The following is a 72,089-nucleotide window of genomic DNA, read 5'->3' on the forward strand; positions in this document are numbered from 1 at the left end:
TATGGTATATAATATCTTAGGTCAGCTTTATTCATATGGTATATAATATCTTAGGTCAGCTTTATTCATATGGTATATAATATCTTAGGTCAGCTTTATTCATATGGTATATAATATCTTAGGTCAGCTTTATTCATATGGTATATCATATCTTAGGTCAGCTTTATTCATATGGTATATCATATCTTAGGTCAGCTTTATTCATATGGTATATCATATCTTAGGTCAGCTTTATTCATATGGTATATCATATCTTCAGGTCAGCTTTATTCATATGGTATATAATATCTTAGGTCAGCTTTATTCATATGGTATATAATATCTTAGGTCAGCTTTATTCATATGGTATATAATATCTTAGGTCAGCTTTATTCATATGGTATATAATATCTTAGGTCAGCTTTATTCATATGGTATATAATATCTTAGGTCAGCTTTATTCATATGGTATATAATATCTTAGGTCAGCTTTATTCATATGGTATATAATATCTTAGGTCAGCTTTATTCATATGGTATATAATATCTTAGGTCAGCTTTATTCATATGGTATATAATATCTTAGGTCAGCTTTATTCATATGGTATATAATATCTTAGGTCAGCTTTATTCATATGGTATATAATATCTTAGGTCAGCTTTATTCATATGGTATATCATATCTTAGGTCAGCTTTATTCATATGGTATATAATATCTTAGGTCAGCTTTATTCATATGGTATATAATATCTTAGGTCAGCTTTATTCATATGGTATATAATATCTTAGGTCAGCTTTATTCATATGGTATATAATATCTTAGGTCAGCTTTATTCATATGGTATATAATATCTTAGGTCAGCTTTATTCATATGGTATATAATATCTTCAGGTCAGCTTTATTCATATGGTATATAATATCTCAGGTCAGCTTTATTCATATGGTATATAATATCTTAGGTCAGCTTTATTCATATGGTATATAATATCTTAGGTCAGCTTTATTCATATGGTATATAATATCTTAGGTCAGCTTTATTCATATGGTATATAATATCTTAGGTCAGCTTTATTCATATGGTATATAATATCTTAGGTCAGCTTTATTCATATGGTATATAATATCTTAGGTCAGCTTTATTCATATGGTATATAATATCTTAGGTCAGCTGTATTCATATGGTATATAATATCTTCAGGTCAGCTTTATTCATATGGTATATAATATCTCAGGTCAGCTTTATTCATATGGTATATAATATCTTCAGGTCAGCTTTATTCATATGGTATATAATATCTCAGGTCAGCTTTATTCATATGGTATATAATATCTTAGGTCAGCTTTATTCATATGGTATATAATATCTTAGGTCAGCTTTATTCATATGGTATATAATATCTTAGGTCAGCTTTATTCATATGGTATATAATATCTTAGGTCAGCTTTATTCATATGGTATATAATATCTTAGGTCAGCTTTATTCATATGGTATATAATATCTTAGGTCAGCTTTATTCATATGGTATATAATATCTTAGGTCAGCTTTATTCATATGGTATATAATATCTTAGGTCAGCTTTATTCATATGGTATATAATATCTTAGGTCAGCTTTATTCATATGGTATATAATATCTTCAGGTCAGCTTTATTCATATGGTATATAATATCTCAGGTCAGCTTTATTCATATGGTATATAATATCTCAGGTCAGCTTTATTCATATGGTATATAATATCTTAGGTCAGCTTTATTCATATGGTATATAATATCTTAGGTCAGCTTTATTCATATGGTATATAATATCTTAGGTCAGCTTTATTCATATGGTATATAATATCTTAGGTCAGCTTTATTCATATGGTATATAATATCTTAGGTCAGCTTTATTCATATGGTATATAATATCTTAGGTCAGCTTTATTCATATGGTATATAATATCTTAGGTCAGCTTTATTCATATGGTATATAATATCTTAGGTCAGCTTTATTCATATGGTATATAATATCTTCAGGTCAGCTTTATTCATATGGTATATAATATCTTCAGGTCAGCTTTATTCATATGGTATATAATATCTTCAGGTCAGCTTTATTCATATGGTATATAATATCTCAGGTCAGCTTTATTCATATGGTATATAATATCTTAGGTCAGCTTTATTCATATGGTATATAATATCTTAGGTCAGCTTTATTCATATGGTATATAATATCTTAGGTCAGCTTTATTCATATGGTATATAATATCTTAGGTCAGCTTTATTCATATGGTATATAATATCTTAGGTCAGCTTTATTCATATGGTATATAATATCTTAGGTCAGCTTTATTCATATGGTATATAATATCTTAGGTCAGCTTTATTCATATGGTATATAATATCTTAGGTCAGCTTTATTCATATGGTATATAATATCTTCAGGTCAGCTTTATTCATATGGTATATAATATCTCAGGTCAGCTTTATTCATATGGTATATAATATCTCAGGTCAGCTTTATTCATATGGTATATAATATCTTAGGTCAGCTTTATTCATATGGTATATAATATCTTAGGTCAGCTTTATTCATATCGTATATAATATCTTAGGTCAGCTTTATTCATATCGTATATAATATCTTAGGTCAGCTTTATTCATATGGTATATAATATCTTAGGTCAGCTTTATTCATATGGTATATAATATCTTAGGTCAGCTTTATTCATATGGTATATAATATCTTAGGTCAGCTTTATTCATATGGTATATAATATCTTAGGTCAGCTTTATTCATATGGTATATAATATCTTAGGTCAGCTTTATTCATATGGTATATAATATCTTAGGTCAGCTTTATTCATATGGTATATAATATCTTAGGTCAGCTTTATTCATATGGTATATAATATCTTAGGTCAGCTTTATTCATATGGTATATAATATCTTAGGTCAGCTTTATTCATATGGTATATAATATCTTAGGTCAGCTTTATTCATATGGTATATAATATCTTAGGTCAGCTTTATTCATATGGTATATAATATCTTAGGTCAGCTTTATTCATATGGTATATAATATCTTAGGTCAGCTTTATTCATATGGTATATAATATCTTAGGTCAGCTTTATTCATATGGTATATAATATCTCAGGTCAGCTTTATTCATATGGTATATAATATCTCAGGTCAGCTTTATTCATATGGTATATAATATCTTAGGTCAGCTTTATTCATATGGTATATAATATCTTAGGTCAGCTTTATTCATATGGTATATAATATCTTAGGTCAGCTTTATTCATATGGTATATAATATCTTCAGGTCAGCTTTATTCATATGGTATATAATATCTCAGGTCAGCTTTATTCATATGGTATATAATATCTCAGGTCAGCTTTATTCATATGGTATATAATATCTTAGGTCAGCTTTATTCATATGGTATATAATATCTTAGGTCAGCTTTATTCATATGGTATATAATATCTTAGGTCAGCTTTATTCATATGGTATATAATATCTTAGGTCAGCTTTATTCATATGGTATATAATATCTTAGGTCAGCTTTATTCATATGGTATATAATATCTTAGGTCAGCTTTATTCATATGGTATATAATATCTTAGGTCAGCTTTATTCATATGGTATATAATATCTTAGGTCAGCTTTATTCATATGGTATATAATATCTTCAGGTCAGCTTTATTCATATGGTATATAATATCTCAGGTCAGCTTTATTCATATGGTATATAATATCTCAGGTCAGCTTTATTCATATGGTATATAATATCTTAGGTCAGCTTTATTCATATGGTATATAATATCTTAGGTCAGCTTTATTCATATGGTATATAATATCTTAGGTCAGCTTTATTCATATGGTATATAATATCTTAGGTCAGCTTTATTCATATGGTATATAATATCTTAGGTCAGCTTTATTCATATGGTATATAATATCTTAGGTCAGCTTTATTCATATGGTATATAATATCTTAGGTCAGCTTTATTCATATGGTATATAATATCTTCAGGTCAGCTTTATTCATATGGTATATAATATCTCAGGTCAGCTTTATTCATATGGTATATAATATCTCAGGTCAGCTTTATTCATATGGTATATAATATCTCAGGTCAGCTTTATTCATATGGTATATAATATCTTAGGTCAGCTTTATTCATATGGTATATAATATCTTAGGTCAGCTTTATTCATATGGTATATAATATCTTAGGTCAGCTTTATTCATATGGTATATAATATCTTAGGTCAGCTTTATTCATATGGTATATAATATCTTAGGTCAGCTTTATTCATATGGTATATAATATCTTAGGTCAGCTTTATTCATATGGTATATAATATCTTAGGTCAGCTTTATTCATATGGTATATAATATCTTAGGTCAGCTTTATTCATATGGTATATAATATCTTAGGTCAGCTTTATTCATATGGTATATAATATCTTAGGTCAGCTTTATTCATATGGTATATAATATCTTAGGTCAGCTTTATTCATATGGTATATAATATCTCAGGTCAGCTTTATTCATATGGTATATAATATCTCAGGTCAGCTTTATTCATATGGTATATAATATCTTAGGTCAGCTTTATTCATATGGTATATAATATCTTAGGTCAGCTTTATTCATATGGTATATAATATCTTAGGTCAGCTTTATTCATATCGTATATAATATCTTAGGTCAGCTTTATTCATATCGTATATAATATCTTAGGTCAGCTTTATTCATATGGTATATAATATCTTAGGTCAGCTTTATTCATATCGTATATAATATCTTAGGTCAGCTTTATTCATATGGTATATAATATCTTAGGTCAGCTTTATTCATATGGTATATAATATCTTAGGTCAGCTTTATTCATATGGTATATAATATCTTAGGTCAGCTTTATTCATATGGTATATAATATCTTAGGTCAGCTTTATTCATATGGTATATAATATCTTAGGTCAGCTTTATTCATATGGTATATAATATCTTAGGTCAGCTTTATTCATATGGTATATAATATCTTAGGTCAGCTTTATTCATATGGTATATAATATCTTAGGTCAGCTTTATTCATATGGTATATAATATCTTAGGTCAGCTTTATTCATATGGTATATAATATCTTAGGTCAGCTTTATTCATATGGTATATAATATCTTAGGTCAGCTTTATTCATATGGTATATAATATCTTAGGTCAGCTTTATTCATATGGTATATAATATCTTAGGTCAGCTTTATTCATATGGTATATAATATCTTAGGTCAGCTTTATTCATATGGTATATAATATCTTAGGTCAGCTTTATTCATATGGTATATAATATCTTAGGTCAGCTTTATTCATATGGTATATAATATCTTAGGTCAGCTTTATTCATATGGTATATAATATCTTAGGTCAGCTTTATTCATATGGTATATAATATCTTCAGGTCAGCTTTATTCATATGGTATATAATATCTCAGGTCAGCTTTATTCATATGGTATATAATATCTTCAGGTCAGCTTTATTCATATGGTATATAATATCTTAGGTCAGCTTTATTCATATGGTATATAATATCTTAGGTGTCATCCTCTGGGTTTCTAGCAGTTTAAAAACTGTTTTAAACTGCATATTGTTTTACCAAAAATAAAATGAATCAATTCATAAAGTGTTTAAATGATCTCTTTGAGTTGTGCTGGAGGAGTCATGCCCTCTCTAGAATGTTATCTTTACGGCGTGTGTTAGCTGAGTCTCTGCCCCCAGCTAAATACATGTTTCAACATGTTCACCCTCCCTTATGTTTCTGACCTGTCTCTGCGCTCTACTGCACTGACCTGCTGTGTGTGTCCGTCCGTACGTGTTCTCTCTCTCCAGTGCTGACCTGTCTTTCGACCTCCAAGGCTATGTGTTTATTCTGCTAAATGATGTTCTGACTGCAGCTAACGGAGCCTACGTCAAGCAGAAGCTAGACTCGAAGGTATGTAGCAGCTAGCTGGACTCGAAGGTATGTAGCAGCTAGCTGGACTAATGTGTGTGTGTGTGTGTGTGTGTATATAATATATTTGTGTGTGTATGTATATACAGTTGAAGTTGGAAGTTTACATACACTTAGGTTGGAGTCATTAAAAATCGTTTTTCAACCACTCCACAAATTTCTTGTTAACAAACTATAGTTTTGGCAAGTCGGTTAGGACATCTACTTTGTGCATGACACAAGTAATTTTTCCAACAATTGTTTACTTCACTGTATCACAATTCCAGTGGGTCAGAAGTTTACATACACTAAGTTGACAGTGCCTTTAAACAGCTTGGAAAATTCCAGAAAATTATGTCATGGTTTTAGAAGCTTCTGATAGGCTAATTGACATCATTTGAGTCAATTGGAGGTGTACCTGTGGATGTATTTCAAGGCCTACCTTCAAACTCAGTGCCTCTTTGCTTGGCATCATGGGAAAATCAAAAGAAATCAGCCAAGACCTTAGAAATTCATCCTTGGGAGCACTTTCCAAACGTCTGAAGGTACCACGTTCATCTGTACAAACAATAGTACGCAAGTATAAACACCATGGGACCACGCAGCCATCATACCGCTCAGGAAGGAGACACGTTCTGTCTCCTAGAGAGTAACGTACTTTGGTGCGAAAAGTGCAAATCAATCCCAGAACAACAGCAAAGGACCTTGTGAAAGATGCTTGAGGAAACGGGTACAAATGTATCTATATCCACAGTAAAACGAGTCCTATATCGACATATCCTGAAAGGCCGCATAGCAAGGAAGCTCCAAAACCGCCTTAAAAAAGCCAGACTACGGTTTGCAACTGCACATGGGGACAAATATCGTACTTTTTGGAGAAATGTCCTCTGGTCTGATGAAACAAATATAACTGTTTGGCCATAATGACCATCGTTATGTTTGGAGGAAAAAGGGGGACGCTTGCAAGCCGAAGAACACCTTCCCAACCGTGAAGCACGGGGGTGGCAGCATCATGTTGTGGGGGTGCTTTGCTGCAGGAGGTACTGGTGCACTTCACAAAATAGATGGCATCATGAGGTAGGAACATTATGTCGTTATATTGAAGCAACATCTCAAGACATCAGTCAGGAAGTTAAAGCTTGGTCGCAAATGGGTCTTCCAAATGGACAATGACCCCAAGCATACTTCCAAAGTTGTGGCAAAATGGTTTAAGGACAACAAAGTCAAGGTATTGGAGTGGCCATCACAAGGCCCTGACCTCAATCCTATAGAAAATTTGTGGGCAGAACTGAAAAAGCATGTGCGAGCAAGGAGGCCTAAAAACCTGACTCAGTTACTCCAGCTCTGTCAGGAGGAATGGGCCAAAATTCACCCAACTTATTATTGAAAGCTTGTGGAAGGCAACCCGGAACGTTTGACCCAAGTTAAACAGTTTAAAGGCAATGCTACCGAATACTAATTGAATGTATGTAAACTTCTGACCCACTGGGAATGTGATGAAAGAAATAAAACCTGAAATAAATCATTCTCTCTTATTATTCTGACATTTCACATTCTTAAAATAAAGTGGTGATCCTAACTGACCTAAGACAGAGAAATGTTACTACGATTAAATGTCAGGAATTGTGAAAAACTGAGTTAAAATGTATTTGGCTAAGGTGTATGTAAACTTCCGACTCCAACTGTATATATACATTCATATAGTACAAGTCAAAAGTGTGGACACAACTACAGATTCAAGGGTTTTGCTTTTTTTAAACTATTTTCTTCATTGTAGAATAATAGTGAAGACATCAAAACTATGAAATAACACATGAAATCATGTAGTAACCAAAAAAGCAGCCACCCTTTGCCTTGATGACAGCTTTGTCCTTCTGTCAACCTGCTTTTCCAACAGTCTTGAAGGGAGTTCCCACATATGCTGAGCACTTGTTGGCTGCTTTTCCTTAACTCTGTGGTCCAACTCATCCCAAACCATATCAATTGGGTTAAGGTAGGGTGATTGTGGAGGCCAGGTCATCTGATGCAGCACTCCATCCCTCTCCTTCTTGGTCAAATAGCCCTTGCACAGCCTGGAGGTGTGTTGGATCATTGTCCTGTTGTAAAACAAATGATAGTCCCACTAAGCGCAAACCAGATGGGATGGCGTATCGCTACAGAATGCTGTGGTTGCCATGCAGGTTAAGTGTGCCTTGAATTCTAAATAAATCAGACAGTGTCACCAGCAAAGCACCATCACCTCCATGCTTCACAGTGGGAACCACACATGCAGAGATCATCCGTTCACCTACTCTGCATCTCAAAGACACACTGGTTGGAACCAAAAATCTCAAATTTGGACTGATCAGACCAAATGACAGATTTCCACTGGTCTAATGTCCTTTGCTCGTGTTTCTTGGCACAAGCAAGTCTTTTTTGTTGGTGACCTTAAGTAGAGGTTTCTTTTCAGCAATTTGAGCATGAAGACCTGATTCATGCAGTCTCCTCTGAAGAGTTGATGTTGAGTTGTCTGTTATTTGGGCTGCAATTTCTGAGGCTGGTAACTAATGAACCTCTGCAGCAGAGGTAACTCTGGGTCTTCTGATTGGCTCAAACGCATTAAGAAGGGAAGAAATTCCACATATTGAATGAGTAAGTGTGTCAACTTTTGACTAGTACTGTATGTAGCACCCAGCTGGACTAATATACAGTACCAGTCAAAAGTTTGGAAACACCTACACATTCCAGGTTTTTTCTTTCTACTATTTTTTACATTGTAGAATAATAGTGACGACATCAAAACTATGAAATAACACATGTAGTAACCAAAAACGTGTAAACCAATCAAAATATATTTTATATTTGAGATTGTTCAAAGTAGTCACTCTTGGCATTCTGTCAACCAGCTTCATGAGGTAGTCACCTGGAATGCATTTCAATTAACAGGTGTACCTTGTTCAAAGTACATTTGTGGCATTTATTTCCTCAATGTGTTTGAGCCAATCAGTTGTGTTGTGACACAGTAGGTGGTATACAGAAGATAGCCCTATTTGGTGAAAGACCAGTCCATATTATGGCAAGAACAGCTCAAATAAGCAAAGAGAAAGGACAGTCCATCCCTACTTCGGAACATTAAGTTTCTTCAAGTGCTATGATGAAACTGGCTCTCATGAGGACCGCCACAGGAAAGGAAGACCCAGAGTTACCTCTGCTGCAGAGGATACATTCATTAGAGTTAACTGCACCTCAGATTGCAGCCCAAATAAATGCTTCACAGAGTTCAAGTAACAAACACATCTCAACATCAACTGTTCAGAGGAGACTGCGTGAATCAGGCCTTCATGGTCGAATTGCTGCAAAGAAACCACTACTAAAGGACACCGATAAGAAGAATTGACTTGCTTGGGCCAAGAAAGAAGAGTAAGGGACATTAGACCGGTGGAAATCTGTCCTTTGGTCTGAGTTCTAATTTGAGATTTTTGGTTCCAACCGCCGTGTCTTTGTGAGATGCAGAGTAGGTGAACGGATGATCTCCGCATGTGTGGTTCCCACCATGAAGCATGGAGGAGGAGGTGTGATGGTGCTTTGCTGGTGACACTGTATGTGATTTATTTAGAATTCAAGGCACACTTAACCAGCATGGATACCACAGCATTCTGTCGCGATACGCCATCCTATCTGGTTTGGTCTTAGTGGGACTATCATTTGTTTTTCAACAGGACAATGGCCCAACTCACCTCCAGGCTGTGTAAGGGCTATTTGACCAAGAAGGAGAGGGATGGAGTGCTGCATCAGATGACCTAGCCTTCACAATCACCCGATCTCAACCCAATTGAGATGGTTTGGGATGAGTTGGACCGCAGTGTGAAGGAAAAGCAGCCAACAAGTGCTCAGCATATGTAGGAACTCCTTCAAGATTGTTGGAAAAGCATTCCAGATGAAGCAGGTTGAGAGAATGCCAAGTATGTGCAAAGCTGTCATCAAGGCTACTTTGAAGAATCTAAAATATATTTTGAATGCTTTTTTTGTTTACTATCAATCAATCAATCAATTTTATTTTATATAGCCCTTCGTACATCAGCTAATATCTCGAAGTGCTGTACAGACACCCAGCCTAAAACCCCAAACAGCTAGTAATGCAGGTGTAGAAGCACACATACTACTACACATACTACATATGTGTTATTTCATAGTTTTGATGTCTTCAATATTCTACAATGTAGAAAATAGAAAAAATAAAGAAAAACCCTTGAAAGAGGTGTGTCCAAACTTTTGACTGATACCGTATGTTGTACCTAGCTGTACTAATATATTTAGCACCGAGCATTCGGAAAGTATTCAGACCCTTTCACTTTCCCCACATTTTGTTACGTTACAGCCTTATTCAAAAATTTATTACATTAATTTGAGCAATCGGGGGAGAAGGGCCTTGGTCAGGGAGGTGGAGGAATAATGGTCTGGAGCTGTTTTTCATGGTTCCGGCCCCTTAGTTCCAGTGAAGGGAAATCTTAACTCGACAGCATACAATGACATTCTAGACTATTCTGTGCTTCCAACTTTTTGGAAACAGTTTGGGGAAGGCCGTTTCCTGTTTCAGCATGACAATGACCCCGTGCACAAAGCGAGGTCCATACAGAAATGGTTTGTCGAGATCGGTGTGGAAGAACTTGACTGGCCTGCACAGATTCCTGACCTCAACCCCATCGAACACCTTTGGGATGAATTGGAACATCGACTGCGAGCCAGGCCCAATCGGCCGACATCAGTACCTAACCTCACTAATGCTCTTGTGGCTGAATGGAAGCAAGTCCCCGCAGCAATGTTCCAACGTCCAGTGGAAAGCCTTCCCAGCAAAGGGGGGACGAAATCCATATTTTAATGCCCGTGATTTTGGAATGCGATGTTTGTAGAGCAGGTGTCCACATACTTTGGTCATGTAGTATATGTGGAGATAATGGAAGGCAAGCTATCCTTCACATGTTATTGTTGGATACCAGTTAGTTTAGTTCATCAGTTAATCAGACAAAACTTGTGACTGAAGTTTTAACTCAATAAATGATCAAGGCTTGTACTCCAGTAGAGCACAGGCAGGCTGAGATATGTTTAGAAAGTGACTTCTGAATGAGAGTTAATTTTGGGAGTTGACATGAGGTTGGCTGTTGCACTCATATTACACTGTCTGCTAGCTTTCTAATTCACTTTATGCTACTGCTTTGACTACTAATGTATACTTGTTTTATGATCTCTCATCACCACTAGTTATACCACTAGTTATACTATTGTACCATCAGTTATACTATCATACTATTATACCACTAGTTATACTATTCTACTACTAGTTATACTGTTCTACCACTAGCTATACTACTAGTTATACTATTATACTACTAGTTATACTGTTCTACCACTAGCTGTACTATTCTACTACTAGTTATACTATTCTACTACTAGTTATACCACTAGCTATACTACTAATTATACTATTCTACTACTAGTTATACCACTAGTTATACTGTTCTACCACTAGCTATACTACTAGTTATACTATTCTACCGCTAGTTATACTATTCTACTACTAGCTATACTGCTAGTTATACTATTCTACCGCTAGTTATACTATTCTACTACTAGCTATACTGCTAGTTATACTATACTACCGCTAGTTATACTATTCTACTACTAGTTATACTATTCTACCACTAGCTATACTGCTAGTTATACTATACTACCGCTAGTTATACTATTCTACCACTAGTTATACTATTCTACTACTAGTTATACTATTCTACTACTAGTTATATTCTACCTCTAGTTATACTATTCTACTACTGCCAAAGTAATTTTTATGTACTGTTCTTTAGACTAATGATAAAGCTACCAGCATAGACACTGAGGTACTATTCTACCACCATATATGGAGTTAGCATGCCGTCCCAACAACCAGAGCAGTGAGCTGGTGACAGCTGTATGCTGGCTAGAGAGGAATGTACCATCATGAATAACCCTCTCTGTTCTCTTCTCTCCCTCTTTTTCCTGCCTCTTCTGCCCCTCCCCTCTCTCCCTCCCCCTCAGGAGCTGGGGAAGTATGGCTTGCTGTATTATAATGCGTTGTTTATGATCTTTCCAACAATGCTGCTAGCTCAACTCACTGGAGACGTTCAGAGGGTAAGATATGTCTGTCTACCGGTCTGTGTGGCAGCAGTCTCTCAATGTGCTGATGTCATGGAGAGACTGAGAGGGAGGGCGCGAGACAATTGACAAAGTGGGCAAACTTAGGCAGGAAACGTCAACAACGAACAGTTAGCCGTCGTACTCATGCATGAAAAAACTAATAATTAAAGAAAAGCATCTGTCTGTCATGTCTTTAATCTGAGCCTAGAGGAAAGTCTTTGTCCTCAGGCCTGGAGGGAAGTCAAAGTCATTCGGCTACCCAAGAGTGGTAAAGCGGCCTTTACTGGTTCTAACACCAGACCTATCAGCTTGCTGCCAACTCTTAGCAAACTGTTGGAAATACAGTACAACCAAATACAATGCTATTTCTCTGTAAACAAATTAACAACAGACTTTCAGCATGCTTATAGAGAAGGGCACTCAACATGTACTTCACTGACTTAAATGTAAAAGAAGACGATTGTGGGTGCTGTTCTGTTAGATTTCAGTGCAGCCTTTGACCATAACCTGTTGTTGAGAGAATTTATGGATTTTCAACCTCAGATTGCAATATCGTGGATTCAGAGCTATCTAATAGAACTCAGAGGGGCTTCTGTAATGGAAGCTTCCTTAATGTCAAACATTTAAGGTGTAGTGTACCACAGGGCAGCTCTTTAGCTCCGCCACTTGTTTCTATTTTGACCAATGACCTGTCACTGGCATTACAGAAAGCCTGTATGTCCATGTATGCTGATGATTCAACCAGATACTCATCAACCACAGCTAATGAAGTCATCAAAACCCTTAACAATTGCAGTCTGTTTTGGAATGGGTGCCAGTAATAAACTGGCCCTGAACATCTCTAAAACGAATAGCATTTTATTTGGTGCAAATCATTTCCGAAGTTCTAGACCTCAGTGGCGGTTGTACAAGTTGAGGGGATTAAATTACTTGTTGTTCCTTAGATTGTAAACTGTCATGGTCAAAACATATTCAATGGTTGTGAAGATGGAGAGCAGTCTGTCTGTAATAAAGAGATGCTGTGCTTTTGACACAAGTCCTGCAGGCTCTAGTTTTCTTGTCTTGATTATTGTCCGGTCGAGTGCTGCAATAAAAGATCTTGAACTCCCAGAACAGAGCGGCACGTCTTGCTCTTCATTGTAATCAGAGGGCTGATATAAATACTACAGTGCCTTGCAAAAGTATTCATCTCCCTTGGTGCTTTTCCTATTTAGTTGCATTACAACTTTTATTTGGATTTCCGGTAATAGGCAAACAAAAATAGTCCAAATTGGTGGGAAAAAAACAACTTGTTTCAATAAAAAAATAAAAAAAGGAAAAGTGGTGCGTGCATATGTATTCACCCCCTTTGCTATGCAGCCACTAAATAAGATCTGGTGCAACCAATTACCTTCAGAAGTAACATAATTAGTTAGATTGCACACAGGTGGACTTTATTTAAGTGTCACATGATCTCAGTATATATACACCTGTTCTGAAAGGCCCCAGATTCTGCAACACCACTAAGCAAGGGGCACCACCAAGCAAGCGGCACCATGAAGACCAAGGAGCTCTCCAAACAGGTCAGGGACAAGGTTGTGGAGAAGTACAGATCAGGGTTGGGTTATTAAAACATATCCGGAACTTTGAACATCCCACGGAGCACCATTAAATCCATTATTAAAAAATGGAAAGAATATGGCACCACATGAGGGCTGCCCACCAAAACTCACGAACCAGGCAAGGAGGGCATTAATCAGAGAGGCAAAAAAAAAAAATAGGATAACCCTGAAAAAGCTGCAAAGCTCCACACCGGAGATTGGAGTATCTGTCCATAGGACCACTTTAAGCCGTACACTTCACAGAGCTGGGCTTTACGGAAGAGTGGCCATTAAATGGCATTGCTTAAGAAAAAAATAAGCAAACGCGTTTGGTGTTTGCCAAAGGCATGTGGGAGACTCCCCAAACATATGGAAGAAGGTACTCTGGTCAGATGAAACTAAAATTGAGCTTTTTGGCCATCAAGGAAAACGCTATGTCTGGTACAAACCCAACACCTCTCATCACCCCGAGAACACCATCCCCACAGTGAAGCATGGTGGTGGCAGCATCATGCTGTGGGGATGTTTTTCATCAGCATGGACTGGGAAACTGGTCAGAATTGAAGGATGGCTCTAAATACAGGGAAATTCTTGAGGGAAACCTGTTTCAGTCTTCCAGAGATTTGAGACTGGGACGGAGGTTCACCTTCCAGCAGGACAATGGCCCTAAGCATACTGCTAAAGCAACACTCAAGTGGTTTAAGGGGAAACATTTAAATGTATTGGAATGGCCTTGTCAAAGCCCAGACCTCAATCCAATTGAGAATCTGTGGTATGACTAAAAGATTGTTGTACACCAGCGGAACCCATCCAACTTGAAGGAGCTGGAGCAGTTTTGCCTTGAAGAAATCCCAGTGGCTAGATGTGCCAAGCTTATAGAGACATACCCCAAGAGACTTGCAGCTGTAATTGCTGCACAAGGTGGCTCTACAAAGTATTGACTTTGGGGGGGTGAATAGTTATGCATGCTCAAGTTCTGTTTTTTTTCTTCTTATTTCTTGCTTGTTTCACAATAAAAAATATTTAGCATCTTCAAAGTGGTAGGCATGTTGTATAAATCAAATGATACAAACCCCCCCAAAAACTATTTTAATTCCAGGTTGTAAGGCAACAAAATGGGAAAAATGTCAAGGGGGGTTAATACTTTCGCAAGCAACTGGAAAAATGCCAGTCTCTCTTGGCTAAGCGTTGAGGAGAGACTGACTGCATCAGTTCTTCTTTTTATAAGAAACATTAATATTAAATTCCAGATTGTTAGCATAGTCAACTTACACACAGCTCTGACACACACACGTACCCCAACAGACATGCCACCAGGGGTCTTATCATAGTCCTTAAATCCAGAACAAACAAGAAAACATGCAATAATGGCTCTATATAATACTGTATCTCATATTGGTCAAATGAACAGCAAACCTGGTTTAAAAAAACAGATAAAGCAACACCTCTCCCGTTTGACCTAAATAGTTTGTGTGTGTATTGAGATGTAGGCTACGTGTGCCGTTTTTGTAGTTCTGTACTTGTCTATTAATGTTCTGTATTATGTCATGTTTTGTGTGGACCCCAGGAAGAGTAGTTGCTGCTTTTGCAACAGCTACTGGGGATCCTAATAAGATACCAAAAGAGTGCGAGACAGAGAGACAGTGTCTGAGAGAGTGGTAGAGAGAGTGGTACAGAGAGACCTGGTTTTCCAAACTCAGGAAGTGAAGAGGCCAGCAGCCAGAAACACATAAAGCTGCCATTATGTTGTTAGCTACTACTAAATACACTTTCTCTGCTGTCTTAATGATGGTGTATGTCTACAGGCGGTGGAGTATGATGGCTGGTCAGACATCCTGTTTCTCAGCCAGTTCATCCTATCCTGTATAATGGGGTGAGATCCTGACTCTTATCCTCTGTCTGTTCTCTACCCCTCTTCCCTACTCCTCTTCCGTCTGTTTTCTACCCTTCTGTGCTGTGTGTGTGATGACTTGTGGTGTATTGCAGGTTTGTGCTGATGTATTCTACAGTGCTCTGTACACAATACAACTCAGCTCTAACCACCACCATCGTGGGCTGTATCAAGGTAAGCTCCCAGAACAGAACCCCATTAATAATGACAAGATAAAATGTCTTACCCTAACCCATCATTAATGAGGTGATCGAATGCTCTTACCCTAACCCATTAATGACATAAAACACTAACCCACCCATCAATAATGGCATGAGAGAACGCTTACTAACCCATCAATAACCATGTGATAAAACACTCTAACCCTAATCCATTAATAATGACCTGATAAAATGCTCTCTAACCCATTAATAATGACATAAAACGCTCTCTAACCCTACCCTATCAATAATGAAATGATAAAACGTTAACTAACCCATTATTAATGACATGATAAAACGCTCTCTAACCCATCAATAATGACATAAAATGCTCTAACCCATCAATAATGACTAGTGATTGGCTGATATTTTCAGATAACTTTTATTTGCGGCGTTTTAAGCATTCTAGTACAGTTAAATAGTTAACACACACATGGACGCAGCGGTCTAAGGCACTGCATCTCAGTGCAAGAGGGGTGACTACAGTCCCTGGTTCGAATCCAGGCTGGATAACATCCGGCCGTGATTGGGAGTCTCATAGGGTGGCGCACAATTGGCCCAGCATCGTCCGGGCCGTCGTTGTAAATAAGAATTTGTTCTTAACTGACTTGCCTAGTTTTATTTTGAAGGCAAATCGCAAATTCCACCATTGTGCCTAATCCTTATTGTGACTAGCTTCACAACACATAACCCGGTCAGGTCGAGCCTCACTAGCCAGATGAAGCTAGCTGGCTGCTTAACCCTGTTGCCCAAAGCTAATTTATTATCATGAACAACAAGTGGCAACCTAGCTAATACTCACAAGGATTCCTAAATCATTGCTAAGAATAATGAAAATGACTGCAGTTTCTACTGATCATTGTTTTCAGGCTGTTTGTATTGGTGCTGGCTAGGTACCAAGCTAAAGCTAGCTACCCCAGAAGTTGCGATCAAACAAATTATTATGCTTTATTACCAACGCAATATTGTAAACACATCGTTCGTGGCCGGTGTTTACTTTTCTGTACAGCTTTGACAGTACTACTGTTTCTTTTTGACACACAAAGACCCAAACGGTGTGAAGCTAATAGCAGTGTAACTCCGGTAGGGTAACATCTGAAAAATAGCACGCTTGGTAGTGTCGGCGAAAGCCAACATCACCCACGACAGAGAACGGTTGATTGTCAAGGGCAATGAATTCCATTACTTTGGCGTTAATAGATTTCACCTTTTGAGTTGTCTAGCTGAAATGTTCTTACTCTTTCAAATGACTGCTCGATCCACACAGCAGACATTGTGTGGGCTAGGTTAGGAGTGCTGTGTTGCACGTGTAACGCCATTACGTCATGTACCTACGTTATATAGGTATGCACGGTAGCTTTGACATTGGGCCGATACCGATGTCGGCAAGTTCACCGATTTTATATTGTGCATCCCTAATAATGACATGATAAAACGCTCTCTAACCCGAACCTGTTGACAAAACTTTTCTAACCCATTAATAATGACAAACGCTCTCTACCCAACAATAATGACACGATAAAATGTTTTTTAATCCTTCTACTACGCTCTTTCTTACAGAATATTCTAGTGACATACATCGGGATGGTGTTTGGTGGGGACTACATTTTCTCTTGGACAAATTTCATTGGGTTAAATATCAGGTATGTACCAGATATATATTTGGACTTAAGTCACTATTGCACACTGAACCAGTCACACAACAGCAGAAATAGTAATTCATTTCAGACAGTTAATGGTGTGTGTGTGTGTGTGTGTGTGTCAGTATTGCAGGTAGCCTGGTGTACTCCTACATTACTCTGACAGAGGAACAGTCCAGTAAACCCTCTGAGAACGCCATGGAGATCAAGGGGAAAGTGGTGGTATGACATCATGGTGACATCAATGGTATGCCAGAGGAAAAGTCACTGGAGATCCTTTTTCAAATGTTAATGGTACAAGATAACATTCTATTTTTGGTACATGTTGTATTTATGGACTTAACAGCTGTGGTTACCATAGCAACCAACTGGACACCCCACCATGGCAACAGGCTCCTCCCACTGGACACATGGATTAGGAGGGCGGTGCTGGGGCAAGATGATTACGATATTTATAACGGATCGATTTTAAAGGGTGCTTTTACTTCCTCATGTTTAGTCATTAGACGATTACATCATGGAGAGCACGGTGTTCCCGTTTTTGGTGAAATGTGTTCATGGAGATTGAATTCTCTCCTGATGTCAGAACCAACCTGGAATGTTCCCCCAAACAGGAATGGTCCAATGGAATCTGAGGCAGTATTATGTGGGTGATGTTGACCATCATACAGTTGGAGTCGGAAGTTTACATACACCTTAGCCAAATACAATACTCAGTTTCACAATTCCTGACATTAAATCCTCGTAAAATTTCCCTGTCTTAGGTCAATTAGGATCACCACTTTATTTTCAGAATGTGAAATGTCAGAATAATAGAGAGAATCACATTCCCAGTGGGTCAGAAGTTTACATACACTCAATTAGTATTTGGTTGCAATGTCTTCAAAATTGTTTAACATTGGTCAAATGTTTCCTTCCACAAGCTTCCCACAATAATTTGGGTGAATTTTGGCCCATTCCTCCTGACAGAGCTGGTGTAACTGAGTCAGGTTTGTAGGCCTCCTTGCTCGCACACGCTTTTTCAGTTCTGCCCACACATTTTCTATGGGATTGAGGTCAGGGCTTTGTGATGGCCACTCCAATACCTTGACTTTGTTGTCCTTAAGCCATTTTGCCACAACTTTGGAAGTATGCTTGGGGTCATTCAACCCATTTGCGACCAAGCTTTAACTTCCTGACTGATGTCTTGAGATGTTGCTTCAATATATCCCCATAATATTCCTTCTTCATGCCATCCATTTTGTAAAGTGCACCAGACCCTCCTGCAGCAAAGCACCCCCACAACATGATGCTGCCACCCCCGTGCTTCACGGTTGGGATGGTGTTCTTCGGCTTGCAAGCGTCCCCCTTTTTCCTCCAAACATAACGATGGTCATTATGGCCAAACAGTTATATTTTTGTTTCAAACCGTAGTGTGGCTTTTTTATGGCGGGTTTGGAGCAGTGGCTGCTTCCTTGTTGAGCGGCCTTTCAGGTTACGTCAATATAGGACTCGTTTTACTGTGGATATATACTTTTGTACCTCTTTCCTCCAGCATCTTCACAAGGTCCTTTGCTGTTGTTCTGGGATTGATTTGCACTTTTCGCACCAAAGTACGTTAATCTCTAGGAGACAGAACGTGTCTCCTTCCTGAGCGGTATGATGGCTGCGTGGTCCCATGGTGTTTATACTTGCGTACTATTGTTTGTACAGATGAACGTGGTACCTTCAGGCGTTTGGAAATTGCTCCCAAGGATGAACCAGACTTGTGGAGGTCTACAATTTATTTTCTGAGGTCTTGGCTGATTTCTTTTGATTTTCCCATGATGTCAAGCAAAGAGGCACTGAGTTTGAAGGTAGGCCTTGAAATACATCCACACCTCCAATTGACATCATTTCCCAAGCTGTTTAAAGGCACAGTCAACTTAGTGTATGGAAACTTCTGACACAGTGAATTATAAGTGAAATAATCTGTCTGTAATAATTGTTGGAAAAATTACTTGTGTCATACACAAAGTAGATGTTCTAACCGACTTGCCAAAACTAGTGGAGTGGTTGAAAAACAAGTTTTAATGACTCCAACCTAAGTGTATGTAAACTTCTGATTTCAACTGTATCTGAAAGGAAACTGTTAATATTGTCATTCTCCAGTATTTCTGAATGTCTGCTCTGGGTTTTATAAAGGGTTTGTATGTGTGACTGGGTCTCTGTAGAGGCAATTATGTTAAGTTTATGATTGTCAAATCTTTTCATTTGCTTTTAAAAACAATATTATTGCACTTTTACCAGCTGTCGGTCTAGCTAGCCATTGTTAGAAGGTCTGTCTGTATTTAGCCAGTGTTGGGAGAAGGTGAACTATAGATGCCTTACTGTGACACGCCATGTCCAGGGTTAACTTACCCTAAAAGCTTTCACACATCGCACCGAATGTGGATCTAGCGTTCGTGTGCCGATCGTTTGTGACCACCCTCTGTAGACGTCTGACTCGTGCTTCTACATGGAAAATCGGTGCACACACTGTTCACAAATTACGTTCAGAGGTGCTAAGTACTCTCTGCCACCAAACTATAGGTGTCTTGGCCCTAAAGACCAGAGGTTAACTCCACCCTAACAATAAAAGCTCCATGTTTTCCTTAGACTTGAAGCATACAAAGACATTTAAAGGTAGACTCAACAAAATGTTGCCACGAGCAGCACCGCAGATATTGAGATGAGCGAGATGCAAGACTTTGCTGTCACAGACAGTATGTGCACGGGTTTGTTTCATAACAACTCAAATTGAATTCTTCCGCTGCTCTATGTTCGCTACATACTTCAGTCTGAGACTGCCCTCATAATGAAGGGTGTTGTACAAAACAAAGTCATCAGATCGTCTTTAACCAGGGTATCGAAGCCAATGACACATTTTCTAAACGCTGCTTTATCCAAGTGTGTTCTGGCACAGCACATCTGTCTCTGGGACCAATCAAAACGGTTAGGATGTTTGCTTTCTAGAAATCGCCGGGATCCAGGCCCTTCCGTTGGCGTGGCATTTGGCCGGCGCAAGAAGTTTGGTTAGCCAGAGCACCAAAACATCACAGAAGTTGAGTCTATTGACCCAATATGCTGTTTAGTTTTTGCATGTACGTCTTATCGCTGAGTCTACCTAGCGCAAGTGTCACTTGCTGCGAGCACGTCTCATTGATTAGTGGGTCTGTTTTAACTGTAGCTGGCAGGCAACACCTTGCTTTTGTTGAAGCTTTTAGATTTGTTTCATAGTTTGGCTGTCAGAGGTCAACTTCTCCCCTAAGGGTTAAGGATGGGACTAACTTAACCATGAAGGCTGTTTAATACTTGTCAGGGTCCTTTTGCATGCCATTACCCAACAACAGTCAAGTTGTCAGGTGTGGCGATATTCACCTTTTTGATATACCAATGTCTGCACTCCCCAAGGTTTTAGCTGGGTGTACTTACTTTGTGTTACTGATCTGTGTAGTAAGTTGAGTGAATCATGTTGATCACCTAACAAGGCATCTGTAACATGTCAAACTATCTTCAAAACCAGAACAATGTTTTTTTAACATTAAAAATACCTCATCTACAACCCTTCCAAGTATTTTAGTACATAGTGAAATGGATCTTTTTTTCTGTTTATCGCACTCTGCTAGACCACTGACAGTCAGAGGCTAAACGCAGCAGGTTAAGCCTAATGTATACCTTCAATGTTCCACACCACCCCCTGGAATGAAATGCCCCCTCTCATCAGGACACTAAGGGAGGTGAGTGGACGTGGAACCCTGTGCGGACTTTCGATTGAAACCCGACGTATACAAGAAATTATTTTTATTTCTTACACTGGATTTATGTAAACAAATGACTAAAACCAAATAAAGTTAATGGAACTATATTTAACTAACAATCACAAAAAAGCTTGACAGTCAGGGAGCATTGCAATTAAGCGGTATTGATTTGTTAGAACACAGCATTAGTCATGGTAAAATGCATAGAATTGCAGGACATTTGCTTTTAAGACTGCAAAAATGTATTCTAGCACCATGGAGAAATTGGCTTAAATAAAACGTCTACCTCCGCCAAGATGGGGGGCTCAAATTCAGCCACACCCACCACCCTTTTTGATCCAGGAAAACCCCTGCATATTAGGGGTTAAATGTCTTGCTCAAGGGCACAACAGATATGTTTGTTTCTTTATTTGATTAAAGCACCCCAAATTAAAAGAAATCCACTCCTACATGTAACACCAAATAAATATACAGTACCAGTCAAAAGTTGACACCTACTGCTTCCAGGGTTTTTATTTTCTACATTGTAGAAAATACGTGTAGACATCTATGGAATCATGTAGTAACCAAAAAAGTGTTAAACAAATGCAAATATATTTTAGATTCTTTAAAGTAGCCACCCTTTGCCTTGATGACAGCTTTGCACACTCTCGGCATTCTCTCAACCAGCTTCACCTGGAATGCTGTTCCCACATATGCTGAGTGCTTGTTGCCTGCTTTCCCTTCACTCTACAGTTCAACTCATCCCAAACCATCTCAATTGGGTTGAGGTTGGGTGATTGTGAAGGCTAGGTCATCTGATGCAGCACTCCATCACTCTCCTTGGTCAAATAGCCCTTACACAGCCTGGAGGTGTGTTGGGTCATTGTCCTGTTGAAAAACAAATTATAGACCCACTAAGACCAAACCAGATGAGATGGCGTATCGCTACAGAATGCTGTGGTAGCCATGCTGGTTAAGTGTGCCTTGAATTCTAAATATATCAGACAGTGTCGCCAGCAAAGCACCATCACCTCCACGCTTCACAGCGGGAACCACACATGCGGAGATCATCCGTTCACATACTCTGTGTCTCAAAGACACGGCGGTTGGAACCAAAAATCTCAAATTTGGACTCATCAGACCAAAGGACAGATTTCCACTGGTCTAATGTCCTTTGCTTGTGTTTCTTTGCCCAAGCAAGTCTTCTTATTGGTGTGGTTTCTTTGCAGAAATGTGACCATGAAGGCCTGATTCAGTTGATGTTGAGATGTCTGTTACTTGAATTCTGAAGTATTTATTTGGGCTGCAATTTCTGATGCTGGTAACTAACTTTATTGCAGCAGAGGTAACTCTGGGTCTTCCTTTCCTGTGGCGATCCTCATGAGAGCCAGTTTCATCATAGCGCTTGGTTTTTGCAACTGCACTTGAAGAAATGTTTTTGCATAATATGGACTTGGTCTTTTACCAAATAGGGCTATCTTCTGTATACCATCCCTACTTTGGCTCAAACGCATTAAGAAGGAAAGAAATTCCACAAATTAACTTTTAAGACACACCTGTTAATTTAAATGTATTCCAGGTGACTACCTCATGAAGCTGGTTGAGAGAATGCAAAGCGTGGCTACTGTCAAGAATCTCATATATTTTGATTTATTTAACACTTTTGGTTACTACATGATTCCATGTGTAATTTCATAGTTTGTCTTTTCTACAATGTAGAAAAACAAATGGCTTCCACCATTTCAAAGTAGTCAACTAAGTGGGGTCTCTATGGGTTGGGAGTGATCAGTAAATTGTGTTGCCTATGGTTTGTAAATCTAGTAGCCAACAAATGAATCACAAGATTTGGTTCAGCAATATACGCTTTTTACAAACACAGAAGAAAATTGACAACTTTCAAATTGAGATGGCGCTACCCACGCTGTCACAGAGGAGTCCGTTCTACCTCTATGAAGCCAACACACAGGTTGGAGCGTTCTCAGGACATGACGTCAAAGACACACCTGGAGGTCCCCATGGCAGCCCCACAGGATAGGCTGAGTCCTCACCCACCCCCTAATTTCTATAGGTAGATGAGGGTTGTGTAAATGTGAATTCTGTGATCTCTGATCGCTCCTCTAGTAGTAGAATAAAATACATCTCTCCTCTGGTTATAAAATACATCCCTCCATCTCCCCTCTAGTATAACAAAATACATCTCTCCTCCAGTAGTAGAATAAAATACATCCCTCCATCTCTGGTAGTAGAATAAAATACATCCCTCCATCTCTCTAGTAGAATAAAATACATCCCTCCATCTCTGGTAGTAGAATAAAATACATCCCTCCATCTCTTTGGTAGTAGAATAAAATACATCCCTCCATCTCTCTAGTAGAATACAATACATCCCTCCATCTCTCTGGTAGTAGAATAAAATACATCTCCATCTCTCTGGTAGTAGAATAAAATACATCCCTCCATCTCTCTAATAGAATAAAATACATCCCTCCATCTCTCTAATAGAATAAAATACATCCCTCCATCTCTCATCCAGTAGAATAAAATGCATCCCTCCATCTCTCTAATAGAATAAAATACATCCCTCCATCTCTCTAATAGAATAAAATACATCCCTCCATCATCTAGTAGATTAAAATGCATCCCTCTAGTATAACAAAATACATCTCTCCTCCAATAGAATAAAGTACATCCCTCCATCTCTCATCTAGTAGAATACAATACATCCCTCCATCTAGTAGAATACAATACATCCCTCCATCTCTCCTCCAGTAGAATAAAATACATCCCTCCATCCATCTCTCTGGTAGTAGAATAAAATACATCCCTCCATCTCTCCTCTAGCAGAATGAAATACATCCCTCCATCGCTCCTCTAGTAGAATAAAATACATCCCTCCATCCATCTCTGGTAGTAGAATAAAATACATCCCTCCATCTCTCCTCTAGTAGAATAAAATACATCCCTCCATCTCTCCTCTAGTAGAATAAAATACATCTCTCCATCTCTCCTCTAGTAGAATAAAATACATCTCTCCATCGCTCCTCTAGTAGAAGATTAAAATGGCTGAACTTTAAAAAGAACAGAGCTGGCTGGTGAGTGTAGGGCGGCTCATAGTAATGTGAATGGAATGGTATGAAACCATGATTTTAATGTGTCGATACCATTCATTCCAGCCACCCGTGGACTTACCATCCATATTTCGTAACTGTGCTATAGTGAAGTAAGGTTCTCTGCTAGGTAGTACAGGCTGTATGCATTGCAGGTAATGCAGCAGATGTTACACAGCGAAGACAACAGTCTGTAAAGCCACAGCCGACAAGACAGACTCCTGTATCTACCGTCTGTCTCACACAGCTTGGCGTAAGCCTCCCTATTGGTAGACAGACCAATGTCCTGGCCCAATCCTTGGGCTTGCTCCATTAGATGCATGTCTTCCATTATCTCTGATGTCATCTGACCGAACCACTGGGCGTTGACCACTGCTACCGACACACACAGGAAGTATACCCCAATCTACAGAGAGAGACAAAGTATATCAATGTATGAAAGCAGCTGCATAGCTGATTAGAGGAATGACTCCAGATGTAATCGAGTCCCTGACAAGGTTACAGATCTGGGGGAGAATCTCAATGACATACTCGTCTCCTTCTCAAAAACTCATTGAGAAAGCCAGAGGTCCCCCCCCTTCGGACCTTCTCCAATGGGTTATGAGGAGAGGATTCTCCCACGGTCAGGACTCCTTGTGTACCTGTAAGGTCTCCCTGGGAGAATCTGTTGCATACTTCACGTCCTCTCCTTTTCATAACCCATTGGAGGAGAAGGTCTGAAAGGAGGGACCTCTGGCTTTCTCATCCAATGGGTTTTGAGAAGGAGATGAGTATGCAATTGAAATCTTCCCTGTCATCTAGCAGGGTGGTAGGGTCAGGGTTACCTGGAAGGCCTCTCTGTCATCTAGCAGGTCTGCAGGGTGGTAGACAGCAAACAGCGTCAGGTTGAGGAAGGCACAGAGAGAGCCCAGGTGAAGGTAGAACGGAACCAGTCTGCTCTGGATCAAACCAAATGTGTGTCTGTTCAGGTGGCTGTCCATCACAAAGCCTGATCAAAAACACACAGGAGCCCTATAGGAGTACTGTCCATCATACACCCTCTCACAGGGTTAAGGGGTTTAGAGGTCAAGGTACTTACTAGATATGCAGGTAAACCAGATCTGCATGCCCCAGTAGGTGGACAGCAGCACCAGTTGCAGCAGTTTGGCCGAGAGGCTGGGATCCCCTTCAGTGGTCATTGTCAGTCCAGCCGTCTCGTTCCACCTCTTTCTCTCTGCCTGGATCCCTGTAAGCAGACACACGGTTATTCCTCTCTGACCCTGTCCCCCACTAAGTCACCAGCAGTAGCAGGTTACTGGGTGAAAGTCTAGTTTCAGAATGACAGCAATGTACAACTAGCTAGCTACTCCACTTAACTCTGTTTCCCTTGTAGTTATAAGAATCCGACTACATGTTAATTACATTCTCTAGTCGGAACGTGGCAATGCCACGATCAGGACAGCGCGAGATATGTCTTAGAAAACATACCTCAATCCAGTGATGGGAGATGTCAGTGTACTAATTATGGCAACTGACAAATCAGAAAGATTAAAAACGAGGAGCATTACAATGAAACCTTTCCATCGGCAAGCTAATATTAAAGCAACCAATGCTAGGCGTTGCATTGTCATGGACTCCAATGGGCTGCTATAGCATTAGCTAGCCTAGCATGCTGATGAAAAAGACAAACTAGCAGTACTTCAATCTTATCGATTCATCAGAGAATGCTGTTCATTGACCACAGCTCAGTGTTCAACACCATAGTGCCCTCCAAGCTCAGGACCCTGGAACTGAACACCTCCCTCTGCAACTGGATCCTGGACTTCCTAACAGGCCGCCCCTATATAGTGAGGGTAGGCAACAACACATCCGCCATGCTGACAACACGCGGGCCACTCCTGTGCACGACTCCAACATCCAGTTTACTGACAACATGACGGTGGTAGGCCTGATCACCGACGACGATAAGACAGTCTATAGGGAAGTCAGTGACCTGCCAGGACAACAACCTCTCACTCAATGTTACAGGAAACAGAGGGACGAGCATGCCCCCATCCACGGGGCTGTAGTGGAGTAGGTTGAGAGCTTCAAGTTCCTCTGTGTCCACATCACTAAGGAATTAACATGGTCCACACACCAACAGGTGTGAAGAAGGCACAACAAAATGCCTCTTCCCCTTCAGGAGGCTGAAAAGATTTGGCATGGGTCCTCAGATCCTCAAAAAGGTCTACAGCTACACCATTGAGAGCATCTTGACTGGCTGCATCACCGCTTGGTATGGCAACTGCTTGGCATCCGACTGCAAGGAGCTACAGAGGGTAGTGTGGTAGAGCTCCCTGCTATCCAGGACCTCTATACCAGGCGGTATAAATCCCTACAAATTGTCTTAGACTCCAGCCACCCAAATCATACATATGATGCTGTCCAGTCAAAAAGATTGATATTGTTGCCACCAGTAGCATTGAATGCAAGGGAAGCAAGCAAGCGTTTGGCCTCCCTTGATTAAAATAAGTGTCAAGGGAAGCCAGTTTGGATTTGGCTTCACTCCAATCAATATATAATTGACAGAAACAACTTGCATCTTGTTGTGTTGTCCTCCGGTGGCTACCTAGCTAAAATTGTCCCCTTTCTAAATTAGCCATGGATGGAGATAGAGATAGGAATTTGGACTTGTGGTTTTAATTCTATTATACTAACCCATCAATCAACATTTCCACTGGATTTGAGCACAATTTTTTTCCTCTTTAAAGTGAAAGAATTTGAAAGATTTCTCTAATAGGCTACGTTGAGGAATTGTCACTCAATGGATGTAAAAACAGACTTGGTTTACTTGCTGTTTGAGGTGAAGAAAAACAGACTTTGAGAAGCTCCACGGTGGTGGTGAGTTAAGACAATCAGACATACTATCAGATCCCCAAAAGGGACACATTTTATAGGACTACATTTGCGCGCAGGCCAGGTCACCTAGGATTACTTCTATCTGTAATCAGGTGCGTGTCCTTACTCAAGAATGGCAGGAGCGCTCCAAACAAAAGACAATTAATTGACAACTCATAAATGGAATGAAATAAACCAAAACTTGTTTCTCACAAGTGTAGCCCAGGTTGTGAGTCTGCAAATGACGTGTCCACTCCTACAATGAGAACTGTAAAATACTAATAATATATTGAATGCATAAACAGAAATTACGGTAACCAAACAAACATTGTAGATTAGAAATGATGGTAACGTTAAATGTACTACTGGTAATATTGGTGTGCCATCCCCGCGGCCTCTACAATGGATTAGTCCATCCCCGCGGCCTCTACAATGGATTAGTCCATCCCCGCGGCCTCTACAATGGATTAGTCCATCCCCGCGGCCTCTACAATGGATTAGTCCATCCCCGCGGCCTCTACAATGGATTAGTCCACTGAGACAGGCCTCCACAATGGATTAGTCCACTGAGACAGGCCTCCACAATGGATTAGTCCATCTCCGCGGCCTCTACAATGGATTAGTCCATCCCCGCGGCCTCTACAATGGATTAGTCCACTGAGACAGGCCTCTACAATGGATCAGTCCACTGAGACAGGCCTCCACAATGGATCAGTCCACTGAGACAGGCCTCTACAATGGATCAGTCCACTGAGACAGGCCTCTACAATGGATTAGTCCACTGAGACAGGCCTCCACAATGGATTAGTCCACTGAGACAGGCCTCTACAATGGATCAGTCCACTGAGACAGGCCTCTACAATGGATTAGTCCACTGAGACAGGCCTCCACAATGGATCAGTCCACTGAGACAGGCCTCTACAATGGATTAGTCCACTGAGACAGGCCTCTACAATGGATCAGTCCACTGAGACAGGCCTCTACAATGGATTAGTCCACTGAGACAGGCCTCTACAATGGATCAGTCCACTGAGACAGGCCTCCACAATGGATTAGTCCACTGAGACAGGCCTCCACAATGAATTAGTCCACTCAGAGGCGTGAATCAGACATGTTTGTCACATGAGAAACCTGACTGCTCGACTAACAGCTTATTGACCAGTAGGCTAAATGGGGTCAGCCCTACACACAACACCACAGATGTCTCATGTTTTGAGAGAGCGTGCAATTGGCATGCTGACTGCAGGAATGTCCACCAGATCTGTTGCCAGAGAATGTATTTTTAATTTCTCTACACTAAGCCGCTTCCGTTTTAAGAGAATTTGGCAGTACGTCCAACCAGTATCACAAACACATGTAACCACGCCAGGACATCCACATCCAGCTTCTTCACCTGCGAGGCCAGCCACCCGGACAACTGAAGAACTGTCAGAAACCCCTAACCCTGGAGAAGTGTGCTCTTCACAGATGAATCCTGGTTTCAACTGTACCAGGCAGACAGCGTAGCGTGTATGGCGTCATGTAGGCGAGTGGTTTGCTGATGTCAACGTTGTGAACAGAGTGCCCTATGGTGGCGGTGGGGTTATGGTATGAGCAGGCATAAGCTACAGACCACGAACAAAGTTGCATTTTATTGATGGGAATTTGAATGCACAGATGCCATGACAAGATCCTGAGGCCCATTGTCGTGCCATTCATCCCGACGCCATCACCTCATGTTTCAGCATGATAATGCACGGCACCATGTCGCAAGGATGTTTGGGATGCTTTGGATTGACAGCGTGTTCCAGTTCCCGCCAATATCCAGCAACTTCGCACAGCCATTGACGAGGAGTGGGACAACATTCCACAGGCCACAATCAACAGCCTGATCAACTCTGTGAAGATGTCACGCTGCATGATGTAAATGGTGGTCACACCAGATACTGACTGGTTTTCTGATCCACATCCACCCTTTAAAAAAAATCTGTGACCAACAGATGCATATCTGTATTCCCAGTCTTGTGAAATCCATAGATTACGGCCTAATGACATTTTTTAAACTGACTGATTTCCTTATATGAACTGTAACTGAGTAAAATCTTTGAAATTGTTGCATGTTGAGTTGATATATTTTTTCATGTTGCCCATGAAAGGAAGTTATGCTAGCGAGCAAGCATTGTAGCCAGGTAGCCTAGGACAACAACAAATAAAAGCTTGACCTGTATGACAGAGTCAAAGACCTTTTAGTCAACATGACAGAGAGGAGGATGGTGTTTCTCTACCAGTAGGGTGAGTCAACATGAGAGGAGGATGGTGTTTCTCTACCAGTAGGGTGAGTCAACATGAGAGGAGGATGGTGTTTCTCTACCAGTAGGGTGAGTCAACATGAGAGGAGGATGGTGTTTCTCTACCAGTAGGGTGAGTCAACATGAGAGGAGGATGGTGTTTCTCTACCAGTAGGGTGAGTCAACATGAGAGGAGGATGGTGTTTCTCTACCAGTAGGGTGAGTCAACATGAGAGGAGGATGGTGTTTCTCTACCAGTAGGGTGAGTCAACATGAGAGGAGGATGGTGTTTCTCTACCAGTAGGGTGAGTCAACATGACAGAGAGGAGGATGGTGTTTCTCTACCAGTAGGGTGAGTCAACATGAGAGGAGGATGGTGTTTCTCTACCAGTAGGGTGAGTCAACATGAGAGGAGGATGGTGTTTCTCTACCAGTAGGGTGAGTCAACATGAGAGGAGGATGGTGTTTCTCTACCAGTAGGGTGAGTCAACATGACAGAGAGGAGGATGGTGTTTCTCTACCAGTAGGGTGAGTCAACATGACAGAGAGGAGGATGGTGTTTCTCTACCAGTAGGGTGAGTCAACATGAGAGGAGGATGGTGTTTCTCTACCAGTAGGGTGAGTCAACATGAGAGGAGGATGGTGTTTCTCTACCAGTAGGGTGAGTCAACATGAGAGGAGGATGGTGTTTCTCTACCAGTAGGGTGAGTCAACATGACAGAGAGGAGGATGGTGTTTCTCTACCAGTAGGGTGAGTCAACATGAGAGGAGGATGGTGTTTCTCTACCAGTAGGGTGAGTCAACATGACAGAGAGGAGGATGGTGTTTCTCTACCAGTAGGGTGAGTCAACATGACAGAGAGGAGGATGGTGTTTCTCTACCAGTAGGGTGAGTCAACATGAGAGGAGGATGGTGTTTCTCTACCAGTAGGGTGAGTCAACATGAGAGGAGGATGGTGTTTCTCTACCAGTAGGGTGAGTCAACATGACAGAGAGGAGGATGGTGTTTCTCTACCAGTAGGGTGAGTCAACATGAGAGGAGGATGGTGTTTCTCTACCAGTAGGGTGAGTCAACATGAGAGGAGGATGGTGTTTCTCTACCAGTAGGGTGAGTCAACATGACAGAGAGGAGGATGGTGTTTCTCTACCAGTAGGGTGAGTCAACATGACAGAGAGGAGGATGGTGTTTAGCAAACACAATTATCACAACACATAGGTTGTAATATGGCTTGTTTCCTGGTTTGGCTTCCCCAGTGATATTACCCACACACCAATACTGTTTTCTCTGCTACCGCACAGCAAGCGGTACCGATGCACCAAGTCTGGAACCAACAGGACCCTGAACAGCTTCTACCCCCAAACCATAAGACTGCTAAATAGTTAGTTAAATAGCTACCCAGACTAACTCTTGACTCATCACATAGTGACTTTCGGAAAGTATTCAGACCCCTTGACCTTTAACACATTTTGTTACGTTACAGCCTTAATGTAAAATTAATCTGCACACACACAGACCCATAATGACACACTACCCCATAATGACACACTACCCCATAATGACACAATACCCCATAATGACTAAGCACAAACAGGTTTTTATAAATATAAAACTTACCTTACTTACATAACTATTCAGACCCTATGGTATGAGACTCAATTGAGCATTCTGTTTCCATTGATCATCCTTAAGATGTTTCTACAACTTGATTGTGGTAAATTCAATTGTTTGGACATGATTTGAAAAGGCACATACCTGTCTATATAAGGTCCCACAGTCAACAGTGTATGTCAGAGCAAAAACCAAGAGGTCGAAGGAATTGTCCGTAGAGCTCCGATACAGGATTTTGTCAAAGACAGATCTGGGGAAGGGTACCAAAACATCTGCAGCATTGAAGGTCCCCAAGAACACAGTGGCCTCTGTCATCCTTAAATGAAAGGAGTTTGGAACCACCAAGACACTTCCTAGAGCTGGCCGCACGGCCCAACTGAGCAATCAGGGGGAGAAGGGCCTTGACCAAGAACCCGATGGTCATTCTGACAGAGCTCGGCTGTGGAGATGGTAGAACCTTCCAGAAGGACAATCATCCCTGCAGCACTTCATCAATCAGGCCTTTATGGTAGAGCGGCCAGACGGAAACCACTCCTCAGTAAATAGGCACATGACAGCCCGCTTGGAGTTTGCCAAAAGGCACCTAAAGACATTCAGATCATGAAAAAAAAGATTCTCTGGTCTGATGAAACCAAGATTACACTCTTTGGCCTGAATGCCAAGCGTCATGTCTGGAGGAAACCTTCCCTACGGTGAAGCATGGTGGTGGCAGCATCATGCTGTGCGGATGTTTTTCAGAGGCAGAGACTGTGAGACTAGTCAGGATCGAGGCAAAGCTGAACAGAGCAAAGTACAGAGATCCTTGATGAAAATCTACTCCAGAGTTCTCAGGACTGAGGCGAAGGTTCACCTTCCAAACAGGACAACGAACCTAAGCACACAGCCAAAACAATGCAGGAGTGGCTTCGGGACAACTCTCTGCATGCCCTTGAGTAGCCCAGCCAGAACCTGGACTTGAACCCGATCTAACATCTCTGGGGAGACCTGAAAATAGCTGCGCAGCATTGCTTACCGTCCAACCTGACAGAGCTTGAGAGGATCAGCAGAGAAGAATGGGGAAACTCCCCAAATACAGGTGTGCCAAGCTTGTAACATCATACGCAAGAAAACTTGAGGCTGTAATCGCTGCCAAAGATGCTTCAACAAAGTACTGAGTAATGGGTCTTTATCGAAATAAAACAGGGTTATACCTTACAGTGAAATGCTTACTTACAAGCCCTTAACCAACAATGCAGTTTTTTAAAAAATAGCAAAAAAACAACAACAAATAATTAACTTCTTTGGGGTAGGGGGCAGTATTTTCACGTCCGGATGAAAAGCGTGCCCAGAGTAAACGGCCTGCTACTCAGCCATAAAAGCTAGAATATGCATATTATTAGTAGATTTGGATAGAAAACACTCTGAATGATGTCTGTGAGTATAACAGAACTCATATGGCAGGTAAAAACCTGAGAAAAAATCCAACCAGGAAGTGGGAAATCTGAGGTTGGTCGATTTTCAACTCAGCTCCTATTGAAGATAGTGGGATATTGGTAATGTTGCACTTCCTAAGGCTTCCACTAGATGTCAATAGTCTTTAGAACCTTGTCTGATGCCTCTACTGTGAAGTGGGGCTGAATGAGAGGGGATTGAGTAAGGTCTACCATGACCTGACCATGCGCGTTCATGTGAGAGCGAGCTCTGTTCCATCGCACTTCTGAAGACAAAGGAATTCTCCGGTTGGTACATTATTGAAGAATTATGTTAAAAACATCCTAAAGATTGATTCAATACTTTCTCATGTTTTTACGGACTGTAATATAACTTTTTTAAACTTTTCGTCCGTACTTTCTGCTGGACCTGCCTGCGCGTCGTGAGTTTGGAAAGTGTACTGAACGCTAGAACAACGAGGAATTTGGACATAAATGATGGACATTATCGAACAAAACAAACATTTATTGTGGAACTGGGATTCCTGGGAGTGCATTCTGATGAAGATCATCAAAGGTAAGTGAATGTTTATAATGTTATTTCTGACTTCTGTTGACTGCACAATATGGCTGATATATTTGTGTCTTGATTGGGCTCTGAGCGCCAACTCAGATTATTGTATGGTTTGCTTTTTCAGTAAAGCTTTTTTGAAATCTGACAAAGCGGTTGCATTAAGGAGAAGTGCATCTAAAATTCCATGTTTAATACTTGTATTTTCATCAACATTTATAATGAGTATTTCTGTAAATGGATGTGGCTCTCTGCAAAATCACCGGATGTTTTGGAACTTCTGAACGTAACGCGCCAATGTATATTCAGATTTTTGGATATAAATATGAACTTTACCAAACAAAACATACATGTATTGTGTAACATGAAGTCCTATGAGTGTCATCTGATGAAGATCATCAAAGGTTAGTGATTAATTTTATCTATATTTCTGCTTTTTGTGAATCCTCTCTTTGGCTGGAAAAATGGCTGTGTTATTCTGTGAATAGGCACTCACCTAACATAATCGTTTGGTTTGCTTTCGTCGTAAAGCCTTTTTGAAATCGGACACTGTGGCTGGATTTACAACAAGTATATCTTTAAAATGGTGTAAAATACTTGTTTGTTTGAGGAAATTTAATTATGGCGCCCTGCAGTTTCACTGGCTGTTGAAGAGGTGGGACGCTACCGTCTCACATACCCTAGAGAGGTTAAGGAGTAGCAGTGAAATAACAATAGCTAGGCTGTCAATTTTTTATTTATTTTTTCACCTTTATTTAATCAGATAGGCTAGTTGAGAACAAGTTCTCATTTGCAACTGCGATGTGAAGGGGCACCGGTTAGTTGAGGTGATTGAGGTTATATATACACACGTGAGTAGAGTTATTAAAGTGACTTATGCATAGATAATAACAATAGCAGCTGCGTAAAAGAATGGGGAGGGGGGGTCCAATGCAAGTAGTCTGGGTAGCCATTTGATTAGATGTTCAGTAGTCTTATGGCTTGGGGGTAGAAGCTGTTTAGAAGCCTTTTGGACCTCGACTTGGCGCTCCGATACCACTTGCCGTGCGGTAGCAGGGAGAACAGTCTATGACTAGTGATGCAACCAGTCAGGAAGCTCTCGATGGTGCAGCTATAGAACCTTTTGAGGATCTGAGGACCCATGCCAAATCTTTTCAGTCTCCCGAGGGGGGAATAGGTTTTGTTGTGACCTCTTCACAACTGTCTTGGTGTCCTTGGACCATGTTAGTTTGTTGGTGATGTGGACATCAAGGAACTTGAAGCTCTCAACCTGCTCCACTGCAGCCCCGTCGATGAGAATGGGGGTGTGCTAGGTCCTCCTTTTCCTGTAGTCCACAATCATCTCCTTTTTCTTGATCACGTTGAGGGAGAGGTTGTCCTTGCACCACATGGCAAGGTCTCTGACTTCCTCCCTATAGGCTGTCTCATCGTTGTTGGTGATCAGGCCTACCACTGTTGTGTCATCGGCAAACTTAATGATGGTGTTGGAGTCATGCCTGGCCGTGCAGTCATGAGTGAACAGGGAGTGGCGGATGTGTTGTTATGTGTTGTTACCTACCCTTACCACCTGGGGGCGGCCCGTCAGGAAGTCCAGGATCCAGTTGCAGAGGGAGGTGTTTAGTCCCAGGGTCCTTAGCTAAGTGATGAGATGTAGTCAATGAATAGCATTCTCACATAGGTGTTCCTTTTGTCCAGGTGTGAAAGGGCAGTGTGGAGTGCTATTGAGATTGCATCATATGTGGATCTGTTGGGGGCGGTATGCAAAGTGGAGTGGGTCTAGGGTTTCTGGGATAATGGTGTTGATGTGAGCCATGACCAGCCTTTCAAAGCACTTCATGGCTACAGACGTGAGTGCTACGGGTCGGTAGTCATTTAGGTAGGTTACCTTCGCTTTCTTGGGCACAGGTACTATGGTGGTCTGCTTGAAACATGTTGGTATTACAGACTCAGTCAGGGACAGATTGAAAATGTCAGTTAAGACAATTGCCAGTTGGTCAGCGCATGCTCGGAGTACACATCCTGGTAATCCGTCTGGCCCTGCGGCCTTGTGAATGTTGACCTGTTTAAAGGTCTTACTCACATCGGCTGCGGAGAGCGTAGTCACACAGTCTTCCGGAACAGCTGGTGCTCTCATGCATGTTTGTGTTACTTGCCTCAAGCGAGTATAAAAGTAAATTAGCTCGTCTGGTAGGCTTGTGTCACTGGGCAGCTCTTGGCTGTGCTTCCCTTTGTAGTCTAATAGTTTGCAAGCCCTGCCACATCCGAGCGTCCGAGCCGGTGTAGTATGATTCGATCTTAGTCCTGTATTGAGGGTTTGGCTGTTTGATGGTTCGTCGGAGGGCATAGCGGGATTTCTTATAAGCTTCCGGGTTAGAGTCCTGCTCCTTGAAAGCGGTAGCTCTACCCTTTAGCTCAGTGCAGATGTTGCCTGTAATCCATGGCTTCTGGTTGGGGTATGTACATACAGTCACTGTGGGGGGGACGTCATCGATGCACTTATTGATGAAGCTTTCCGCGATATCTTTTCCAAAGGCACTGTACGCTGCTGCTACTGTTCATCTATCTTGTTGCCTAGTCACTTTATCCGTACCTACAGTACCAGTCAAAAGTTGACACACCTACTCATTCAAGGGTTTTTCTTTATTTTTTACTATTTTCTACATTGTAGAATAATAGTGAAGACATCTTAACTATGAAATAACGCATATGGAATCATGTAGTAACAGAAAAGTGTTAAATCAAAATATATTTTGTATTTCAGATTCTTCAAGGTAGCCATGACAGTTTTGCACATTCTTGGCATTCTCTCAACCAACTTCACCTGGAATGCGTTTCCAACAGTTCCCACATATGCTGAGCCTTTGTTGGCTGCTTTTCCTTCACTCATCATAAACCATCTCAATTGGGTTGAGGTCGGGTGATTGTGGAGGCCAGGTCATCTGATGCAGCACTCCATCACTCTCCTTCTTGGTCAAATAGCCCTTACACAGCCTGGAGGTGTGTTGGGTCATTGTCCTGTTGAAAAACAAATGATAGTCCCACTAAGACCAAACCAGATGGGATGGCGTATCGCTACAGAATGCTGTGGTATCCATGCTGGTTAAGTGTGCCTTGAATTCTAAATAAATCACTGACAGTGTCACCAGCAAATCACCCCCACACCACCACCTCCATGCTTCACGGTGGGAACCACACAGGCGGCTATCATCCATTCACCTACTCTGCGTCTCACAAAGACACGGCGGTTGGAACCAAAAATCTCAAATTTGGACTGATCAGACCAAAGGACAGATTTCCACCGGTCTAATGTCCATTACTCGTGTTTCTTGGCCCAAGCAAGTCTCTTCTTATTGGTGTCCTTTAGTGGTTTCTTTGCAGCAATTCGACCATGAAGGCCTGATTCACGCAGTCTCCTCTGAACAGTTGATGTTTAGATGTGTCTGTTACTTGAACTCTGAAGCATTTATTTGGGCTGCAATCTGAGGTGCAGTTAACTCTAATGAATGTATCCTCTGCAGCAGAGGTAACTCTGGGTCTTCCTTTCCTGTGGCGGTCCTCATGAGAGCCAGTTTCATCATAGCACTTGGTTTTTACGACTGCAATTTAAACAACTTTCAAAATCCTTGAAATTCTCCAGATTGACTGACCTTCATGTCTTAAACAACCCTTGTGTAGTCTTAACATTCTGTAGACTCCTTGTCCTAAGGGTAAAAAAAATGACCCGCCTTCACTAAACACCTAAAATAAAGTAGCTTAAGTGAATTTTTAACTCCAAATCTATTTTACATGAAGAAACAACCAGTCATTCTTCAAACTTTGAATATCTGGGTTTTCCCCTCTTCACAATGCAGAAACACTGATTAAATGCAGTCTACACCACTCGTTTTTATTACAACACACCTGTCAATAGTTCTTTACTAAAGTAGAGGTTTATTATTTCTAAAAAAGGTACTGCATAGGTGTAAAAAAAAAAATTTTAGCAAGAGACAGCACTTGTATAGCCTAAGATAGAAGCAGAAATGTGAAAAAGTAGTCTTGAATGCATTTTATTGAAAGGAAACAATACATCTTGAACTTTTTTGGCATCATAGTGATATTCTTATACTGTACAATGAGGAATTCAACTACAAAATACTAGTCTTCTCACATTTTTTTGAACATTGCCCCACCCACAAGGTGTATAAACAAATAAGAATAAACTAGATACAAAAACCTGAACATAAATCAATGAAATCTAATTAGCACATGTAGGAAAGTATGCAAGTGTGTGTGCATGGACTTTGCAGATGTATTTGTTTTACAGTCCTTTGGCTCTCCCTTCTTTGAATGTGTGGGGTTACAAGTGTCTTTCCCAGCTGCTCCAGGAACACCCTCTTGTTCCGCTTATCAGGCATCCAGGTAGGGTTGATCTTGTTCCATATCACGAAGGCATTGTATGAGGACACATCAATGAGGATATGGAAGATGACCAGGGGCCAGTCATCCTGCAGCTGTAAGTTCCAATCACCTTGTCCACACCTCCTTTGTTGTGGTTGTAGTCCAGGATGATGTCTGGCTTCCTGTCCTTATGATTACTGATCTCAGCCGTTTTGTGCAGTGTGCTCAGGAGGACCATATTCTTGTTCCTCTTTGGGAGGTAAGAAACTAGAGTGGTGGTGAAGGCAAACTTTGATGAGAAGGCCTCTCTCCCCTTTGTTGCGAGGAGTGTAGGGGGGAGCTCAGGCTTGTTCTTTCTAACTGTGCCAACCATGGTGATCTTCTGGAGCTGCTGGCTGAGTAGATAAGAGGTGAAGAAATTGTCACACGTGACATTGTGCCTCCTCAGTCCATCTGTCACATCAAGCACAACCCGCATCCCCTGGTTCTTCTCCGGGCCTCCACCGGTCAGCTTCCCTGTGTAGACTTGAATCTTCCAAGCGTAGCTGAATTGTGTGTCCCAGGCCACCCATATCTTGACGCCATACTTCGCTGACTTGCGGGGCATATACTACCGGTAGGACAGCGACCTTTTGACAAAAGAGATTACTATCAGTAATTAGTATTAGTGTCACAGAAAACAATCACATAAATCAATGATATTACAGCAATACATCATAAAATGAACAGTGAATCACTTACATTACAGATATGAAAATAAAGATGTACCTCTGAATGGAACCAGTTGCTCATCCACTGTTACTTCAAGCCCAGGGTTGTAGAGGTACGGCAGACGCTCCACCCACTTCTTATGGCTGCCAGTTTGTCTCTCACACGTCTTGACTCACAGTTATCAAATCTTTGCATTCTTGAGATCATGTGAAAGACTTTCAGTGGCATCGTGGCACAGAAAATCGCCCTTCCACTCTCTGCATCCCAGAGACTACATGTAGCCTCGCCTCTGGACCTATACACACCCGCTAAGATTAGCAGTCCTATGTAGGCACGCAGGTCAATCTCATCCATCCTTTTCCAGTTGTCTCCATATTTACAGAAACCCTCCAAATTTGTCATTTCCAGGATGATTTTTTCGATGGCTGGTGTGAACAAGTAGAATGTTGAGGCAATGTCCTGGGCAACTGCATGCCTTGTGGGCCATCCTTATGACATGTGTGCTGCCATCCTGCCCTGGTTATCATATGGTGACAAGGATCATGTTATTTTGCTGTTCTTTGACAAAAATGTATCTTTCAGCTTGGGATTTCTCCATCTGAAGATGATGCATCGTGCTCTGGGTTGTGTATTCTTCCCCATCTTCTTCTTTAAATACCTCTTCTAAACCATTGTTCTCTTGTTCCTCCTGGACATCTGAAGAAAATAAAAATCAGATCTACGACCTGTTGGGCACTGAAACGTGCACTCATGGCTTCAGCAGAGAACTGGAGGGACTGTCATCTGCAGCACCTTTATAGCCTCTGACTGCATTCACCATTAGCAAACAATGTTTTCAAGAAATGTTTATTTTCTCTGAAATGGTTTTTATTTTGTCTGTGAACTTGAGCCATGTGTGGGGTTGTGAGTTCAATCAGTAGCACACAATCTCAATTTCTCATTGTTGTGTTTTTTTTTTTTGGTGTGTAAATTATTTTATAACTGTCGGATCAAAAATGACCCTCAGAATCTTTGTACCCTGGTGGAGTACAGCTTTCATGTAAATATGAACAAAGGCGATGTTTACTTTTTCTAATGTTGGGGTCACTCTAGGAAAAGTCATCACATTTCAAGTTGAAAAAATATTTATGGGGTTTTCTCTGCTGTTCAACATAGTGGCGGGTCATTTTTGATACTTAAGACAATACGAGGGTTTACCAAATACGGCTATCTTCTGTACCACCCCTACCTTATCACAACAACTGATTAGCTCAAATGCATTAAGGAACGAAATTCCACAAATTCACTTTTAACAAGGCACATCTGTTAATTGAAATTCCTTCCAGGTGACTACATCATGAAGTTGGTTGAGAGAATGCCAAGAGTGTGCAAAGCTGTCATCCAAGCAAAGGGTGGCTACTTTGAATAATCTCGAATATTAAATATATTTTAATTTTTTTGGTTACTACATGATTCCATATGTTATTTAATAGTTTTGATGTCTTCACTATTATTCTACAATGTAGAAAATAGTAAAAAATAAAATAAAAACACTGGAATGAGTAGGTGTGTCCACATTTTCGACTGGCACTGTATACGTTATGTAACGTTACATATCTCTCAATTACCTAGTACCCTCACACATCGACTCGGTACTGGTAATTAACGTGTCGTCCGATTCTTACGGCTATTTCCCAACAGCTTTACACTGTTGCGTCCCTTGATTATTTCGACACCAGAACAATGTGTTGATATGCTATGTTGTTGTCTTAGGTCTCTATGTAACGTTAGTGTTGTGATGTGCGTTTTGTCCTATATTTTTATTTAAATGTATGTTTAATCCCCGTCCCCGCAGAAGACATTTTTTGTAGGCCGTCATTGTAAATAATAATGTGTTCTTAACTGACTTGCCTAGTTTTTATCCGTCTGACAGCATAGAATATGACTAGCTAACTAACTGCAGACATACTTAGCCAGCTAGCTGGTTACAGCATGCTACATAGTTAGGCAGCTAACGTTAGCCAGCAAGCCATTTGCTCAGTGTGGAAAAAAACATAAAACAAGCCAGCTTCAATGTCACCTTCAACGAACTACGTTGGCTAGCTACTTCACTAATGTGTTGTCATGTTTCAAAAGAAGTACTGTAGCTGCTAGCTAACTGCTGGCTGCCTGGCAGGTTAGCTAGCCAATTATGACAGGCTTGCTACCTAAATTGTGCTAAGTTGTCTAATCGTGCATAAAGATTTCAATAATTTGTAATCAGTGCTTTTCAGGCCAACGTCCATTAATCTCTATTTAGGAAATGAATGTTATTTCAACAGCACCTCAAATAGCGATCAGTTTGTTGCAGTCTTGAAAACGACACCTTTCCTTGCTGACTGGAGGGAGAGAGAGGCGCTCTTCTTCTTCGTTGGGAATCGGTTGGCGGACTTTATCCAACTTTAAGGTGCATACACTACCACCTACTGTACTGAAGTGTGAGGCCAGTCACGGCCAACCTATAGTACATTCAACTATCTTAATTATTCTTGTTCGTAAAATGAAATAAATATTAATAATTGCACCACCAACTAACCCTACACTTATACACCACTATTTCATTTGAAAAAACTACACTCATTAAGAACCCACTACCCCATTCCACTACTTTGACCCTATCTGCTCCTGCACCATGCGAACGACCTGGGAGAACAGGACACCATCCCTGTAACTCTTCTGAAGTCAGATCTCGTATACCAAAATACTTCTCTGCAGCTGCCACCACAATATATATTTTCTGTGATTTACGTTCCATCTCCGCGCACAGTTGATAACCATTGCTATGAACGCTAAGAAACCAACCTTACTGAAGCATACAGGACCAGTCAAGAGTTTGGACACACCTACTCATTCAAGGGTTTTTCTTTATTTTTACTATTTTCTACATTGTAGAATAATAGTGAAGACATCATCAACTATGAAATAACACGTATGGAATCATATAGTAAGCAAAAAAGTGTTAAACAAATCAAAATATATTTTAGATTTGAGATTATTCTATGTAGCCACCCTTCGCTTTGATGACAGTTTTTACAGTGTTCGGGAGCTGCCAAGTAGCAAGCCTATATTGGAGTCCAGAATAGCGACACTGCCCTCTGGTGTTTAAAGTAAGAACTGTCATTGAACCCATTGAAAATAAGCGATCTCAGCGGAGAAATATTGTAAAACATCTTTTTTTAAACAACGAAAAAGAACAAACGGAAAATTATTACAAATGAGTGCAGAAAATTAAGAAATTGCAGAAACTTCTGAAATGGAGAAAGTGAAGAATTAGATGAACATTCTGAAAATGAAGGAAATGGCAACCATTGGTCGAGTACCAGAGTTTGAGGCCACAAAAGAGGATTTTGATTCCCATTTAGAGCGTTTTGAGCGTTGGCTGGCTGCAAATGAAATCAAAGATGAAAAGAAAGCAGACGTATTTCTCAGTGGTTTGGGTCCAACTGAGTATGGATTGCTGAAAGGTCTCATAGAACCAATAAAAGCAGTGGAGTTGACCTATGCAGGTCTGGATATTTATGGAAAATGTTTTTGATTGCTCTAAGACCCAAGTTGGTGTCACTGTTGGTATACAAGGAGTCAATATCAATTGAAAAAAACACAGTTTCTCGAGGCACACTAATTTCTTTCAATTTTGTCACAAATTCATACGTATCTTTAATGAAGCTTTGATGTTTCCGTGACAGAGGATTTATGAAATAATCTAAATACTCCGCTATTCTATACGATTCTGAACCACAATCCGATACAATCGGCCCACCACATGGAACCTCTGAGGGAATGGTCCAAGTCTCAGGAGGTTTGTGGATTTTAGGCAACAAATAAAATTGTCTGGGGCGTGGGGTATCTGGTCCAAATAGGTAAAACATTTGTTTGTCTGTAATGTAATTATTCTCATAAAGTTCCCCTATAATCCGCCTCATTTTTCTCTGGGTCTCCTGCTGCAATGAATGAGTAAGTGGTCTATAATGTTTAGAATTACTCAACTGCCTATTCGCCTCTATCAGATACTGGGTTTTATCCAATATAACAATCTTTGATCCTTTATCTGCTGGTTTTATAACTATGTTTGAATTCTTACTTAAGGATTTTAATGATTTACGTTCTTGTTTTGTAAGATTATCTTTTCCTGACATATGAAACCTAAATGTACTAAAGGAAGTAGAGTCCCTTTGGATTAAAGTCTGCATCGTATTAGACACTCCCTGTAACTTAGGCTCCCAGTGTGATGGACCAATAAATGGTATTCTTTGATTATCAATATTATAATTAAAATGATCAAGTAATTTTAATTTTCTATGATAAGTGTGCAGATCCCTCCTGAGCTCCATGCGATCTATCTTAGCGGGTGTCGGAATAAACATAAGGCCCTTCTCCAGGAGTTGCTGTTCTGCCGCTGTACGTCCAAAAGTAATCGATAAGTTAATACATTAGAGTGCTGGGGAGTAATACCGATACACTCTTCCCCTCTTAATAGTTTAACTGGTCTAGCCAGTAGTTTAAAATGTTTACAGCTGTATCTGGTCTCCAATGTATTGGATCATCCTGCACTGTGTGAAATCTAAGTTTATTCAGATCCAGTAGTTCCCTACAATTTTTCTGAATATACTGGTTCCATTGATTCCTTACCTCCTGCTTTTCCCATGAAAGCTCATCCGAAAAGTGTATGATGGGAACATAAACCTGTGCATGAGGAAAACCTTCAGTTGTTTTATTCAGTAGTGGTGTTCTGCTGGTTCAAGCATTTAACACAACCTTCTGTGTGTTTTGTTGTTTCTCCAACTTGCCTATCACTCCTGCAATATGTCTGAAGGTTGCTCCCGGAAAGCTAGCTATCTGTGTATTAGTGTCAGTAAAACTAGTAATGCGCGCAAGGTTGGAATCCCCAATAAAAACCACGGGCTTTGTAATCTCTAGAACCTGTGATCCAGAAACAGTTTCAGTTTCTGGATCACAGGTTCTAGAACAGTTTCAGTTTCTGGATCACAGGTTCTAGAACAGTTTCAGTTTCTGGATCACAGGTTCTAGAACAGTTTCAGTTTCTGGATCACAGGTTCTAGAACAGTTTCAGTTTCTGGATCACAGGTTCTAGAACAGTTTCTATCCCTAAACTGTTTTCATCAGACTTTTAGAACATGACTGGAACTTTTTTTATTTTAGGATCTTAACACTTTTCATTTTTTATTGACGTTCTTATGATAGATTTGACTGTTTAACTTGTATGTACCACAGGAGGTTGGTGGGACCTTAATTGGTGAGGACAGGCTCGTGGTAATGGCTGTAGTGGAATATGTGGCATGGTATCAAACACATGGTTTCCATGTGTTTGATTCCATTTTATTCGCTCCGTTCCAGCCATTATGAGCCGTCCTCCCCTCAACAGCCTCCACTGGTATGTACTGTCCTGTATGTGAGAGAGCTCCAACAAGGAATTCTAATGTATGTATTACTTTTAATACCTGCAAATGGCAAATAAACCACTTGAACTCCTTATGAATGTCTGCAGCCGACTAGGCTGTTGGCGTCTGACAAGTGATGAAAATATTACAGGAATATTCTGCAAATGTTGATGAAGACGTCACTCAATCCACCCAAAACAACATGCAGTCTTTCCACAAGACTCCCATGAAGTTATAGTGTGACATTATGAGTTGACGTTAAAGTGACATACTCAGAACATACTGCACTTGTTTTATACTGTTTTAGATGTATCCTCTGTTCAAACATTTAAACTCTTACAATAAGACCGTTAAAATACCAATGGGATCATTTGTTGTCTTTTATGTTGAAAAAGAAGTTGTACAATTGTATATGGATATATTGTACTTTTCATAATAAAACTTAAAACAAGAAAAAGCACCTTAATTGTCAAACCAATTATGTTATGGATTTGACATTGGCTCTCCCAGTTGCAGGTTGATGTTTGTCATGAATCGAGCCCTGAAGGCAGAACGGAGCGATTTCCTCTAGATATGCCAGATGTCAAAATTGGCTATATCGTAAACATTTGTAGAAACGTATTTAGTTTTATGGTCTTAATTTAAGGTAGGGGTTAGCAGTGTGGTTAGGGTTAAGGATAGGTTTAAAATCCAATGTTATTACTTATTGCCTATGCCTGTCACGACTTCAACCGAGGCAGGCTCTCCTTCCCGTTCGGGTGGCGCTCGGCGGTCGTCGTCACCGGCCTACTAGCTGCCACTGACTCTTTTTCCTCCCCCTCCTTATGTGTTTATTTGTATCACCTGTGTTCAGTTAATTGTTAATTAGTGTGGCTTTATTAGTCAGCCAGCCCGTACGCTTCTTTGTGCGGGATTGTTACATTGTAGCTTTTGGATTTCGGGAGTGGATGTTATTATTGTGGACTGGGTTTGTTTCTCGTGTAGTTGGACCGTTGTGTATGACACCCAGTACGTCCGTGTTGGACATTGTGTTTGCCAGTTGGGTATTAAAGACTCAACATATTGAAGCTCTGCTGTTCCTGCGTCTGACTTCGCACCCCTCCGACACCCAGATCGTTACAGAATCCCGCACCAAGAAATGGAGTCAGCAGGAGCAGCAGCCAACCCTCTCCCATCGATGGAGGAACGGGTTCTCCACCACACCACCGTCCTCCATCGGATCGGATCAGCCATGGACCAGATGATGGAGAGAATGGAGCGATGGGAGAGGAGTGGGCTCCTCTCTCCACCTTCGGCTCCCCTTCCTCAGGACTCTCCATCCCCCGGCTCCAGCGCGCTCCGTCTTACGCTCCCGAGGGATTATGATGGAGCGGCGGCAGGGTGCCAGGGGTTCTTACTCCAGCTGGAGCTATACCTGGCCACTGTTCGCCCCACTCCCTCGGGAGCGGAGAGGGTGAGTGTCCTCGTCTCCTGCCTAACGGGTCGTGCTCTGGAGTGGGCCAACGCAGTCTGGAAAGGCCCGGACTCAGCGAAGGAGCACTACCCGGAGTTTACCCGTCGTTTTCGTGCCGTGTTTGACCACCCCCCAGAGGGCCGAGCGGCGGGTGAGAGACTATTTCATCTCAGGCAGGAGAAGAGGAGCGCACAGGATTTCGCGCTGGAGTTCCGGACCTTGGCCGCAGGATCAGGGTGGAACGACAGGGCCCTTATTGACCACTACCGGTGTAGTCTCCGGGAGGACGTCCGCAGGGAGCTAGCGTGTCGGGACATCGCTCTGTCTTTGGATGAGCTTATCGACATGTCCATCCGACTGGACAATCTGCTGGCTGCCCGCGGGCGTTCGGAGAGGGTTCTGTGCGTTCCACCACCCAGCGCCCCGGCTCCCATCCCGATGGAGTTGGGAGGGGCCGCGCCTAGGGGTATCGGAGGAGGAGGCCTCCCCTGCACCAGCTGTGGTCGGAGAGGACACACGGCCGATCGGTGCTGGGGGGGGTCTGTCTGGGAGTCGAGATGTCAGGCGGAACGCTTCTCGATCACCCCAGGTGAGTCAGCACCAAACTCACTCAGAACCCCCTGTCGGTCACATGTTTGTCTCAATTTTTTTCCTTTATTTTTTCCCCTCTTCCCAGCATAGGGCACTAGTCGATTCAGGTGCAGCTGGGAACTTTATGGATCGCGGACTCGCCCGAGAGTTGGGCGTTCCGCTTGTGCCGATAGATTCTCCCTTTCCCGTGCACTCCCTAGATAGCCGGCCATTAGGGTCAGGGGTGGTCAGGGAGGCCACAGTTCCCCTGGACATGGTGACGCAGGGGAATCATAGGGAACGTATCAGTCTCTTTATTATTGATTCGACTGCGTTTCCAGTGGTGCTGGGTATTCCCTGGTTGGCCCGGCACAATCCCAGTATTTCGTGGAGACAGGGGGTTCTCCAGGGGTGGTCAGAGGAGTGTTCTGGAAGGTGTCTGGGAGTTTCCATTGGTGCCACGTCGGTGGAGAGTCCAGACCAGGGTTCCACGGTGCGCATTCCCCCCGAGTATGTCGATTTGGCAATCGCTTTCTGTAAAAAGAAAGCGACGAAATTACCACCACATCGACCGGGTAGGGATTGTGCGATAGATCTCCAGGTTAACGCTGCGCTTCCCAAGAGTCACGTGTACCCTTTGTCCCAAGAGGAGACGTTGGCTATGGAGACATGTGTCGCGGAGTCTCTGGGACAGGGGTACATTCGGCCCTCCATCTCACCCGTCTCCTCGAGTTTCTTTTTTGTGAAGAAGAAGGAGGGAGGTTTGCGTCCGTGTATTGATTATAGAGGTCTAAATGCCATCACAGTAGGGTTTAGTTACCCACTACCTCTCATCGCTTCGGCGGTGGAATCATTTCACGGAGCGCAGTTCTTTACAAAACTGGACCTCAGGAGCGCGTACAGTCTGGTGCGTATTCGGAAAGGAGACGAGTGGAAAACCGCATTTAGTACCACATCGGGCCACTATGAGTACTGCGTCATGCCGTATGGGTTAAAGAATGCTCCAGCTGTTTTCCAATCCTTTGTAGACGACATTCTCAAGGACCTGCACGTGCAGGGGGTAGTTGTGTATATCGAAGACATTCTGATCTACTCGACTACTCAGCCTGATGACCTGGCCTGTATTATAATAGACCTGGCCTGAGTTATAATAGACCTGGTCTGTAATTTAATAGACCTGGTCTGTATTTTAAAAGACCTGGCATGTATACCTGGCCTGTATTATAATAGACATGGCCTGTATTATAATAGACCTGGTCTGTATCATAATAGACCTGGCCTGTATTATAATAGACCTGGCCTGTATTATAATAGACCTGGTCTGTAATTTAATAGATCTGGACTGTAAACCTGGCCTGTGTTATAATAGACCTGGCCTGTATTGTAATAGACATGGCCTGTAATAAATTAGACCTGGCCTGTATTATAATAGACCTTGCCTGTAGACATGGCCTGTATTATAATAGACCTGGCCTGTATTATAACAGACCTGGTCTGTAATTTAATAGACCTGGACTGTAAACCTGGCCTGTGTTATAATAGACCTGGCCTGTATTATAATAGACCTGGCCTGTATTATAATAGACCTGGCCTGTATTATAATAGACCTGGCTTGTAGACCTGGCCTGTATTATAATAGACCTGGCCTGTATTATAATATACCTGGCTTGTAGACCTGAAATGTATTATAAATGACATGGTCTGTATTATAATAGAACTCGTTTGAATTATGATAGACCTGGCCTGTATTATAATAGACCTGGTCTGTTTTATAAAAGACCTGGGCTGTATTATAATAGACCTGGACTGTACTATAATAGACCTGGCCTGTATTATAGTAGACCTGGCCTGTATTATAATAGACCTGGCTTGTAGACCTGGCCTGTATTATAATAGACCTGGCCTGTATTATAATATACCTTGCCTGTAGACCTGGGCTGTATTATAATAGACCTGGTCTGTATTATAAAAGACCTGGGCTGTATTATAATAGACCTGGCCTGTACTATAATAGACCTGGCCTGTATTATAATAGACCTGGTCTGTAATTTAATCGACCTGGTCTGTATTTTTATAGACCTGGCCTGTAGACCTGGTATGTATTATAATAGACCTGGCCTGTATTATAATAGACCTGACCTGTAATATAATAGACCTGGTCTGTAATTTAATCGACCTGGTCTGTATTATTATAGACCTGGCCTGTAGACCTGGTCTGTATTATAATAGACCTGGCCTGTATTATAATAGACCTGGCCTGTAATATAATAGACCTGGTCTGTAATTTAATAGACCTGGTCTGTATTATAATAGACCTGGCCTGTATTATAATAGACCTGGCCTGTAATATAATAGATCAGGCCTGTATTATAATACACCTGGTCTGTATTATTAAAGACCTGGCCTGGATTATAATAGAACTGGTTTGAATTATAATAGACCTGGCCTGTATTATAATAGACCTGGTCTGTATTATAATAGACCTGCCCTGTATTATAATAGATCTGGCCTGTATTATAATAGACCTTTTCTGTAATTTAATAGACCTGGTCTGTATTATAATAGACTTTGCATGTACACCTGGCCTGTATTATAATAGACATGGCCTGTATTATAATAGACCTGGCCTGTATTATAATAGACCCGGACTGTATTATAATACACCTGGCCTGTATTATAATAGACCTGGTCTGTAATTTAATAGACCTGGACTGTAAACCTGGCCTGTGTTATAATAGACCTGGCCTGTATTATAATAGACCTGGCCTGTATTATAATAGACCTGGCTTGTAGACCTGGCCTGTATTATAATAGACATGGCCTGTATTATAATAGAACTGGTTTGAATTATGATAGACCTGGCCTGTATTATAATAGACCTGGTCTGTATTATAAAAGACCTGGGCTGTATTATAATAGACCTGGCCTGTACTATAATAGACCTGGCCTGTATTATAATAGACCTGGTCTGTAATTTAATCGACCTGGTCTGTATTTTTATAGACCTGGCCTGTAGACCTGGTATGTATTATAATAGACCTGGCCTGTATTATAATAGACCTGACCTGTAATATATTAGACCTGGTCTGTAATTTAATCGACCTGGTCTGTATTATTATAGACCTGGCCTGTAGACCTGGTCTGTATTATAATAGACCTGGCCTGTATTATAATAGACCTGGCCTGTAATATAATAGACCTGGTCTGTAATTTAATAGACCTGGCCTGTATTATAATAGACCTGGTCTGTATTATAATAGACCTGCCCTGTATTATAATAGATCTGGCCTGTATTATAATAGACCTTTTCTGTAATTTAATAGACCTGGTCTGTATTATAATAGACCTGGCATGTACACCTGGCCTGTGTTATAATAGACATGGCCTGTATTGTAATAGACCTGGTCTGTATTATAAAAGACCTGGTCTGTATTATAATAGACCTGGCCTGTAATATAAAAGATCAGGCCTGTATTATAATACACCTGGTCTGTATTATTAAAGACCTGGCCTGTATTATAATAGAACTGGTTTGAATTATAATAGACCTGGCCTGTATTATAATAGACCTTTTCTGTAATTTAATAGACCTGGTCTGTATTATAATAGACCTGGCATGTACACCTGGCCTGTATTATAATAGACATGGCCTGTATTATAATATACCTGGTCTGTAGACTTGTCCTGTACTGTAATAGACCTGGACTGTATTATAAAAGACCTGGTCTGTATTATAATAGGCCTGGCCTGTATTATAATAGACCTGGCCGGTATTATAATGACCTGGCCTGTAGACCTGGCCTGTATTATAACAGACCTTGTCTGTATTATAATAGACCTGACCTGTATTATACTAGACCTGGCCTGTATTATAATAGACCTGGCCTGAGTTATAATAGACCTGGCCTGTAGACCTGGTCTGTATTATAATAGACATGGGCTTTATTATAATAGACCTGGTCTGTATTATAATAGACCTTTTCTGTATTATAATAGACCTGGCCTTTATAATATTAGACTTGGTCTGTATTATAATATACCTGGTCTGTATTATAATAGACCTGGCTTATATAATAACAGACCTGGCCTGATGACCTTGCCTGTATTATCATAGACATGGCCTGTGTTATAATAGACCTGGTCTGTTATTTAATAGACCTGGTCTGTATTATAATAGACCTGGCTTATATATTAACAGACCTGGCCTGATGACCTGGCCTGTATTATCATAGACATTGCCTGTGTTAAAATAGACCTGGTCTGTAATTTAATAGACCTGGTCTGTATTATAATAGACCTTGCCTGTAGACCTGGCCGGTATTATAATAGACCTGGCCTGTATTATAATAGTTCTGGTCTGTAATTTAATAGACCTTGCCTGTATTATAACAGACCTGGCCTGTATTATAATAGACCTGGTCTGTAATTTAATAGACCTGGTCTGTATTATAATATACCTGGACTGTAGACCTGGCCTGTATTATAATATACATGACCTGTAATATAATAGACCTGGCCTGTATTAAAATAGACCTGTAATGAACTATAATAGACCTGGCCAGTATTATAATAGACATGGTCTGTATTATAATAGCCTTGGTCTGTATTATAATATACCTGGTCTTTATTATCATAGACCTGGCTTATATAATAAGAGACATGGCCTGATGACCTGGCCTGTATTATAATAGACCTGGCCTGAGTTATAATAGACCTGGTCTGTAATTTAATAGACCTGGTCTGTATTTTAAAAGACCTGGCATGTATACCTGGCCTGTATTATAATATACATGGCCTGTATTATAATAGACCTGGCCTGTATTATAATAGACCTGGCCTGTGTTATAATAGACCTGGCTTGTAGACCTGGCCTGTATTATAATAGACCTGGCCTGTATTATAATATACCTGGCCTGTAGACCTGGCATGTATTATAAATGACATGGTCTGTATTATAATAGAACTGGTTTGAATTATGATAGACCTGGCCTGTATTATAATAGACCTGGTCTGTATTATAAAAGATCTGGGCTGTATTATAATAGACCTGGACTGTACTATAATAGACCTGGCCTGTATTATAATAGACCTGGCCTGTATTATAATAGACCTGGCTTGTAGACCTGGCCTGTATTATAATAGACCTGGCCTGTATTATAATATACCTTGACTGTAGACCTGGCATGTATTATAATTGAAATGGTCTGTATTATAATAGAACTGGTTTGAATTATGATAGACCTGGTCTGTATTATAATAGACCTGGTCTGTATTATAAAAGACTTGGGCTGTATTATAATAGACCTGGCCTGTACTATAATAGACCTGGCCTGTATTATAATAGACCTGGTCTGTAATTTAATCGACCTGGTCTGTATTTTTATAGACCTGGCCTGTAGACCTGGTATGTATTATAATAGACCTGGCCTGTATTATAATAGACCTGACCTGTAATATAATAGACCTGGTCTGTAATTTAATCGACCTGGTCTGTATTATTATAGACCTGGCCTGTAGACCTGGTCTGTATTATAATAGACCTGGCCTGTATTATAATAGACCTGGCCTGTAATATAATAGACCTGGTCTGTAATTTAATAGACCTGGTCTGTATTATAATAGACCTGGCCTGTATTATAATAGACCTGGCCTGTAATATAATAGATCAGGCCTGTATTATAATAGACCTGGTCTGTATTATTAAAGACCTGGCCTGGATTATAATAGAACTGGTTTGAATTATAATAGACCTGGCCTGTATTATAATAGACCTGGTCTGTATTATAATAGACCTGCCCTGTATTATAATAGATCTGGCCTGTATTATAATAGACCTTTTCTGTAATTTAATAGACCTAGTCTGTATTATAATAGACCTGGCATGTACACCTGGCCTGTATTATAATAGACATGGCCTGTATTATAATAGACCTGGCCTGTATTATAATAGACCCGGCCTGTATTATAATACACCTGGCCTGTATTATAATAGACCTGGTCTGTAATTTAATAGACCTGGACTGTAAACCTGGCCTGTGTTATAATAGACCTGGCCTGTATTATAATAGACTTGGCCTGTATTATAATAGACCTGGCCTGTATTATAATAGACCTGGCTTGTAGACCTGGCCTGTATTATAATAGACATGGCCTGTATTATAATAGAACTGGTTTGAATTATGATAGACCTGGCCTGTATTATAATAGACCTGGTCTGTATTATAAAAGACCTGGTCTGTATTATAATAGACCTGGCCTGTAATATAAAAGATCAGGCCTGTATTATAATACACCTGGTCTGTATTATTAAAGACCTGGCCTGTATTATAATAGAACTGGTTTGAATTATAATAGACCTGGCCTGTATTATAATAGACCTTTTCTGTAATTTAATAGACCTGGTCTGTATTATAATAGACCTGGCATGTACACCTGGCCTGTATTATAATAGACATGGCCTGTATTATAATACACCTGGTCTGTAGACTTGTCCTGTACTGTAATAGACCTGGACTGTATTATAAAAGACCTGGTCTGTATTATAATAGACCTGGCCTGTATTATAATAGACCTGGCCGGTATTATAATGACCTGGCCTGTAGACCTGGCTTGTATTATAACAGACCTTGTCTGTATTATAATAGACCTGACCTGTATTATACTAGACCTGGCCTGTATTATAATAGACCTGGCCTGAGTTATAATAGACCTGGCCTGTAGACCTGGTCTGTATTATAATAGACATGGGCTTTATTATAATAGACCTGGTCTGTATTATAATAGACCTTTTCTGTATTATAATAGACCTGGCCTTTATAATATTAGACTTGGTCTGTATTATAATATACCTGGTCTGTATTATAATAGACCTGGCTTATATAATAACAGACCTGGCCTGATGACCTTGCCTGTATTATCAAAGACATGGCCTGTGTTATAATAGACCTGGTCTGTTATTTAATAGACCTGGTCTGTATTATAATAGACCTGGCTTATATATTAACAGACCTGGCCTGATGACCTGGCCTGTATTATCATAGACATTGCCTGTGTTAAAATAGACCTGGTCTGTAATTTAATAGACCTGGTCTGTATTATAATAGACCTTGCCTGTAGACCTGGCCGGTATTATAATAGACCTGGCCTGTATTATAATAGTTCTGGTCTGTAATTTAATAGACCTTGCCTGTATTATAACAGACCTGGCCTGTATTATAATAGACCTGGTCTGTAATTTAATAGACCTGGTCTGTATTATAATATACCTGGACTGTAGACCTGGCCTGTATTATAATATACATGACCTGTAATATAATAGACCTGGCCTGTATTAAAATAGACCTGTAATGAACTATAATAGACCTGGCCAGTATTATAATAGACATGGTCTGTATTATAATAGCCTTGGTCTGTATTATAATATACCTGGTCTTTATTATCATAGACCTGGCTTATATAATAAGAGACATGGCCTGATGACCTGGCCTGTATTATAATAGACCTGGCCTGAGTTATAATAGACCTGGTCTGTAATTTAATAGACCTGGTCTGTATTTTAAAAGACCTGGCATGTATACCTGGCCTGTATTATAATAGACATGGCCTGTATTATAATAGACCTGGTCTGTATCATAATAGACCTGGCCTGTATTATAATAGACCTGGCCTGTATTATAATAGACCTGGTCTGTAATTTAATAGACCTGGACTGTAAACCTGGCCTGTGTTATAATAGACCTGGCCTGTATTGTAATAGACATGGCCTGTAATAAATTAGACCTGGCCTGTATTATAATAGACCTTGCCTGTAGACATGGCCTGTATTATAATAGACCTGGCCTGTATTATTACAGACCTGGTCTGTAATTTAATAGACCTGGACTGTAAACCTGGCCTGTGTTATAATAGACCTGGCCTGTATTATAATAGACCTGGCCTGTATTATAATAGACCTGGCCTGTATTATAATAGACCTGGCTTGTAGACCTGGCCTGTATTATAATAGACCTGGCCTGTATTATAATATACCTGGCCTGTAGACCTGGCATGTATTATAAATGACATGGTCTGTATTATAATAGAACTCGTTTGAATTATGATAGACCTGGCCTGTATTATAATAGACCTGGTCTGTTTTATAAAAGACCTGGGCTGTATTATAATAGACCTGGACTGTACTATAATAGACCTGGCCTGTATTATAGTAGACCTGGCCTGTATTATAATAGACCTGGCTTGTAGACCTGGCCTGTATTATAATAGACCTGGCCTGTATTATAATATACCTTGCCTGTAGACCTGGCATGTATTATAATTGACATGGTCTGTATTATAAAAGAACTGGTTTGAATTATGATAGACCTGGTCTGTATTATAATAGACCTGGTCTGTATTATAAAAGACCTGGGCTGTATTATAATAGACCTGGCCTGTACTATAATAGACCTGGCCTGTATTATAATAGACCTGGTCTGTAATTTAATCGACCTGGTCTGTATTTTTATAGACCTGGCCTGTAGACCTGGTATGTATTATAATAGACCTGGCCTGTATTATAATAGACCTGGCTTGTAGACCTGGCCTGTATTATAATAGACCTGGCCTGTATTATAATATACCTGGCCTGTAGACCTGGCATGTATTATAAATGACATGGTCTGTATTATAATAGAACTGGTTTGAATTATGATAGACCTGGCCTGTATTATAATAGACCTGGTCTGTATTATAAAAGACCTGGGCTGTATTATAATAGACCTGGACTGTACTATAATAGACCTGGCCTGTATTATAATAGACCTGGCCTGTATTATAATAGACCTGGCTTGTAGACCTGGCCTGTATTATAATAGACCTGGCCTGTATTATAATATACCTTGACTGTAGACCTGGCATGTATTATAATTGAAATGGTCTGTATTATAATAGAACTGGTTTGAATTATGATAGACCTGGTCTGTATTATAATAGACCTGGTCTGTATTATAAAAGACCTGGGCTGTATTATAATAGACCTGGCCTGTACTATAATAGACCTGGCCTGTATTATAATAGACCTGGTCTGTAATTTAATCGACCTGGTCTGTATTTTTATAGACCTGGCCTGTAGACCTGGTATGTATTATAATAGACCTGGCCTGTATTATAATAGACCTGACCTGTAATATAATAGACCTGGTCTGTAATTTAATCGACCTGGTCTGTATTATTATAGACCTGGCCTGTAGACCTGGTCTGTATTATAATAGACCTGGCCTGTATTATAATAGACCTGGCCTGTAATATAATAGACCTGGTCTGTAATTTAATAGACCTGGTCTGTATTATAATAGACCTGGCCTGTATTATAATAGACCTGGCCTGTAATATAATAGATCAGGCCTGTATTATAATAGCCCTGGTCTGTATTATTAAAGACCTGGCCTGGATTATAATAGAACTGGTTTGAATTATAATAGACCTGGCCTGTATTATAATAGACCTGGTCTGTATTATAATGGACCTGCCCTGTATTATAATAGATCTGGCCTGTATTATAATAGACCTTTTCTGTAATTTAATAGACCTAGTCTGTATTATAATAGACCTGGCATGTACACCTGGCCTGTATTATAATAGACATGGCCTGTATTATAATAGACCTGGCCTGTATTATAATAGACCCGGCCTGTATTATAATACACCTGGCCTGTATTATAATAGACCTGGTCTGTAATTTAATAGACCTGGACTGTAAACCTGGCCTGTGTTATAATAGACCTGGCCTGTATTATAATAGACTTGGCCTGTATTATAATAGACCTGGCCTGTATTATAATAGACCTGGCTTGTAGACCTGGCCTGTATTATAATAGACATGGCCTGTATTATAATAGAACTGGTTTGAATTATGATAGACCTGGCCTGTATTATAATAGACCTGGTCTGTATTATAAAAGACCTGGTCTGTATTATAATAGACCTGGCCTGTAATATAAAAGATCAGGCCTGTATTATAATACACCTGGCCTGTATTATAATAGAACTGGTTTGAATTATAATAGACCTGGCCTGTATTATAATAGACCTTTTCTGTAATTTAATAGACCTGGTCTGTATTATAATAGACCTGGCATGTACACCTGGCCTGTATTATAATAGACATGGCCTGTATTATAATACACCTGGTCTGTAGACTTGTCCTGTACTGTAATAGACCTGGACTGTATTATAAAAGACCTGGTCTGTATTATAATAGACCTGGCCTGTATTATAATAGACCTGGCCGGTATTATAATGACCTGGCCTGTAGACCTGGCCTGTATTATAACAGACCTTGTCTGTATTATAATAGACCTGACCTGTATTATACTAGACCTGGCCTGTATTATAATAGACCTGGCCTGAGTTATAATAGACCTGGCCTGTAGACCTGGTCTGTATTATAATAGACATGGGCTTTATTATAATAGACCTGGTCTGTATTATAATAGACCTTTTCTGTATTATAATAGACCTGGCCTTTATAATATTAGACTTGGTCTGTATTATAATATACCTGGTCTGTATTATAATAGACCTGGCTTATATAATAACAGACCTGGCCTGATGACCTTGCCTGTATTATCAAAGACATGGCCTGTGTTATAATAGACCTGGTCTGTTATTTAATAGACCTGGTCTGTATTATAATAGACCTGGCTTATATATTAACAGACCTGGCCTGATGACCTGGCCTGTATTATCATAGACATTGCCTGTGTTAAAATAGACCTGGTCTGTAATTTAATAGACCTGGTCTGTATTATAATAGACCTTGCCTGTAGACCTGGCCTGTATTATAACAGACCTGGCCTGTATTATAATAGTTCTGGTCTGTAATTTAATAGACCTTGCCTGTATTATAACAGACCTGGCCTGTATTATAATAGACCTGGTCTGTAATTTAATAGACCTGGTCTGTATTATAATATACCTGGACTGTAGACCTGGCCTGTATTATAATATACATGACCTGTAATATAATAGACCTGGCCTGTATTAAAATAGACCTGTAATGAACTATAATAGACCTGGCCAGTATTATAATAGACATGGTCTGTATTATAATAGCCTTGGTCTGTATTATAATATACCTGGTCTTTATTATCATAGACCTGGCTTATATAATAAGAGACATGGCCTGATGACCTGGCCTGTATTATAATAGACCTGGCCTGAGTTATAATAGACCTGGTCTGTAATTTAATAGACCTGGTCTGTATTTTAAAAGACCTGGCATGTATACCTGGCCTGTATTATAATAGACATGGCCTGTATTATAATAGACCTGGTCTGTATCATAATAGACCTGGCCTGTATTATAATAGACCTGGCCTGTATTATAATAGACCTGGTCTGTAATTTAATAGACCTGGACTGTAAACCTGGCCTGTGTTATAATAGACCTGGCCTGTATTGTAATAGACATGGCCTGTAATAAATTAGACCTGGCCTGTATTATAATAGACCTTGCCTGTAGACATGGCCTGTATTATAATAGACCTGGCCTGTATTATAACAGACCTGGTCTGTAATTTAATAGACATGGACTGTAAACCTGGCCTGTGTTATAATAGACCTGGCCTGTATTATAATAGACCTGGCCTGTATTATAATAGACCTGGCCGGTATTATAATAGACCTGGCTTGTAGACCTGGCCTGTATTATAATAGACCTGGCCTGTATTATAATATACCTGGCCTGTAGACCTGGCATGTATTATAAATGACAGGGTCTGTATTATAATACAACTCGTTTGAATTATGATAGACCTGGCCTGTATTATAATAGACCTGGTCTGTTTTATAAAAGACCTGGGCTGTATTATAATAGACCTGGACTGTACTATAATAGACCTGGCCTGTATTATAGTAGACCTGGCCTGTATTATAATAGACCTGGCTTGTAGACCTGGCCTGTATTATAATAGACCTGGCCTGTATTATAATATACCTTGCCTGTAGACCTGGCATGTATTATAATTGACATGGTCTGTATTATAAAAGAACTGGTTTGAATTATGATAGACCTGGTCTGTATTATAATAGACCTGGTCTGTATTATAAAAGACCTGGGCTGTATTATAATAGACCTGGCCTGTACTATAATAGACCTGGCCTGTATTATAATAGACCTGGTCTGTAATTTAATCGACCTGGTCTGTATTTTTATAGACCTGGCCTGTAGACCTGGTATGTATTATAATAGACCTGGCCTGTATTATAATAGACCTGACCTGTAATATAATAGACCTGGTCTGTAATTTAATTGACCTGGTCTGTATTATTATAGACCTGGCCTGTAGACCTGGTCTGTATTATAATAGACCTGGCCTGTATTATAATAGACCTGGCCTGTAATATAATAGACCTGGTCTGTAATTTAATAGACCTGGTCTGTATTATAATAGACCTGGCCTGTATTATAATAGACCTGGCCTGTAATATAATAGATCAGGCCTGTATTATAATACACCTGGTCTGTATTATTAAAGACCTGGCCTGGATTATAATAGAACTGGTTTGAATTATAATAGACCTGGCCTGTATTATAATAGACCTGGTCTGTATTATAATAGACCTGCCCTGTATTATAATAGATCTGGCCTGTATTATAATAGACCTTTTCTGTAATTTAATAGACCTGGTCTGTATTATAATAGACTTTGCATGTACACCTGGCCTGTATTATAATAGACATGGCCTGTATTATAATAGACCTGGCCTGTATTATAATAGACCCGGACTGTATTATAATTCACCTGGCCTGTATTATAATAGACCTGGTCTGTAATTTAATAGACCTGGACTGTAAACTTGGCCTGTGTTATAATAGACCTGGCCTGTATTATAATAGACCTGGCCTGTATTATAATAGACCTGGCCTGTATTATAATAGACCTGGCTTGTAGACCTGGCCTGTATTATAATAGACATGGCCTGTATTATAATAGAACTGGTTTGAATTATGATAGACCTGGCCTGTATTATAATAGACCTGGTCTGTATTATAAAAGACCTGGGCTGTATTATAATAGACCTGGCCTGTACTATAATAGACCTGGCCTGTATTATAATAGACCTGGTCTGTAATTTAATCGACCTGGTCTGTATTTTTATAGACCTGGCCTGTAGACCTGGTATGTATTATAATAGACCTGGCCTGTATTATAATAGACCTGACCTGTAATATATTAGACCTGGTCTGTAATTTAATCGACCTGGTCTGTATTATTATAGACCTGGCCTGTAGACCTGGTCTGTATTATAATAGACCTGGCCTGTATTATAATAGACCTGGCCTGTAATATAATAGACCTGGTCTGTAATTTAATAGACCTGGCCTGTATTATAATAGACCTGGTCTGTATTTCAATAGACCTGCCCTGTATTATAATAGATCTGGCCTGTATTATAATAGACCTTTTCTGTAATTTAATAGACCTGGTCTGTATTATAATAGACCTGGCATGTACACCTGGCCTGTGTTATAATAGACATGGCCTGTATTGTAATAGACCTGGTCTGTATTATAAAAGACCTGGTCTGTATTATAATAGACCTGGCCTGTAATATAAAAGATCAGGCCTGTATTATAATACACCTGGTCTGTATTATTAAAGACCTGGCCTGTATTATAATAGAACTGGTTTGAATTATAATAGACCTGGCCTGTATTATAATAGACCTTTTCTGTAATTTAATAGACCTGGTCTGTATTATAATAGACCTGGCATGTACACCTGGCCTGTATTATAATAGACATGGCCTGTATTATAATATACCTGGTCTGTAGACTTGTCCTGTACTGTAATAGACCTGGACTGTATTATAAAAGACCTGGTCTGTATTATAATAGACCTGGCCTGTATTATAATAGACCTGGCCGGTATTATAATGACCTGGCCTGTAGACCTGGCCTGTATTATAACAGACCTTGTCTGTATTATAATAGACCTGACCTGTATTATACTAGACCTGGCCTGTATTATAATAGACCTGGCCTGAGTTATAATAGACCTGGCCTGTAGACCTGGTCTGTATTATAATAGACATGGGCTTTATTATAATAGACCTGGTCTGTATTATAATAGACCTTTTCTGTATTTTAATAGACCTGGCCTTTATAATATTAGACTTGGTCTGTATTATAATATACCTGGTCTGTATTATAATAGACCTGGCTTATATAATAACAGACCTGGCCTGATGACCTTGCCTGTATTATCATAGACATGGCCTGTGTTATAATAGACCTGGTCTGTTATTTAATAGACCTGGTCTGTATTATAATAGACCTTGCCTGTAGACCTGGCCGGTATTATAATAGACCTGGCCTGTATTATAATAGTTCTGGTCTGTAATTTAATAGACCTTGCCTGTATTATAACAGACCTGGCCTGTATTATAATAGACCTGGTCTGTAATTTAATAGACCTGGTCTGTATTATAATATACCTGGACTGTAGACCTGGCCTGTATTATAATATACATGACCTGTAATATAATAGACCTGGCCTGTATTAAAATAGACCTGTAATGGACTATAATAGACCTGGCCAGTATTATAATAGACATGGTCTGTATTATAATAGCCTTGGTCTGTATTATAATATACCTGGTCTTTATTATCATAGACCTGGCTTATATAATAAGAGACATGGCCTGATGACCTGGCCTGTATTATAATAGACCTGGCCTGAGTTATAATAGACCTGGTCTGTAATTTAATAGACCTGGTCTGTATTTTAAAAGACCTGGCATGTATACCTGGCCTGTATTATAATATACATGGCCTGTATTATAATAGACCTGGTCTGTATCATAATAGACCTGGCCTGTATTATAATAGACCTGGCCTGTATTATAATAGACCTGGTCTGTAATTTAATAGACCTGGACTGTAAACCTGGCCTGTGTTATAATAGACCTGGCCTGTATTATAATAGACATGGCCTGTAATAAATTAGACCTGGCCTGTATTATAATAGACCTTGCCTGTAGACATGGCCTGTATTATAATAGACCTGGCCTGTATTATAACAGACCTGGTCTGTAATTTAATAGACCTGGACTGTAAACCTGGCCTGTGTTATAATAGACCTGGCCTGTATTATAATAGACCTGGCCTGTATTATAATAGACCTGGCTTGTAGACCTGGCCTGTATTATAATAGACCTGGCCTGTATTATAATATACCTGGCCTGTAGACCTGGCATGTATTATAAATGACATGGTCTGTATTATAATAGAACTCGTTTGAATTATGATAGACCTGGCCTGTATTATAATAGACCTGGTCTGTATTATAAAAGACCTGGGCTGTATTATAATAGACCTGGACTGTACTATAATAGACCTGGCCTGTATTATAGTAGACCTGGCCTGTATTATAATAGACCTGGCTTGTAGACCTGGCCTGTATTATAATAGACCTGGCCTGTATTATAATATACCTTGCCTGTAGACCTGGCATGTATTATAATTGACATGGTCTGTATTATAAAAGAACTGGTTTGAATTATGATAGACCTGGTCTGTATTATAATAGACCTGGTCTGTATTATAAAAGACCTGGGCTGTATTATAATAGACCTGGCCTGTACTATAATAGACCTGGCATGTATTATAATAGACCTGGTCTGTATTATAAAAGACCTGGGCTGTATTATAATAGACCTGGCCTGTACTATAATAGACCTGGCCTGTATTATAATAGACCTGGTCTGTAATTTAATCGACCTGGTCTGTATTTTTATAGACCTGGCCTGTAGACCTGGTATGTATTATAATAGACCTGGCCTGTATTATAATAGACCTGACCTGTAATATATTAGACCTGGTCTGTAATTTAATCGACCTGGTCTGTATTATTATAGACCTGGCCTGTAGACCTGGTCTGTATTATAATAGACCTGGCCTGTATTATAATAGACCTGGCCTGTAATATAATAGACCTGGTCTGTAATTTAATAGACCTGGCCTGTATTATAATAGACCTGGTCTGTATTTCAATAGACCTGCCCTGTATTATAATAGATCTGGCCTGTATTATAATAGACCTTTTCTGTAATTTAATAGACCTGGTCTGTATTATAATAGACCTGGCATGTACACCTGGCCTGTGTTATAATAGACATGGCCTGTATTGTAATAGACCTGGTCTGTATTATAAAAGACCTGGTCTGTATTATAATAGACCTGGCCTGTAATATAAAAGATCAGGCCTGTATTATAATACACCTGGTCTGTATTATTAAAGACCTGGCCTGTATTATAATAGAACTGGTTTGAATTATAATAGACCTGGCCTGTATTATAATAGACCTTTTCTGTAATTTAATAGACCTGGTCTGTATTATAATAGACCTGGCATGTACACCTGGCCTGTATTATAATAGACATGGCCTGTATTATAATATACCTGGTCTGTAGACTTGTCCTGTACTGTAATAGACCTGGACTGTATTATAAAAGACCTGGTCTGTATTATAATAGACCTGGCCTGTATTATAATAGACCTGGCCGGTATTATAATGACCTGGCCTGTAGACCTGGCCTGTATTATAACAGACCTTGTCTGTATTATAATAGACCTGACCTGTATTATACTAGACCTGGCCTGTATTATAATAGACCTGGCCTGAGTTATAATAGACCTGGCCTGTAGACCTGGTCTGTATTATAATAGACATGGGCTTTATTATAATAGACCTGGTCTGTATTATAATAGACCTTTTCTGTATTTTAATAGACCTGGCCTTTATAATATTAGACTTGGTCTGTATTATAATATACCTGGTCTGTATTATAATAGACCTGGCTTATATAATAACAGACCTGGCCTGATGACCTTGCCTGTATTATCATAGACATGGCCTGTGTTATAATAGACCTGGTCTGTTATTTAATAGACCTGGTCTGTATTATAATAGACCTTGCCTGTAGACCTGGCCGGTATTATAATAGACCTGGCCTGTATTATAATAGTTCTGGTCTGTAATTTAATAGACCTTGCCTGTATTATAACAGACCTGGCCTGTATTATAATAGACCTGGTCTGTAATTTAATAGACCTGGTCTGTATTATAATATACCTGGACTGTAGACCTGGCCTGTATTATAATATACATGACCTGTAATATAATAGACCTGGCCTGTATTAAAATAGACCTGTAATGGACTATAATAGACCTGGCCAGTATTATAATAGACATGGTCTGTATTATAATAGCCTTGGTCTGTATTATAATATACCTGGTCTTTATTATCATAGACCTGGCTTATATAATAAGAGACATGGCCTGATGACCTGGCCTGTATTATAATAGACCTGGCCTGAGTTATAATAGACCTGGTCTGTAATTTAATAGACCTGGTCTGTATTTTAAAAGACCTGGCATGTATACCTGGCCTGTATTATAATATACATGGCCTGTATTATAATAGACCTGGTCTGTATCATAATAGACCTGGCCTGTATTATAATAGACCTGGCCTGTATTATAATAGACCTGGTCTGTAATTTAATAGACCTGGACTGTAAACCTGGCCTGTGTTATAATAGACCTGGCCTGTATTATAATAGACATGGCCTGTAATAAATTAGACCTGGCCTGTATTATAATAGACCTTGCCTGTAGACATGGCCTGTATTATAATAGACCTGGCCTGTATTATAACAGACCTGGTCTGTAATTTAATAGACCTGGACTGTAAACCTGGCCTGTGTTATAATAGACCTGGCCTGTATTATAATAGACCTGGCCTGTATTATAATAGACCTGGCTTGTAGACCTGGCCTGTATTATAATAGACCTGGCCTGTATTATAATATACCTGGCCTGTAGACCTGGCATGTATTATAAATGACATGGTCTGTATTATAATAGAACTCGTTTGAATTATGATAGACCTGGCCTGTATTATAATAGACCTGGTCTGTATTATAAAAGACCTGGGCTGTATTATAATAGACCTGGACTGTACTATAATAGACCTGGCCTGTATTATAGTAGACCTGGCCTGTATTATAATAGACCTGGCTTGTAGACCTGGCCTGTATTATAATAGACCTGGCCTGTATTATAATATACCTTGCCTGTAGACCTGGCATGTATTATAATTGACATGGTCTGTATTATAAAAGAACTGGTTTGAATTATGATAGACCTGGTCTGTATTATAATAGACCTGGTCTGAATTATAAAAGACCTGGGCTGTATTATAATAGACCTGGCCTGTACTATAATAGACCTGGCATGTATTATAATAGACCTGGTCTGTAATTTAATCGACCTGGTCTGTATTTTTATAGACCTGGCCTGTAGACCTGGTATGTATTATAATAGACCTGGCCTGTATTATAATAGACCTGACCTGTAATATAATAGACCTGGTCTGTAATTTAATCGACCTGGTCTGTATTATTATAGACCTGGCCTGTAGACCTGGTATGTATTATAATAGACCTGGCCTGTATTATAATAGACCTGGCCTGTAATATAATAGACCTGGTCTGTAATTTAATAGACCTGGTCTGTATTATAATAGACCTGGCCTGTATTATAATAGACCTGGCCTGTAATATAATAGATCAGGCCTGTATTATAATACACCTGGTCTGTATTATTAAAGACCTGGCCTGGATTATAATAGAACTGGTTTGAATTATAATAGACCTGGCCTGTATTATAATAGACCTGGTCTGTATTATAATAGACCTGCCCTGTATTATAATAGATCTGGCCTGTATTATAATAGACCTTTTCTGTAATTTAATAGACCTGGTCTGTATTATAATAGACCTGGCATGTACACCTGGCCTGTATTATAATAGACATGGCCTGTATTATAATAGACCTGGCCTGTATTATAATAGACCCGGCCTGTATTATAATACACCTGGCCTGGATTATAATAGACCTGGTCTGTAATTTAATAGACCTGGACTGTAAACCTGGCCTGTGTTATAATAGACCTGGCCTGTATTATAATAGACCTGGCCTGTATTATAATAGACCTGGCCTGTATTATAATAGACCTGGCTTGTAGACCTGGCCTGTATTATAATAGACATGGCCTGTATTATAATAGAACTGGTTTGAATTATGATAGACCTGGCCTGTATTATAATAGACCTGGTCTGTATTATAAAAGACCTGGGCTGTATTATAATAGACCTGGCCTGTACTATAATAGACCTGGCCTGTATTGTAATAGACCTGGTCTGTAATTTAATCGACCTGGTTTGTATTATTATAGACCTGGCCTGTAGATCTGGTCTGTATTATAATAGACCTGGCCTGTATTATAATAGACCTGGCCTGTAATATAATAGACCTGGTCTGTAATTTAATAGACCTGGTCTGTGTTATAATAGACCTGGCCTGTATTATAATAGACCTGGCCTGTAATATAATAGATCAGGCCTGTATTATACTACACCTGGTCTGTATTATTAAAGACCTGGCCTGTATTATAATAGAACTGGTTAGAGTTATAATAGACCTGGCCTTTTGACCTGGCATGTATTATAATAGACCTGGTCTGTATTATAATAGACCTGGCCTGTATTATAATAGATCTGGCCTGTATTATAATAGACCTTTTCTGTAATTTAATAGACCTGGTCTGTATTATAATAGACCTGGCATGTAAACCTGGCCTGTATTATAATAGACCTGGCCTGTATTATAATAGACCTGGTCTGTAATTTAATAGACCTGGACTGTAAACCTGGCCTGTGTTATAATAGACCTGGCCTGTATTATAATAGACCTGGCCTGTATTATAATAGACCTGGCCTGTATTATAATAGACCTGGCTTGTAGACCTGGCCTGTATTATAATAGACATGGCCTGTATTATAATAGAACTGGTTTGAATTATGATAGACCTGGCCTGTATTATAATAGACCTGGTCTGTATTATAAAAGACCTGGGCTGTATTATAATAGACCTGGCCTGTACTATAATAGACCTGGCCTGTATTATAATAGACCTGGTCTGTAATTTAATCGACCTGGTCTGTATTTTTATAGACCTGGCCTGTAGACCTGGTATGTATTATAATAGACCTGGCCTGTATTATAATAGACCTGACCTGTAATATATTAGACCTGGTCTGTAATTTAATCGACCTGGTCTGTATTATTATAGACCTGGCCTGTAGACCTGGTCTGTATTATAATAGACCTGGCCTGTATTATAATAGACCTGGCCTGTAATATAATAGACCTGGTCTGTAATTTAATAGACCTGGCCTGTATTATAATAGACCTGGTCTGTATTATAATAGACCTGCCCTGTATTATAATAGATCTGGCCTGTATTATAATAGACCTTTTCTGTAATTTAATAGACCTGGTCTGTATTATAATAGACCTGGCATGTACACCTGGCCTGTGTTATAATAGACATGGCCTGTATTGTAATAGACCTGGTCTGTATTATAAAAGACCTGGTCTGTATTATAATAGACCTGGCCTGTAATATAAAAGATCAGGCCTGTATTATAATACACCTGGTCTGTATTATTAAAGACCTGGCCTGTATTATAATAGAACTGGTTTGAATTATAATAGACCTGGCCTGTATTATAATAGACCTTTTCTGTAATTTAATAGACCTGGTCTGTATTATAATAGACCTGGCATGTACACCTGGCCTGTATTATAATAGACATGGCTTGTATTATAATAGACCTGGCCTGAGTTATAATAGACCTGGCCTGTAGACCTGGTCTGTATTATAATAGACATGGGCTTTATTATAATAGACCTGGTCTGTATTATAATAGACCTTTTCTGTATTATAATAGACCTGGCCTTTATAATATTAGACTTGGTCTGTATTATAATATACCTGGTCTGTATTATAATAGACCTGGCTTATATAATAACAGACCTGGCCTGATGACCTTGCCTGTATTATCATAGACATGGCCTGTGTTATAATAGACCTGGTCTGTTATTTAATAGACCTGGTCTGTATTATAATAGACCTTGCCTGTAGACCTGGCCGGTATTATAATAGACCTGGCCTGTATTATAATAGTTCTGGTCTGTAATTTAATAGACCTTGCCTGTATTATAACAGACCTGGCCTGTATTTTAATAGACCTGGTCTGTAATTTAATAGACCTGGTCTGTATTATAATATACCTGGACTGTAGACCTGGCCTGTATTATAATATACATGACCTGTAATATAATAGACCTGGCCTGTATTAAAATAGACCTGTAATGAACTATAATAGACCTGGCCAGTATTATAATAGACATGGTCTGTATTATAATAGCCTTGGTCTGTATTATAATATACCTGGTCTTTATTATCATAGACCTGGCTTATATAATAAGAGACATGGCCTGATGACCTGGCCTGTATTATAATAGACCTGGCCTGAGTTATAATAGACCTGGTCTGTAATTTAATAGACCTGGTCTGTATTTTAAAAGACCTGGCATGTATACCTGGCCTGTATTATAATATACATGGCCTGTATTATAATAGACCTGGTCTGTATCATAATAGACCTGGCCTGTATTATAATAGACCTGGCCTGTATTATAATAGACCTGGTCTGTAATTTAATAGACCTGGACTGTAAACCTGGCCTGTGTTATAATAGACCTGGCCTGTATTATAATAGACATGGCCTGTAATAAATTAGACCTGGCCTGTATTATAATAGACCTTGCCTGTAGACATGGCCTGTATTATAATAGACCTGGCCTGTATTATAACAGACCTGGTCTGTAATTTAATAGACCTGGACTGTAAACCTGGCCTGTGTTATAATAGACCTGGCCTGTATTATAATAGACCTGGCCTGTATTATAATAGACCTGGCTTGTAGACCTGGCCTGTATTATAATAGACCTGGCCTGTATTATAATATACCTGGCCTGTAGACCTGGCATGTATTATAAATGACATGGTCTGTATTATAATAGAACTCGTTTGAATTATAATAGACCTGGCCTGTATTATAATAGACCTGGTCTGTATTATAAAAGACCTGGGCTGTATTATAATAGACCTGGACTGTACTATAATAGACCTGGCCTGTATTATAGTAGACCTGGCCTGTATTATAATAGACCTGGCTTGTAGACCTGGCCTGTATTATAATAGACCTGGCCTGTATTATAATAGACCTGGCCTGTAATATAATAGATCAGGCCTGTATTATAATACACCTGGTCTGTATTATTAAAGACCTGGCCTGGATTATAATAGAACTGGTTTGAATTATAATAGACCTGGCCTGTATTATAATAGACCTGGTCTGTATTATAATAGACCTGCCCTGTATTATAATAGATCTGGCCTGTATTATAATAGACCTTTTCTGTAATTTAATAGACCTGGTCTGTATTATAATAGACCTGGCATGTACACCTGGTCTGTATTATAATAGACATGGCCTGTATTATAATAGACCTGGCCTGTATTATAATAGACCCGGCCTGTATTATAATACACCTGGCCTGTATTATAATAGACCTGGTCTGTAATTTAATAGACCTGGACTGTAAACCTGGCCTGTGTTATAATAGACCTGGCCTGTATTATAATAGACCTGGCCTGTATTATAATAGACCTGGCCTGTATTATAATAGACCTGGCTTGTAGACCTGGCCTGTATTATAATAGACATGGCCTGTATTATAATAGAACTGGTTTGAATTATGATAGACCTGGCCTGTATTATAATAGACCTGGTCTGTATTATAAAAGACCTGGGCTGTATTATAATAGACCTGGCCTGTACTATAATAGACCTGGCCTGTATTGTAATAGACCTGGTCTGTAATTTAATCGACCTGGTTTGTATTATTATAGACCTGGCCTGTAGATCTGGTCTGTATTATAGTAGACCTGGCCTGTATTATAATAGACCTGGCTTGTAGACCTGGCCTGTATTATAATAGACCTGGCCTGTATTATAATAGACCTGGCCTGTAATATAATAGATCAGGCCTGTATTATAATACACCTGGTCTGTATTATTAAAGACCTGGCCTGGATTATAATAGAACTGGTTTGAATTATAATAGACCTGGCCTGTATTATAATAGACCTGGTCTGTATTATAATAGACCTGCCCTGTATTATAATAGATCTGGCCTGTATTATAATAGACCTTTTCTGTAATTTAATAGACCTGGTCTGTATTATAATAGACCTGGCATGTACACCTGGCCTGTATTATAATAGACATGGCCTGTATTATAATAGACCTGGCCTGTATTATAATAGACCCGGCCTGTATTATAATACACCTGGCCTGGATTATAATAGACCTGGTCTGTAATTTAATAGACCTGGACTGTAAACCTGGCCTGTGTTATAATAGACCTGGCCTGTATTATAATAGACCTGGCCTGTATTATAATAGACCTGGCCTGTATTATAATAGACCTGGCTTGTAGACCTGGCCTGTATTATAATAGACATGGCCTGTATTATAATAGAACTGGTTTGAATTATGATAGACCTGGCCTGTATTATAATAGACCTGGTCTGTATTATAAAAGACCTGGGCTGTATTATAATAGACCTGGCCTGTACTATAATAGACCTGGCCTGTATTGTAATAGACCTGGTCTGTAATTTAATCGACCTGGTTTGTATTATTATAGACCTGGCCTGTAGATCTGGTCTGTATTATAATAGACCTGGCCTGTATTATAATAGACCTGGCCTGTAATATAATAGACCTGGTCTGTAATTTAATAGACCTGGTCTGTGTTATAATAGACCTGGCCTGTATTATAATAGACCTGGCCTGTAATATAATAGATCAGGCCTGTATTATACTACACCTGGTCTGTATTATTAAAGACCTGGCCTGTATTATAATAGAACTGGTTAGAGTTATAATAGACCTGGCCTTTTGACCTGGCATGTATTATAATAGACCTGGTCTGTATTATAATAGACCTGGCCTGTATTATAATAGATCTGGCCTGTATTATAATAGACCTTTTCTGTAATTTAATAGACCTGGTCTGTATTATAATAGACCTGGCATGTAAACCTGGCCTGTATTATAATAGACCTGGCCTGTATTATAATAGACCTGGTCTGTAATTTAATAGACCTGGACTGTAAACCTGGCCTGTGTTATAATAGACCTGGCCTGTATTATAATAGACCTGGCCTGTGTTATAATAGACCTGGCCTTTTGAACTGGCATGTATTATAATTGACATGGTCTGTATTATAATTGACCTGGCCTGTACTATAATAGACCTGGCCTGTATTATAATATACCTGGTCTGTATTATAAAAGACCTGGTCTGTAATTTAATAGACCTGGACTGTAAACCTGGCCTGTGTTATAATAGACCTGGCCTGTATTATAATAGACCTGGCCTGTATTATAATAGACCTGGCCTGTATTATAATAGACCTGGCCTGTAGACCTGGCATGTATTATAGATGACATGGTCTGTATTATAATAGAACTGGTTTGAATTATGATAGACCTGGACTGTATTATAATAGACCTGGTCTGTATTATAAAAGACCTGGTCTGTATTATAATAGACCTGGCCTGTATTATAATAGACCTGGCCTGTAATATAATAGATCAGGCCTGTATTATAATACACCTGGTCTGTATTATTAAAGACCTGGCCTGGATTATAATAGAACTGGTTTGAATTATAATAGACCTGGCCTGTATTATAATAGACCTGGTCTGTGTTATAATAGACCTGCCCTGTATTATAATAGATCTGGCCTGTATTATAATAGACCTTTTCTGTAATTTAATAGACCTGGTCTGTATTATAATAGACCTGGCATGTACACCTGGCCTGTATTATAATAGACATGGCCTGTATTATAATAGACCTGGCCTGTATTATAATAGACCCGGCCTGTATTATAATACACCTGGCCTGTATTATAATACACCTGGTCTGTAATTTAATAGACCTGGACTGTAAACCTGGCCTGTGTTATAATAGACCTGGCCTGTATTATAATAGACCTGGCCTGTATTATAATAGACCTGGCCTGTATTATAATAGACCTGGCTTGTAGACCTGGCCTGTATTATAATAGACATGGCCTGTATTATAATAGAACTGGTTTGAATTATGATAGACCTGGCCTGTATTATAATAGACCTGGTCTGTATTATAAAAGACCTGGGCTGTATTATAATAGACCTGGCCTGTACTATAATAGACCTGGCCTGTATTGTAATAGACCTGGTCTGTAATTTAATCGACCTGGTTTGTATTATTATAGACCTGGCCTGTAGAGCTGGTCTGTATTATAATAGACCTGGCCTGTATTATAATAGACCTGGCCTGTAATATAATAGACCTGGTCTGTAATTTAATAGACCTGGTCTGTGTTATAATAGACCTGGCCTAAAGACCTGGTCTGTATTATAATAGACCTGGCCTGTATTATAATAGACCTGGCCTGTAATATAATAGATCAGGCCTGTATTATACTACACCTGGTCTGTATTATTAAAGACCTGGCCTGTATTATAATAGAACTGGTTAGAGTTATAATAGACCTGGCCTTTTGACCTGGCATGTATTATAATAGACCTGGCCTGTAATATAATAGACCTGGTCTGTAATTTAATAGACCTGGTCTGTGTTATAATAGACCTGGCCTAAAGACATGGTCTGTATTATAATAGACCTGGCCTGTATTATAATAGACCTGGCCTGTAATATAATATACCTGGTCTGTATTATAAAAGACCTGGTCTGTAATTTAATAGACCTGGACTGTAAACCTGGCCTGTGTTATAATAGACCTGGCCTGTATTATAATAGACCTGGCCTGTATTATAATAGACCTGGCCTGTATTATAATAGACCTGGCCTGTAGACCTGGCATGTATTATAGATGACATGGTCTGTATTATAATAGAACTGGTTTGAATTATGATAGACCTGGACTGTATTATAATAGACCTGGTGTGTATTATAAAAGACCTGGTCTGTATTATAATAGACCTGGCCTGTATTATAATAGACCTGGCCTGTAATATAATAGATCAGGCCTGTATTATAATACACCTGGTCTGTATTATTAAAGACCTGGCCTGGATTATAATAGAACTGGTTTGAATTATAATAGACCTGGCCTGTATTATAATAGACCTGGTCTGTGTTATAATAGACCTGCCCTGTATTATAATAGATCTGGCCTGTATTATAATAGACCTTTTCTGTAATTTAATAGACCTGGTCTGTATTATAATAGACCTGGCATGTACACCTGGCCTGTATTATAATAGACATGGCCTGTATTATAATAGACCTGGCCTGTATTATAATAGACCCGGCCTGTATTATAATACACCTGGCCTGTATTATAATACACCTGGTCTGTAATTTAATAGACCTGGACTGTAAACCTGGCCTGTGTTATAATAGACCTGGCCTGTATTATAATAGACCTGGCCTGTATTATAATAGACCTGGCCTGTATTATAATAGACCTGGCTTGTAGACCTGGCCTGTATTATAATAGACATGGCCTGTATTATAATAGAACTGGTT

General features: G+C 39.7%; 2 protein-coding genes across 2 annotated transcripts; one reads left to right on the forward strand and one right to left on the reverse strand.

Moving 5' to 3' along the window:
- Window positions 1–5,868: 5,868 nt before the first annotated feature.
- Window positions 5,869–20,991, forward strand: LOC139541707 (nucleotide sugar transporter SLC35D2-like; the record flags this gene model as incomplete). Its single annotated transcript, XM_071346659.1, is given in 6 exon segments — window positions 5,869–5,971; window positions 12,020–12,112; window positions 15,504–15,571; window positions 15,685–15,763; window positions 17,350–17,432; window positions 17,555–20,991. Coding segments are annotated over 6 exon segments (529 nt in total), but the record flags the coding sequence as incomplete, so codon positions are not given.
- A 224-nt stretch (window positions 20,992–21,215) lies between these two features.
- On the reverse strand, window positions 21,216–40,636 carry LOC139541709 (transmembrane protein 205-like). Its single transcript, XM_071346660.1, has 4 exons — window positions 40,379–40,636; window positions 25,355–25,501; window positions 25,101–25,264; window positions 21,216–24,682 (listed from the first exon to the last, which is right to left on the reverse strand). Exons 2-4 carry the CDS (start codon window positions 25,452–25,454, stop codon window positions 24,380–24,382), a joined length of 567 nt encoding a protein of 188 aa, XP_071202761.1. The 5' UTR covers window positions 25,455–25,501; window positions 40,379–40,636; the 3' UTR covers window positions 21,216–24,379.
- Window positions 40,637–72,089: the final 31,453 nt, after the last annotated feature.

Source organism: Salvelinus alpinus, chromosome 16 (genome assembly GCF_045679555.1).
Source record: "Salvelinus alpinus chromosome 16, SLU_Salpinus.1, whole genome shotgun sequence".
NCBI lineage: Eukaryota > Metazoa > Chordata > Actinopteri > Salmoniformes > Salmonidae > Salvelinus > Salvelinus alpinus.

What these genes read in the sequence shown, in the direction of transcription:
- LOC139541709 (XM_071346660.1), bottom strand. Translation starts at nt 25,454, where the DNA reads ATGACCACTGAAGGGGATCCCAGCCTCTCGGCCAAACTGCTGCAACTG. An exon ending in CTGGTTTACCTGCATATCTA is followed by an intron (nt 25,265 to 25,354) that starts GTAAGTACCTTG and finishes GTTTTTGATCAG; the next exon opens with GCTTTGTGATGGACAGCCAC. An exon ending in ATGACAGAGAGGCCTTCCAG is followed by an intron (nt 24,683 to 25,100) that starts GTAACCCTGACC and finishes CTCTCTCTGTAG; the next exon opens with ATTGGGGTATACTTCCTGTG.